Source organism: Tigriopus californicus, chromosome 5 (assembly GCF_007210705.1).
Source record: "Tigriopus californicus strain San Diego chromosome 5, Tcal_SD_v2.1, whole genome shotgun sequence".
Classification (NCBI taxonomy): Eukaryota; Metazoa; Arthropoda; class Copepoda; order Harpacticoida; family Harpacticidae; genus Tigriopus; species Tigriopus californicus.
Window position 1 is genome coordinate 15,609,172 of NC_081444.1, and position 68,520 is coordinate 15,677,691.

General features: G+C 43.3%; 9 protein-coding genes across 11 annotated transcripts in view; 3 read left to right on the plus strand and 6 right to left on the minus strand.

Annotated features, from left to right (window-relative positions):
• Nucleotides 1–1,403: 1,403 nt before the first annotated feature.
• Nucleotides 1,404–2,863, plus strand: LOC131880875 (peptidyl-prolyl cis-trans isomerase sig-7-like). The gene has a single exon (XM_059227594.1). The coding sequence runs from the start codon at nt 1,489–1,491 to the stop codon at nt 2,800–2,802; it is 1,314 nt and encodes a 437-aa protein (XP_059083577.1). The 5' UTR covers nt 1,404–1,488; the 3' UTR covers nt 2,803–2,863.
• Nucleotides 2,864–3,703: 840 nt separating this feature from the next.
• On the minus strand, nt 3,704–5,461 carry LOC131880882 (vesicle-trafficking protein SEC22b-like). The gene is made up of 5 exons (XM_059227601.1): nt 5,247–5,461; nt 5,025–5,134; nt 4,288–4,448; nt 4,073–4,219; nt 3,704–4,003 (listed from the first exon to the last, which is right to left on the minus strand). Exons 1-5 carry the CDS (start codon nt 5,319–5,321, stop codon nt 3,852–3,854), a joined length of 645 nt encoding a protein of 214 aa, XP_059083584.1. The 5' UTR covers nt 5,322–5,461; the 3' UTR covers nt 3,704–3,851.
• A 3,753-nt stretch (nt 5,462–9,214) lies between these two features.
• Nucleotides 9,215–11,968, minus strand: LOC131880876 (uncharacterized). The gene is made up of 7 exons (XM_059227595.1): nt 11,872–11,968; nt 11,602–11,801; nt 11,394–11,544; nt 11,127–11,319; nt 9,822–10,028; nt 9,594–9,750; nt 9,215–9,509 (listed from the first exon to the last, which is right to left on the minus strand). Exons 1-7 carry the CDS (start codon nt 11,921–11,923, stop codon nt 9,234–9,236), a joined length of 1,236 nt encoding a protein of 411 aa, XP_059083578.1. The 5' UTR covers nt 11,924–11,968; the 3' UTR covers nt 9,215–9,233.
• Nucleotides 11,969–13,978: 2,010 nt separating this feature from the next.
• LOC131880877 (uncharacterized) lies at nt 13,979–17,257 on the minus strand. Its single transcript, XM_059227596.1, has 7 exons — nt 17,099–17,257; nt 16,828–17,030; nt 16,612–16,762; nt 16,345–16,537; nt 15,924–16,130; nt 15,441–15,597; nt 13,979–14,339 (listed from the first exon to the last, which is right to left on the minus strand). The coding sequence occupies exons 1-7, from the start codon at nt 17,142–17,144 to the stop codon at nt 14,064–14,066; spliced, it is 1,233 nt and encodes a 410-aa protein (XP_059083579.1). The 5' UTR covers nt 17,145–17,257; the 3' UTR covers nt 13,979–14,063.
• Nucleotides 17,258–17,765: 508 nt separating this feature from the next.
• On the plus strand, nt 17,766–30,118 carry LOC131880873 (protein amalgam-like). 2 transcript variants are annotated; one of them, XM_059227590.1, is made up of 10 exons: nt 17,766–18,394; nt 19,171–20,080; nt 27,373–27,687; nt 28,031–28,225; nt 28,410–28,538; nt 28,622–28,760; nt 28,836–28,996; nt 29,188–29,262; nt 29,444–29,653; nt 29,719–30,118. In XM_059227590.1, the coding sequence occupies exons 2-10, from the start codon at nt 19,777–19,779 to the stop codon at nt 29,814–29,816; spliced, it is 1,626 nt and encodes a 541-aa protein (XP_059083573.1). In that variant the 5' UTR covers nt 17,766–18,394; nt 19,171–19,776; the 3' UTR covers nt 29,817–30,118. The 2 variants fall into 2 exon arrangements, with proteins under 2 accessions (XP_059083573.1, XP_059083574.1); XM_059227591.1 differs by lacking the exons at nt 17,766–18,394; nt 19,171–20,080 and adding an exon at nt 23,421–23,934.
• On the minus strand, nt 30,045–35,732 carry LOC131880870 (titin-like). Its single transcript, XM_059227587.1, has 2 exons — nt 31,418–35,732; nt 30,045–31,352 (listed from the first exon to the last, which is right to left on the minus strand). Exons 1-2 carry the CDS (start codon nt 35,699–35,701, stop codon nt 30,147–30,149), a joined length of 5,490 nt encoding a protein of 1,829 aa, XP_059083570.1. The 5' UTR covers nt 35,702–35,732; the 3' UTR covers nt 30,045–30,146.
• A 172-nt stretch (nt 35,733–35,904) lies between these two features.
• LOC131881319 (uncharacterized) lies at nt 35,905–37,555 on the minus strand. The gene is made up of 2 exons (XM_059228157.1): nt 36,509–37,555; nt 35,905–36,060 (listed from the first exon to the last, which is right to left on the minus strand). Exons 1-2 carry the CDS (start codon nt 37,553–37,555, stop codon nt 35,905–35,907), a joined length of 1,203 nt encoding a protein of 400 aa, XP_059084140.1.
• A 22,197-nt stretch (nt 37,556–59,752) lies between these two features.
• Nucleotides 59,753–60,919, plus strand: LOC131880880 (15-hydroxyprostaglandin dehydrogenase [NAD(+)]-like). The gene is made up of 2 exons (XM_059227598.1): nt 59,753–60,502; nt 60,568–60,919. Exons 1-2 carry the CDS (start codon nt 59,864–59,866, stop codon nt 60,874–60,876), a joined length of 948 nt encoding a protein of 315 aa, XP_059083581.1. The 5' UTR covers nt 59,753–59,863; the 3' UTR covers nt 60,877–60,919.
• A 4,548-nt stretch (nt 60,920–65,467) lies between these two features.
• Nucleotides 65,468–68,520, minus strand: part of LOC131880565 (inactive tyrosine-protein kinase transmembrane receptor ROR1-like) — a 34,050-nt gene continuing 30,997 nt past the window's right edge. For both annotated transcript variants that reach the window (XM_059227231.1, XM_059227232.1), the window contains one exon: nt 65,468–68,501. In XM_059227231.1, the coding sequence (XP_059083214.1) occupies nt 66,929–68,501 (1,573 nt within the window). In that variant the 3' untranslated portion in view covers nt 65,468–66,928. The remainder of the gene's footprint in view (nt 68,502–68,520) is intronic.

Genomic DNA, 68,520 nt, shown 5'->3' on the forward strand with positions numbered 1-68,520 from the left:
ACGGGATATTCTGAACTTCAAAATATTCAAAGGTGGCATCAAAGATTTTTGCGTAAGCAAAAGCATAGATGCAAGGTTTGATTGCATCAATTCAACAGATCAGGGTTTCAAAAATATGGAATGATGTCTCTAAGTTTATCAGGGAGACTCAAAAATATTTTCTCACCGAAAATCCCCAATCTCTTGCATCTGCCTAAGTAGTAGTGGTGTGCTCAAATTGACCTTGTTTGTTTGTTTGCTTAATAATGCCTCAATTTTAGGATATTTGCTTATTTGCAAATATTTGATCCATATTCAAATAACTTCAGTGTTGCTAAAGACCCGGAATTTCAAGAGTGAACTGCTTTTGCAAATTTTCTATTACTTTGTAGGTACGTACTAGGTCATAACTGAGTAATTACTTGCATTTGAAAGTTGAGTTTTGAGTCTCCATGAACTTATGAAAAGGCAAATTCTAACAAAGGAGTTGATTTCTTCAACCTTTGACTCATTTAAAAGAGCACTGGACATTACCTTTCGGCAAGCCTTATTTTTAGGGCAACCATAACTTAAAACAGTGACATTCTTTGCTCTGTGTTGCTCTAATGGATTGGTCAGTTTACTGAAATTATTCAGGGATATTTTGCACACTTTGCTTCAAAGAGCAAATGAACAGTGTCAGGAATCGAATATTGCTATGTAGTGAATTTGTTCATGACATGATTTGATCAAGTTAATTGTGGTTGACTTTGGTTCAACTTTGACCCCACATTTAGAAGAGGAAACGGGAAAGAAATCCCCATGAAATCAAGACCAATGCAATGTCAAAGAATTGAGCCAAACTAAGAGTGTTTGTGATGTTTTGGCATCCGGTTTTGATCTTATCCTGTGATTCTTTTATCTTGTGGCTTGGGTTGTGAGGAAACTTTTTTCTACCCTGTTCAATGATTTCAGACACCCTTGAATTACACTACGTTTTACAAAATGTTATTTGCAGTCGAGAGAACATATCACCCTTCGAAACTTAATCCTGTTGGAGTGCATAAGAAGATAAATTAAGAACCAAATTAATCTCAATCACCTTTTAGACCATGATTTAATGTAACAAACATGCCAATTTAGAAATGGTTAAACATTTTCACCTTTAAACCTTGGCAATTGATTGGTTTGTTTTTGTCAATGGCGACAAAGAAAAAAGGTTCTGTAACCTGAAATTAAACCAAAGACAACCTTCAAAAAGTCCACATCATAATTCATCGAGCCAAAACAAACAAGTCAATCGAGAAGTCCCGAAAAATCTTGATATTAGTATATTCCGTGGGGAAAAAGGTATTTTATCGGAACGGCCATACTTAAGGTTATTGGCCCCATTTTTTGTTTCCAACAATTCTGGCCACCCTGTCCGTAGGTAAGCACAATAACCCCAAACAATAATAATAAAAACAACACACCCACGTGGACACACCTTCTCACCCGTCTTAGCCGTCGGCCACCAAACCGATCTGGATCATGTCGGTGGTGTTGGAGACGACGTTGGGCGCCATTACCGTGGATCTGTACTTGGAGGCCCGCCCCAAGGTGTGTCTCAACTTCTTAAAGCTGTGTCGGAGTAAGTTTTACAACTATTGCCTCTTCCACAACATCCAAGCGGGTTTCCTGGCCCAAACGGGCGATCCGCAAGGCACGGGCCGAGGCGGACAATCCGTCTTCATGGACCTGTACGGACCGCAGGCCCGCTTCTTCCAGGGCGAGTTTCTGCCCAAGATCCGCCATGCCACCAAGGGCCTGCTGTCCATGGTGGGCGTGGGCGAGGGCATGCTCGGATCCCAGTTCTTCCTCACGCTCGACGACCAAGACGGCCTCCACGACAACCTGGACCCGGATCACTGCGTGTTCGGACAAGTGGTCGAGGGGTTTGAGGTGCTGGACCGACTCAACGCCGTCATCACTGACCCCGATCATCGGCCCTATCAAGACGTGCGACTCACGCACACCGTGGTCTTGGCCGACCCCTTCGAGGATCCACCCGGGTTGGTCGTCCCGGCCGTCAGCCCCGAACCCGGTCCCGAGGTGTGGGGTTCGGATCGCTTGGCGGCCGATGAGGATTTAAGCGACGAGGAGGAGTTGAGCCCACGGGCAAGGGCGGAAAAGACGGCCCAACGCGAGGCCCAGGCCCAGGCCACCATCTTGGAGATGATTGGCGATTTGCCCGAGGCCGACTGCGCTCCACCCGAGAATGTCCTATTTGTGTGCAAGCTCAATCCCGTGACCACGGATGAGGATTTAGAGACCTTGTTCTCGCGATTCGGACGCGTGGTCAGTTGTGAAGTGATTCGGGATCGCAAAACACAGGACTCACTCCAGTACGCCTTTGTCGAGTTTGAGAACCCGCAGGCGTGTGAGCAGGCCTATTTTAAGATGGACAATGTCTTGATTGACGATCGACGGATTCATGTGGACTTTTCCCAGAGTGTGTCCAAATATCAGTGGAAAGGCAAGGGGCGCCTCACCATTCGCGGCCAAGAGCGACCGCCCCCACCCGCTGCCCGGCGTGAACCCAGACCTCGCCGTTCCCCCTCGCCCCGATCTCGATCCCGGAAGTCATCGGCTCGGCCCCGATCCCGGTCCCGAGACCAACGGCGACCGCGATCGAGCTCCCGATCGCGTGACAAGAAGAAGCGATCGCGCTCACGATCGCGTGACAAGAAGAAACGAGCCCGTTCTAGATCGCGCGAACGCGAGCGCTCGAATCGTCACCGGCGACCCAAATCGCGATCACGATCCCGAGATCGCCGCCGATCCCAAGACAAGCGACGACGTTAAAGCCCAGCCCATTGGACCCTTATTTCTGCACAGCCAATACATTCATTACCCCCACCCGCCATTGGTTGTAGTGTCCTGTTACTGGCCCTTAGTATTGCTCGGACCGTCTCGACACCAAAGAAATAGGCATTGGATGATAAGAGTGAATCCTAATAGAACCTAACCCATCACTTCGATGAAGGGGAACGGGGCAGACCAAATATTTAAATACTAAACTAGGATCTTGACGGGTCATCACTTCCGTTTCCCAAATAACTGCTCATGTCCCCAATTGATCTGTGCTTGAACTTGTTCCTATTACACGTAAGGTAATCCCGATGAAGGGTGGAATCAGTTTTCAATTGAGTTTGAGGCGATTCAACAGCTCTTTGTAGACTAAACTTGGTAAGGGATCTCACGATGGATCAAACTGAGCTGGATCATATTTAGGAAGTCCGACGGGGCAAAGATTACCAAAACGAACTCAAAAATGTCTGAATTATGGCTTCAGTATTACGAAATAAACAAAGCGGTATGGCGCCCTGGCTTAATGTTTGAAGTAGTTTCCACGTTGAAGAAGGAAGATCTCCGGTTCGATTCTTCTCGTTAACCTATCTCAAGGAAACATTTAGAGGCTAAGCACCCCCAAAGGTGGAAAACCAATCTGATATCGAACATGACAATGCCTCTCGGAAATAATGGATCATGCGATGGCTTTCTTCGTTAACCAAATAATGCACAATCATCTGAACCCGAGCAAGCATCCCAAACCCAAACTTCTCGGTTAATTTTCGCTGGGCCATCAGTGTTGTTAGGAAGTTTGTTACTTTTCCGGATCCATCTTGCGGTTCTTAAACTGTCAAGGATCGATAAACCAACCCTTCACCTAAGGCTGAACCTTCCGAATCAAACTAGATGAAAATTATTTGAAATATCTAGATGTATGAATAACGGTATTAAAGAACAAGGTAATTTGATGAATTCAGCGGCCCAGTAAGAGCGCGTTCGGTGTTGGTTGTGGGATGGTTAAATGGTTGTAAAAGTTTCTCTTCACCAGGTCGGCCTTCATTTTAGAGCAGAAACTTGTACCAGATGAAAAACACAAAGAAGAGGACGGACACCCCCGCACCCACAGCAGCCCACGATACGGCGTTTAACGATGCCGCATCCTTCTTATACTTGGCTGACATCATGGACAGATTCTGGGCTCGGGAATCGAGCTCTGCAAATGGAGAAATTCAATGAGCGACATGACCAACCGTTACGGGGGCATGACTGGCGAAGTGCTTACCTGAAAGAATGGCTCCTCGTTGAAGAACGTCATCAATGTTTTGCACCATGATGCGCTGGACATCCTGGAGCTCCGTGTTCAAGGCATTCAGATGCCGCCCACCTCGACTATCCGAATAAGTCTTCTTGGCCTTTTGAATGTACGTATCTTCAAGGATAAAAAAGGGACATGAATCCTTTCCTAACTAAGACATACATCAGATTATATGCGGATACCGAATTCGATGAAGGAGTAGGGTCGTGTGGCGGTGTTGATCTTGTGTCCATACTGGCTGTAGAACTCTTGGGAGAGGTCCTCCAGGAACGAGTAGGCCATTTTCTTGTTAAATGCACGATCACAGAGGGTCAGGAAGCACACGTCCTGCTCGATAATGTAACTGCAAGTTCAAGGTCAAAGCGAGCTTCAATTGACAGGAATTCATAAGAGACCAATCCCTACATAGATGAATCAACGGCCATCAGGATCAGTCCCACATGTAGTAGTTCGTGAGGGTTCCTCCGAAAACGAGGCAATCCATTCAAGAGCCATTCATTGCTCGATCAAGCGAGAGTGTGGGCAACTAGGCCCACCCATGTCTTTGCTGACAGCTCGACACATCAGCCAAAAAGTCCAGAAAAGTAGAAAGAAACTATGCTATAAATGGCATCATTTTAATTACTGTCAAAGACGAATTATTCCAACCAAAAGCAAAGTACAAACTCACACATACAAATTTTGGGCATTAGACTATTCTATTGCCATTATAGTCACTGCCATATCTTTGTTATATTATCAATGTAGGGTTATCATTGTGCATAGTTGTATCCTATGGCCTGGTGTGTATTCAAGTAGGGTAGGGCTGCAAGTATTTCGATGGTCTCATCTCGAATGATTTAAAGTGTGCTAATGTCACTCTTACGATAAATAATACATGCATGCTGATGAATTCGTGGTCAAGGAAATGAAAGCTTACTGGAACAGATAAGGTCCGGATTCGATGGAACATTTGATGGGCGACGTGGCTGTGAGCGTCTTGAAGAGTCGCTTGGCCTGATTTTGATAGTCCACCACATTCTTGCCCAACTGAAGAACAAAGAGCGTCAGACAGGATCAGGAATCATCCATTCTCATGCTCGCTCGGCGCAAACATGGTCCTGAATCAGGATGGATCCTCCCTCGTCTATTGTATCCGTACCTGATCATCCTCTTGGATGGAGGCGGCCAAGGGCAGGCCATCCACCACCCTGGCCACCATGGTCATCAACACCATGGCGAAGTAGCAAAGGTCGGGCGGGTATGGGTAAGCCGAAGCGTCAAAGAGGCGGTTTTCAATGGACCGTTCCAATCTCGCAGAGGCACTTGACTGCCTGAATTACGCTCGAAACCTCTCGTTCTCTGTGCTTGTTGAGGAGAGCTCAAACGGCTCAAACCGATTGTCCGCGTCCGTTTTTGGTGCTTGGGTTTCGTGATTATGTAGATCAATGACCGCCTGAGCTAAGGTCTGTACGGTCTGTACGCACGCCGGTCAGTAAGACCCCGTTTAGGAGCTTCACAAGGACTGAAGCGACCAATCTGCCTGCCTGGCTACCGTCGGCTTTGAATGCGTTTTGAATTTTTGAGGTCACGCCTCGCCAGCTTATGAGCCAACCAGCTTAACAGGTTTGCAAAATGAATGAGAGAGCTCTCGTTTTGGGAGAGGCTAAAAAAGGTTGGGACTAAATATCATATAAAGATTGAAAGGTACTAAATAGACCGAATATAGCCTTTCACTTTAATAGTACTGAGGATTGCATTCCCTGCAGCGGTTAGAAAAGCCCGTGAAAAAGCAAACAATAATAATAATAATAAGAAGAATGATAAGAAGAATATGAATTGGAACCACTAAAGGAAGTTCAGTCAAAAACAAAAATTCAGAAGTGGGAGGAGGGTCAAGAACAAAGACGCTTTAATTGAAGTCAGTGTCTTATCCAAGCTACCTCTTGTTCCATTTGTTCCAAGGACAAACATTAAGGAGTGTGGGTGATTTGCCTTTTGCAAAAAATGCTGATAGATTCAACAGCTAAGACGAGATTTTTTGACGCCTTATTCTACCAGGTTGAGGTGCATCTGAATGTAGCAGATGTTGTAAGCTAATGCAATGACTGAAGATAAAAAGATAGTTGATGGTTTTCATGAAAATAAAATTGGTAATTGCACTTCGCATGAAACTTCATTTAACTTTTGTTATGTGAAACGAAACAATCAAAACGGACTCTGAAAGCCGGGAAGACTAGCCCTTGCTAGCATACGTGTACGATATGTGTATCTAGCTGATGTGATGTGTTCGAATTGGAGGCTGACGTCATAGCTGACGGGAAAGTGCGCCACTTTTGAATCAATAACACACCTCCATCTTGTCATGGTCTTGGTTATGCCATAGTCCTGGGTTATTCAAGGAGGTTTTTTTTTCTTTACTAAAAAAACTATTAAAAATTAGAATGCCTTTCCTGCAATACTTGCCATCGAGACAATTAATCAATTTTAGCCTGGCTGAGGTCCCATAGTGGTAGAGCATCCTGGTTTGATTCCAGGTTAGCCGAATGCGAGCCTCTTTGCAGTTAACGAACTACAGCATAAGTTGCTTCTTTAACACCTTAAATGGGCGACCCTGCAATCATTCCCGATGGTGAGATAACAATGAATATTAGCTGTGACGACGAAGCGGAAATATCCATCAACTGGGACTCCCGTCATCCCATGCAAGGCCGAACTAGAGAGCTGCCATCTGGCTTCGTAACAGACACAGGTTCTGGGGTCTAGTGTTACTGCTTTGGGCGTTTATGTTCACTAATTGACTTTGGTTTTTGGTTGGATCAAATCCATGATGGTAGGTCTGGTTAGCTCAACTGCTACTCCCTTTATTGCTGACTTTTCAAACAGTACAGAGAATCGAATCGAGGATTGAATAAATGCAGTGACAGAAGGTTGATAATGGCGTTATGCAGGTGGTTTTAAAACATCTTTGTAAAAAGGTATCTTTTGAGGCAGTTCTGATGTTAATGCTCTCCTGTTTGTAAGTTTTTGATGTAGGCTAGAATTCCATCAAGCAGTAAAACCAAAGTTGCTCCTCAAAATTTTGAGGGGTAGAAATATGCCAAGAGGTGTTTGGGTATTTCTGCCAAGGCTTTAAAAGACGATCTAACCACCAAATATAGTTATTATTTGAATTAATGCAATCTTTGCTCAAACCTCTATGTTGGCATGGTTAGTGAGGGGTACCTTCTCGGATCAAGATTTGCTGGGATGGCGTTCAGGCAAATGGGAAATATAAAGGGATTAAGACTACCATGCAAAGAAATTATTATTTCAAATTATCAGTTTCTTAGAGCAACCAGTATTTGGATAATAAGCCGTGATAGCAATACGGCGTCAAGGCTAGGAATCCTACCTGAAATTATCTCGTAAAGTGAGCAGAATGTTCGACAAGGGGTCTTTAAATTTTCGAGAAACGGACACAACAGACGTTCTTGGCCCGTTAGCAACCTAGTTGGCAAATCAATCACTTTTTCGGGACCTTTCATATCGGTTGCCCACAGTCCCATAGTCGTAATTTGAGTCAACAAATGCCTTTTTAATACGCCCTATTATCCTGGGGGCATATTTATTAGGTCAGAAATCTGGAAACTTTCCTTTGGTGAGAGTGGCTTCAAAAAGAGAAATCGGCATACAAAAAGTGTTACGTTGCGCACTAAACGTAAGAAGTGGCATGAATGAATAGCAAGACCACAATTTTTAGAAAGCAGTTACATTGCCAAGGCCTACTCTTGTATAATTCCGTCAGATTACATTTGTCTTGTTCCCTATTTTTGAGCCAGAATATTTCGTAAATGTGCTTGTAGGTATACTATCATTGAAATGTAAAAGGACATTTCAAACGACAACCCTTTAACTGAACAAGACTGATGAGCCGAAACCTTGGCTGGTCGATTTTCTGATTTTGCGTGCCACTTTAGGCTTTTGGTATTCCATAATATGTTTTTTCGTGCTATTGTTAGGCTTGTGTGTCACTCTCTTAATTGATGTCCCATTGCATGTTTGGGTATCCCAATTAATAGTTTGGCGGTTTACTTTTTTTTTGTGAGTTTCTTTGCTCCTCGGGAGAAAATATTCGTTATCAGATTTGTGTCCTGAATAAGCCTAGTTGCGTAAAAAATTTGTTTTTTTTTGCAAATCTTTAAGCAAATTTTGCCTTTGGGTTCCGGCAAAAAACTAGTTTTACATAATTTGGAAACGAGTGAAGAACGTTTATCTGAGAGATCTAAAAGACTGCGCAAAGACAAAGTTCTTGCTTATAAATCCTGCCGTCAAAAGTTAACATTTTACAGGAAGTGATGCTGTGTAGAGATTTTTTTTGTGGTCTGTCTTGGCGGTGGTTGGTGTTGTAATTTCTTAGTGAGCCACAAAATCCCAGTTTGATTGTACTCCCTGGGATTTCCCAATCAAACTCTTGGATGTTAACTCCACACACTAAAAAAAAATAATCTGATACCGGACGATTAGACAATCTGATGGCCGACTATGCTTGACAAATAGGATCATCCCTGCAAACGGCCGACCCTAACATCCACTAATGAAAAGATTTCAGGAAATGTCAGGAAAATCATTGGACCATGCTGGACCGTTGGGAATTTGCCATTTGAATTGTCGACGGAACTGTCCAATGATTATAACTGAGGAGAATGACCCAAGTGCAGCTCGCAAACGCAATCAAATAATAACGCCATGGAATTTGGCTTTGCTTGAGAGGATGAAATGTGAATTGTTCCATTCACCCCTTCTGCTGAATTTAAAAAAATCTTATCGTTCCTAGTCGGTACTTTGCACTTCTTTTCGACATTTAAAGCATTTTCATTGGTTTTAGAGCCTTGTTTGCGTTTTTGACCACCATTTCTGCATATTTGGTTGCATTTGTTACCTTGTGTCTCAAAAATTAAAACTGAGCTTTGGATATTAAAGAATATTTGCAATAGATGTCCAACCAAAATGAAGTTGAAAATGATGCTCTGAAGTTTTGAATTACATTTTCTTGATTTGTTTATTAATCCGTTCAGAATAACCTCTAAACAGGGACAATATTTTACATTTACTAGCTTATTTAAGCGGCTTGTTGCCAAGATTTACATTCCCCAGTAAAGTCTGCTCTTCAAGTGTATGCTTCAAAGATTTTGTACATTTCGTTGGCCATGACGGCGAAATCAGCCAAGGCGATCGAGGTCTCCAAATGCCATTTGGCGTGTGGGATGACGGGATTGCACCAAGTCTCTCCCGGATAGATGCCAATGCCATGCTGATGGTCTGGATTGAAGTAGGTCAGGTTATGAAGCGAGTTGGCCAGATCATTGAACGTGGGCAGGAAGGAAGCGCCCCATTCATTGAAATCCGGATCAAGGAAAGTGGGACCCGAGAAAAGGACTTGTTCCTAGAATCCATATCGAAAAATGGGTCAGTTGGTAGCGAAATTGTGCAAAAAAGCAACGTTTCTTGTGAGTTATCGGGGAATTACCTGCCACACAAACGAAAAGATGAGTTTCAAGGCGGTACCTTCAAAGAGACCCAAGAACTTTTGCTTCTCTTCTTCGGGTAGTTCAATGTGGCCAATAGTTTGACGCATCTCCGGGATAAAGGTATCCACGCAAAATTCTTTCATTTCCTCGTCAAATCTTAGATTAAGCATGCTCATTTGACACAGAAACTCTTTGGCACTGTTAGCACTGAATTTGAAGTTAATTACCCTGCGAAGGAGTTGACCAAGACCTCTACGATTTGATCCATTATGTCCTCTTCAAACGTAAGTTGAAGGGCAGTAGCGAAGAAACTACACATGCCCACACGAATCGGGGGAAAATCCAGATCGTAGAGACGATCCCCCCACGTGGCAACAGGTTCGTTCAAATACATCTCCATAATAATATCGGTAAGCTCCAAGGCGGTCAGGGGTCTGGTTAAGTTAGAAGCAATCAATAAGTATCTTTATACATGTATGTGTATGAAAAGAAATCATGTGACAGGAAATGAAAACAGAGTGTGTTCTATGTCAGCGCGTTTTTTGAAGAAGCACAAATCCAACAACGAATTTAGAATTCTTCTCACTGTTGCTCCGATTAAGAAGTTAATGCAAAAAAGGTGTGATTTTATATATGGGAAAACTTTCAAGAATCTTTACCTTCCGTGACATGTCTTGAAAAAACAGCAATTTTTGCTGTCCATACTTTTCCGTCATCTTTCTGCACATAATACGTATATTTTTGCTTTTTTTGCTCTGTCCTTTGGGCATATTGCTCTAAGACTTCATTATTTTCGGAAGATCCCCCGCCTTCAAATGTTGATCCAATGAGTCCTACCTTGGACCTGTGCAAAACTTTTCAGAAATATATGTGATCTCTCCTTTGAGATACCTGGGTACATTTGTCCTGCTATGACCGTTTGCCTAGGTGTTTTTTTTGGGTTAGTGGTCGGAAAATTTGATATTTGTCACGAAGGAATATACATAATACAATATATTTTTGCCCCTGACTTGGCCCTGTGATTGTGGGTAAATTCGCCTAAAATTTGAGAATCGCTTTTCGAGCGGATGTTACGTAAAATTGATCTGGCAGCCTTGAACCAAAAAACGTATGATTACTGAAAAATGCAATATTTTTCTTTTAGATTTTAGAGTAATGTGCGCGATAGTAAAAAGAAAAACATGTCAACAGAAAGCAACCAAAATGCATACTTCTTGTCCAAAACAACAAAATTAATAAGTCGGATGGCTCGGGTTTCGCGGGTTTAGTATTTGTGTCATTGGCCAAGGAAGGCACTAACACAAGTATATTATTCAAAATTATTCATGGACTTGTTAATTTTCCCTTGGAATATTTCAAAACACGCCCATATTTTCACGCAGCCCATTCTGAAACTTTCCAAATTTATTGAATACGCTCTGTTTATACTCGGTCAAAAGACTCAATCTCCAAAATGAGAAGGCGATTGAAACTCGCTCTAATATGAATGTTGCCAATATGACTTGGCGCTCCCATTCTAAAGCTACTCTTACCTGTCTTGGTAACCCAAGTGAAAAACCACGGATCTGTTAGCGGGTGAGAGGTTCTGAACGGCTGCCTGATAAGCGATATAAGTAAAAAGATCATTGAGCCGTACATCAGCGGCTCCACCCACACTCGTTTGGCTCCCGTGAAGGAACGCCGACCCTTGGGCCAAAATCCCAAAGTTTCGAACCATGCCTTGTACTATGACGACAACATACATTCCATTCACAAATGCCTTTTGGAATAAGTCTATCAAAAAAGTAGGATCATCCTACCGTCTGCGTCAGAAAATGCCCAATCGGATCGCTTGCAAATTTCAATGGCCGTATGGTAATAGGCCACATTTGAGGCATAATTGCAAGGTTCGTAGATGGGAATGCTTCCATATTCTTGTGTGGTACAATTGTTCTCAAACCATTTTCTGTCCTGTGGATACATTTCTTTCCACTTTTGTGAGATAAATCAAAATTGATTGGTTATTACATCACAGGCTGGCCAAGGATCTCCATCGGCTTCGTTTCCACCGGCTTGGGCGTATTCTAAAAATCCCGCCCATTGAGCATTGGTGGCATCCACAAGCTTGGGATCAAAGCAACCAACCATGGTGTCGTATGTGTGTTGATCGAAGAAGGGATCCCCCGTCATCAACTGTTGCATTCCGTCCAAGGAGTCCTTCATGGGACCTGCATAAAGAGTTCCGCCCGAGTTAGGCAATGCGTCTTATGTGGATTGTTGATTGATTGTGACAATTACCCGCCCATGCCCCAGGCCCTGTGAGGACCAAAATAAGGAAGAGCTCGATCATTTCACTTGACCTGCCAATTTGATGAGGTTTCAATAACAGACTGACCTCTGCAAGTTTCAAAAGAATCATAATTCGACACATCATTGAGATAGTACATTTTCAGTCGTCAACTCTAAATTATTGAGTGTTCTTGTGGTCAAAGTATAATCTAATCACCAGATGGCAGCACACGTAAATGAGGTGAAGTAAAGATATCAAATTATGGAGCCCTCTGCGGCAGGTACATCTTAGAATTATCAAAAGAGATTTGAGCTCTGGATGTTCAACTTTTTCACTTTTTCGTTTTACCTCAATCATAACTTGAATGAAAAATTAGACGATGAAACCCATAAAAATAATCGCGTTTCGCAAAATAATCAAAGTGCACTCTGTTGAACGAATGATCTTTTTTTCTACGATTGATAACTTTAGCCCATTGGTCTGAAGTCCTACCCAAAGTAATGTCAACAAACAAAGTGATATAAATATTTGCACCACTAACGCAGTTGATCAATATTTTGCGTCGAATAATCCAGTCTAAAACATCCTGTACATCAAAATACGAAACTGCAGGAAAGTCAAATCAATCTGTTGCCATGCACTCTAGCAAATACTAAGTTTTGATATCTGACGGGAATTATATAGTCACGGTCAGTGTTTATGTGGCTCATCAAAGGCACATTATCCTTTGATACACAACTAATATGTAGTCAAATGTTTTGAGTCAAGTACCATACATAAATTGAATTGCGTTGCAGTCCTTGTGTCAGATAAAAACTGAGATAAAACTGAACATGTTAAGTCAAGGAGTACCAGATCTTGGTCTAGCCTTGTTTTTTTCTATATATCTTGATCTAGCCAAATTAGTCTGCAAGACAGCTTTAAAATGCCAAAGATTCTTCTCCATAGTAAGGATCCTGATGGGGGATTTTAGCCTTTCAAAAGCTAGTGTAGCTTAGAAATCTCCTCTTCATTGCATTCAGGGTCCCTAGTGTAGCTGACCGATCTGAGAGACAGTCACTTCATATATCGATAGGACAAGATCGACCAATCCGATCCAAACTGAATTTTCGTAACCCAAATCCGAAATCGACCCAAAATAATTGTTGAATCATGTTTCTCTGTATATCTTGGCTCAATCCAACCCGAATCTGGAAACAGACCCGCAATCCGATCCGAATCCGAGAAATTTTCGCTTGAGTTTTTAAGTTCCTTTTTTTGGTAGCTAAGATTTTTACGGATTTTGACACCGATGCAAAGAATGTCATTCAATATAAAAATGTCACGTCTTAATTATTAAAAATTGACTATAACGAGAAATGGTCAGTTACAATAATAAAACACTTGGTGTCCCGAAGAATTAGTATTAGCCGATCTATGAAGCCCCTGAACATACGGTTGGTCAGGGATTTTGGACAAATACATATCTAAATGATTTTTAAATGATAAAGCAGGGTCAGATGTAACAAAAACTCGTCTTAAGTCCGAAGGCAAGAGGTTGTATACTCGCAGTTTCGGACCCCAGTTTACAACATAAGTATTTTTTTCATTTTCTTAATCAGTGTTGAATCCCGTGAATTTTTCTCATCTTTTACGCCACAAGATATTCCTCTCCTCTCTATTTACGTTGTTTGAATATCAAGATTTGGGCACAGACCATGAACACATTTGAGCACATATATTATAAGGTATCGTTTATACCTACGTTGAACACTGTAGATTCCAAGTGCCTTCAGTCTTTCCCAAAGCGAAAGATCAGCCATGCCAGATACACATCTAGTGACGGAGCACAACACCTTTTCTACCTTTTAAAGATGACCAGAGTTCATAGGCGCCCAAATTGGAGATGTATACTCAAGATGCTCTTGGGCACTTGACTAATAGAGGGTCATTATTGTAACCTAATCGCTAGAGTTAAAAGTAAGATAAATCCAGCCGCAAGTCTGAAATACTTTGATTACTTTGAGTTGTACGAGTATGGGTTCAGAAAAAGTTCCGTCGTCTTGTAGAACAACTCCCAAATCCTGAACGCTAAAGCTAACGCTAACGCTGAAGAGGTTAAACTTGTGGAAGAAATAATCTTGGGGCATCCATTGCTATATTTACTGCCTCAATTCATTCGTCTGTTGCGATGATTTTTTCCCCCAGTAAAGCCTTCTCTTCAGGCGTATGCTTCAAAGATTTTGTACATTTCGTTGGCCATGACGGCGAAATCAGCCAAGGCGATCGAGGTCTCCAAATGCCATTTGGCGTGTGGGATGACGGGATTGCACCAAGTCTCTCCCGGATAGATGCCAATGCCATGCTGATGGTCTGGATTGAAGTAGGTCAGGTTATGAAGCGAGTTGGCCAGATCATTGAAAGTGGGCAGGAAGGAAGCGCCCCATTCATTGAAATCCGGATCAAGGAACGTGGGACCCGAGAAAAGTTCTTGCTCCTGTAATGACGATCAAGCTTTGAACAGTAGACTCTTGTAAGCATTTGCAAGAAGAATGTCAAAGATCCGCTCAATCAACAGGGCTGTCCAAATGATGAAAATGCATTAAATTTCAGTTTTCTATTTTTTCAATTTTAGATTTTTTTTTTAATTTGCATCATTTTAGGTAGATTGTACTTTTTTCATTTCTTACCATTTTCTCTCAATAACACAAAATTACCAATATTTTTACTCCTCCTCCTAGAAAAAAAACTTCCTTGAAAATATGAAATTGTTGTAAAGATGCAAAACAAATTCTTTGACCAATTCATGACATTTACTTCTCTGTGCTCTAAATGGTTTTTTCCTACATGGCATGATTATCCTGCCTTTTGGACAGCACAGCCATTCAAGATTATGTCTCGTCAGTTTGCAAAAACAAACTACTTCAAATAGTTTTTTTTAGTACATGGCTAAAGTATCTGGTGAAAAAAAATCCTTTCCTCTGGCATGTTTATTTGTAAGCACAACACATTTGATGCATGACTTAAGTACAAATGTTTTGCCATCCCACAAACTGCTTTTGTTGAAAGTGCACACAGTATTGAGAGATTATTAGTTACCTAGCACACTTTAAACGTTTTGGCTTTGGCTGCGTGGCGTATTTTGAAAAAAGGCTTGCTATAATCATTCAGTAGAGCAGAGTGTTTTATAGAGTAAATTTGTGCACCCTTTTTGACTTGCTCTTGAATTTTTTTTATTATTATGTCCTTTTGTCGTTTCATCTTTTTGCTACGGGCTCTTTTAAAAAGAGTGAAACGATCTAGAAATAATTGCAGGTTTTGCATACTTCATGGCCTTTTTTGCCAATTTTATTTTCATTCTTTAGACAGCCCTGTTAATCAAGAACCGGTGCCAAAGATAGGCATTAGATTCAACAAAGATATGAACGTTTGATTAAAGAGGCTTGATTGCATTGAATTCCTCAAATTTCCTGTTTCGGCTAAGTTCAAAGTAAAAAAGAATAAATCCAGAAGAAAAAGTCGAAAGTTTCATTCGCTATAGCTTGTCGGTGATGTAAATTATTTTTATCTTTGACTGAAACAATATCCCAAGGTTTACCTGCCACACAAACGAAAAGATGAGCTTCATGATGGTCCCCTCAAACAAACCCATGAACTTTTGCTTCTCTCCTTCGGGTAATTCAATGTGGCCAATAGTTTGACGCATCTCTGGGATAAATGTCTTCAAACAGAATTCCTTCATTTCCTCGTCAAACCTACAAAATTTTGATTAAAAGCCAGTCAAAACAAAACCAGGTAATATGTTGCTATTTTTAGAGTCGTGAATTGTCAAAAAGGTTGAAGATGTGACTTCTGGCAATGCGCAGACTTATGAAGGTCTATTTTAGTAAACACGCATTACTTTGTAGAGACGGACTAAATTGAGTCAAACAAAGGTGCACGTCACTGAAATTTAGTGTTCCTTGAGGAAATGTTCTCATTCATTGCAACTTGCTTACTTTGATCCCTCAAATTTCTGTACGCACTGCATACTGGCCAACCATGCACAGGATAATTGTACAAGTACTATGTGTATTATTACCCATTAAAGGAATTGACCAAGAACTCCACGATTTGGTCCATGACTTCGTCTTCAATGGTGAGTTGAAGGGCAGTGGCAAAGAAACCACACATACCCACTCGAATGGGCGGAAAATCCAAATCATTGAGGTGATGACCCCACGAGGCCACTGGATCATTCAGGTACATGTCCATGATGTTTTCGGTGAGCTCAAGGGCAGTCAGTGGCCTGTAAAGTGGAATATTTGAAACACCCTGCGATCCATCCTGTTTGGGTCACACTGGCTTGGTGGTGATAATGAATTGCCTTTGATTCGAATCCAGACTTATTTGGAGTGCTTCATCGGGATCAATGCCCCAGCTTCCAGTAATTTTCAAGAATTTTAAATGCATAAACTTATTGGCTCTTTCCCTTCCTAGAATTTGAGGAGCATCAACTTTACCTGTCTTGGTAACCCAAGTGAAAAACCACGGATCTGTTGGCGGGTGAGAGGTTCTGAACGGCTGCCTGATAAGCGATATAAGTGAAAAGATCATTGAGCCGTACATCAGCGGCTCCACCCACACTCGTTTGGCTCCCGTGAAGGAACGCCGACCCTTGGGCCAAAATCCCAAAGTTTCGAACCATGCCTTGTACTATGACGACAACATACATTCCATTCACAAATGCCTTTTGGAATAAGTCTATCAAAAAAGTAGGATCATCCTACCGTCTGCGTCAGAAAATGCCCAATCGGATCGCTTGCAAATTTCGATGGCCGTATGGTAATAGGCCACATTTGAAGCATAATTGCAAGGTTCGTAGATGGGAATGCTTCCATATTCTTGTGTGGTACAATTGTTCTCAAACCATTTCCCTTGCTGGGCAAAAACAATCGAGCGTTAACTTCTAGAGACCATTGACACAGAAAGATCGAAAAACTTACTGCATCACACGGTGGCCAAGGATCTCCATCGGCTTCGTTTCCACCAGCTTGGGCGTATTCTAAAAATCCCGCCCATTGAGCATTGGTGGCATCCACAAGCTTAGGATCAAAGCAACCAACCATGGTGTCGTATGTGTGTTGATCGAAGAAGGGATCCCCCGTCATCAACTGTTGCATCCCGTCCAAGGAGTCCTTCATGGGACCTACAAAAAACTTAGAATTTGTGGTTTTGAAGACATATATATATACATATTGAGGATTGAAAAATTACCCGCCCAAGCTCCATTGAAGCCTAAAATAAATAAGATGAAAACCATTACGTCACTGACTCCTCACTTGTCGCTCCTTGTCTGATGAAGAAGAAAAATCAGACTGAGCGATTTCAAAATGAGAGGATTCTATCGTTGTCAGCCACACCTGTCTAAAAGACAGGTAAATCAAAGTTTAATTGCGCTGTATAATTGCAATGAACCCAGAATAATGACAGTTAGGCTAGTGTATTTAATGTCAATAAACATGTAGAGATATCGGGTACCTCTATCCAGGCTATGAGGATGCAAGTTGTATGCGTTTACCAAGGCGTTTTATTTTTTGGGCAGTTTGATTTCTATCATACTGCTATGAAAATTACCTAATTCAGATCAATAATTCGTTGTCAATGTTTTATTGGAATAAACATTTATGACGTGATTTTTTTTCATTTAATTGAATATAAGCGGGTATAAACTACAATTACCTTTCCAGATTTTCAAAAACTCACCATTGTAAACAGTTGCAAACTTCGAAACAATATTTTGACCTCTTTAGTATATTGATCACATTTGAGATGCAATTTGGATTGAATTCAATAGCTCTTCACTCAACATAAATCACTGGGATATGAATTTGATGTTACTAGACAGCATATTTTAGCACGACTGAAAAGCAATGCAATGGCTTTTTAATCTTTTAATCTGATTAATAATTTGTCTGCTCGAAAAGTTACAATTGGAAAGAGAAAAGTGTGTCAGGCTCCCAAAGAAGCTACAGGAAGTCAGATTAAAGGGATTAAAACTGACAAAAAGCCGATTTTCGTTTGATCCTTGCGTGCGAGTTCAAGTGTCAAATATCTTCAAGTTTTTTTGCCGTCTTGACCGCAAAAACGCCGTCGAAAAAGACTTACCATTTCCTTGTCTCTTCATGTCATTGTCAAAACAAAAGCTCAAGCCCATCAAACATCAATTAAAGCCGCTACCCAAGAAGTCCAAGGTTTGGTGTCAGTGTGTACAAAATATCCACTATCAAACACAAGACATCTTCGTCATCGATGAGTCCTTCCCTTGACTCGAGCTTCGCCTCTCGTCACTTCGGAGTGGTTGACTCGATGGGTGAATGCCTCGCCAACGACCGGTTGGCCATGCACTTCCGCAAATAAATGGTCCCTTCCCAATTGGGACGGGAAAGTTGCGAGGCCAGTTTCGTTCAATCGTTCCATGTTCCTCGTCCGAGGAAAAAGCCAAGAAAGTGAGCTCGACGACGAGAAGAACAATCAAGGCTTTTGGTGTTGGCCCTTTCCACTATCTCCAGGGTAAGTTGGTACTCCTTGACAATTTGAAATACTTTTTCAAAACGCTGGGACAATTCTGAAGATCGCCAAGTAAGCTCTGGATCGTTCTGGACCTGGCCAGTCATTGACAACAAAAGCGAGCCCCTATCCATCTTTAATGGAAGGGCCGATTGGGCTGTCCCTTTTCAAAGAAGGGATTCAGAGTGCGTGTGGGGATATAAAGTATACCATGATGGAAGCTTCTCGCTTTCACTTTGGCCCTTTATTAATTTTCAATGAAAATTTGCTTGCCGCGACCCAAAGAATGCTTCTCTTTCGAGCGGATTATTGAAAAAGCAATACATCATGATTGTATTATAACGGTGGAAAGTGTCAACATCCCCCTCAATGATGACAAGCCAATAATCAGGAATAATGATACCCCCCTCTCCCCTTGAGAAGCATTTTTTTATGTTTCGAAGGATTAGCCAATTTTTTGCCAGATAGTACGAGACAAATTTCATTTCTGGAGCAAATCAAATCAAGATTAATCTGTCTGCTTTTGAAGCCAACCTTTCAACAATTCCATAGCAAAGGAATTGTGACGAAACATATCATTCTGTATTATCAAAGCCGACAAAAAGGCTCTTAGTTTTTTAAATCCGGGCCTTGATAATGCCTACAAAAATTTTCAATAACTCAAAAAATTGGTATTTCAAATTTTGCACTCCTCACTCGAATTCTTCAACAGAAAATGAATAACCTTTTAAAAGTCCAGCCATTTTAGCTATTGACATGACATGAATGCCCTCTTTTAGTCTTCAGTGATCCATTCGAGGTGGAACAGAACGTGGAAGTGAAACAGAACAGCGAACCGACTCACATTGCCAATCAAGTGGAAGCTTGATTGACCAGCTCTTCTTGATCTGATCTCCCTCATCTTTCTTCGTCTGTTCGGTTCCCATGAAGATACACGAGGGACGAACCACCCAGATTGTGTGTACTTCTGTGTGTGTTCCCAATTAGAGATCCATTGGAAATAGAGAGTTTGAAAAAAGTTTTGGTTTCCCCTCCAACTCCAACTCCTACGTCCATCGATGGGCCAATTCACCCACAAGTGAGTGGACCAACAGTGAAAACGGAACCGTACACGTGGTTCTGCCTAGTAGCCTCACTTCAGTGCTGAGCCACTTTGCCCAGACAAAAAGAGGTCATAGTAGGAATGATGCCAGAAATTTGACTTGTTAAAAAGTTCGGCGCATATTAATACGCTGCATCAGAACCAGAACCAAATCGTGATCTACAGTAGACTGCTGTGTGACAAGCAGCAATTATTTGGGTCCTCCTCATTGTGTCTTTTCCATTGCTTCCTTTCTCTTCCTCCCTCTTGGTTCTCATCCCTACTCCCACTACTTTGAGCAAATATGAGGACAAGAAAATCCAGTGAACTGCTCCCCCTGACGACAATTGCAACCCTTAGAAAATCAAGCACCCATTCCAGTCGTTCTGCAAACAAAAAGAGCTCCGAAAGATCATCCAAGAATCATCTCATTCTCCAGCGTCAACACCTACAGTCTAATCGGTTCCCGCAGCATTTTGGGACGGACAAGATGGAGATCCGACCGAGAATTCAAATATCCACGGCCCATATGGCCACCGTGCTCATGGTTTTCATGATCCTCCTCCATGATGTGGCCGAGGCTGGAAGGCAATCAAAAAACATGAAAGGTAAGTGAAAAGCAGAACCGCTCATCAACACCATATAGTATACGTTTCAAAAGTCATGACAGATCGGAGCCAAAGTTCTTCGTTCCACCATCAAAAACTTCTTTGGTAGACGGGTGCATGTTCATACGGACAAGTGCGAAGGAAAGAGCGCCGTTTCAAAAAAGTCTTTTCCGTCCCTTGAAAATCGTTCGTGGCGTTCAACTTCAGATATTATCCTTGACGCAAGTGGTCGATTCCAGTACTTGAGTAAACCAAATTCCGCCGGCCCAACCACATCTTTACAGTCGGTATTCACCGTTTAAGATCTTTTTATGACAACTTGACGAGAGGGATGAGAGTCTGAGTTAATAACTAGCTTGTCAGAGAGTACCATTCCAACAATGAATGAACCAGTCAGTCAGTCAGTCAGTCAGTCAAGTCGGTTCATTGCACTGGCTAGTCAAAGTTCTGCGTAACGACTATCGAGGGAATCAGCCATCATGCAAAAGTTATGCAGCCGTTCAATGACTGGACAAAATCCCTGAACCGCCAGAATTCCCTGCCGCCATTTTCGCGTTTTCACGGCCGAGCGTCTCCCCGAGTCAGTTCCACCTGCCTATCTCTTGGCCAAGATCTCATGAGGCCAATCGGTTGCCAACTTGAAGCGTTTTAGCCGAAAGTGGTCACGCTTGAAAACAACGCGCCCGCATTTCCTTTTCCTCACATTTGGTTACTCACTCGTTGAAAAGCCAACTCCTTTTTCCTCCTCCTTTTTCAATCCAATTTGATTTCATCAAGTCAAACCAATTCAATCAATACTCATCCAGAAGAGGCAACTTCAAGGGGACGAAATCCAATGATCTCAATATTTCATCTCCGTTTGAAGCGACCCTAACCCCAGTTGAGGACCTTTTTTTCGAGTATTGAAGACGGACAAAATCTGTTCCATGAGAAGGGGGAGATCAAGAGGAGTGAGAGAAGTCATGGGACACTGGTTCCACTTGAAATGGCCTCGAGGCCAGTCAAATACTACTCAACGATAGTGCTCCCATGAATCCACTCGGAAGGGAGAGGACCTTGCATGACTTCATTTGGAATAGATGGAGGCGGTGAACTTTAATTTTTAAAACTTTCTCCCCTTCTTTCTTTCTCTCTTTTTCCTTTGCTCCCAGCGCCACGGCCACGGCCTCGCAATCTTTATTTTTCAAAACATGGTGTTTATGTCTTTGGCGTGAATTACAAAGATAGATCAGGCGTTGGCGGTCCAAATTGGCCAAAGTGAACCAAACGAATGTGGAGCGTTGCATTCAAACGGGCTCTAGAAAAGGCTGCATCTCATGATCTGGGCCTTGTGTATGTGTGGGGTGTGGTGAGGGGGTGGGTGGGGCGTAATTTCTGATTGCCACCTCCACCAATGCTAGTGTCTCTTAAACCGGTGGGTCACTTCCCAAATGAAGTGGAGCCTATCTGGGATCAGATCTAATGGTCCTTGAAGACTTGATGAGTGATGGTGACCAGAATAATGGCCTTTGCCAGTGGGACAAAATGTCGGTCCTTTACGCTCTTTTGAACCCGTATCGTCAAGAATTTTGACGAATGGGACGTTCCGTGAATTCAGGATGAGCTGCACCCCTTTCTATTGTTCTCTCTCTCTCCCTCTTTCCTCTTTCCTCTCTGTTCTCTTTTCCAAGGGTACAATGAGAAAATACGGTAGATTTTGTAAGTAAATGCCGGACCAAGTCTGGCTGGGTCCCTCTTTAATTGGTTCTCATATGGCTTCTCAAGAACCCCTTTTCACAATTGAGTTGTACTAGAGATGTATTTCACACTTTCCGACTTTTTTTTCATGCTACACGCACTGAAATCTGAGAAAACATCTCAAGACCCCGCCACAACAGAGACAAAAGGGGCTTTATAGTCTGACAAGCAAGAAGTCACATTCTGCCGTATACCCCAGGCTCCTAGTACATGGTATACATGGTGTATGGGTAGTCTGTTGCTCCCCCGGCCTTGCTTGTAAAAGTATTAGGATCCCCATCTTCATCCTGGTCGTGGTCGTGGTAAGAAAACCAGGGATGGATACCGCCGGCGGTTGCCCACTTTCCAACCACAACAATAGCAGCATATCTAGTTGCTCTAGTCGTCAGGCTTTTATGGGTGTGAAGGAAACTTTGTCATGGGATTTATTTTTCTTGAATTTTAAACATGGCGTGTCTGTGCATGCCGAGTAGGCTAACCACCACTATAAATCTTCTGTTTCCTTTCAACATTCCTCGTACAGTCCGAACATAGAAATTGAGGTCTGACAACCATTTTGAAATGATGAACAAGTGACCAATGAGTGAGTGTAGCTGTTGTATGAGAACCCTTTCAACATTGCTATTCCACGATTGGGCAACTTGATAGTCGTCGCATGAGATGTCATCCGATCAGATGTTCCTAAAATAGCCAACAACCAGCCATGTAGGGGAACAATCCACGATCTGACTCGCACTTCGTTCACCCAAGTTCCAATGGTCATGGAAATTATGGATATTATTAATAACACTCGGTATGCCAAGCAAGTCCCGCATCTCATTACGCAGAAGAAGCTCTCATTGCTACTGCTAAGCTCATTGGCTATTCGCAGTGGACCACGCTGATGAAATGCCGTTCCATCTGTCTTCTTCACGGCTCATCCAAAAGTCTCAATTATGGATATGATCTTCATCATCTAACCCTCTCATTCCGTTCATGTTTCAATCATTAGGTGATCCTCTAATTTGTCACGTTAGGACATAATGATGCCAAGAATGGACGCAACGCCGGTTCATATCCGGTCAGGCTTCCCTTTGAAAGACGGGCACCACGTGTTCCCAATCCTTGTTGGTTGCAGTTTCACTCCTACTCTTCGTAATCCTTCGTTCCAATTGATTTCAATTGGAACATGAATGTCGCCCTGCCAACATAACAACCATGATGTGTGAACATTTTTTACGATGCTCTCAGGATCAACAGACGGGGGACAAGGAAGGTAAACGGGAATGCACAAGGCACACACGACGTATACGTACAGAACTTGTAGTGCCTTCAATCGACTCTACACTTAGAGTTCTGAACTTGAGAAGAAACAGTTTGTCCGATCGATTTGGAGGTGGCCGGGTTGGTTGTTGTTTGACAGTGTGAAGGCCTCTCTCATCTCCAATAACAATGGCTTGTTGACTAAACTCGCTTGGATGCTTCAGCTTCTCGTTCACGCCAAAGAAACTGAGGACCGTCTTCACTCAAAGGGTATTCTCACTGAGTGAAATCTCTGGGTTCCACTTCCGGCACCTCGATCCCCAGACTCAACATTAATCAACATTACTGACGAAATAACGGGGCACCTTGGCATGTTAACAATGATGATAGTGATGATAATAATAATAATGATTTTAGCAAATATTTTTGAATTTCGTGTTTTTCCCCAGTGCCGAGTTGAGTTGAAGAGCAATGATCCAAGGTGTTTATGACAGACGGGATTTATTTGAGTAGCAGGCACAAGAGGAGCACCGAACTCTATCCAGCGACTCCGTGTATAGTGAGTAGTTACTGTATGTCGTTATACAGCTCGAGCAGGATGACCATAGTGATAATATGTTGATCCTTCCATGGAACCTCGTCCAAAGAACCGAGTATCATCTGACCAGGGTCGTAATGAAAAATCGGAAGTGATAAAAGGGAATTTTGATGTGCAAAATCTCTATTCAGGACATCGTACGCAACAAAGAGGGGGCCGTGGATAGATGGATGGATGGATGGATGGATAGTTGATGCTTTGCTTGAGTTGGCTCTGATTTGGCCCACCCAGACGACCATCTTGGGTCGGGAGGCCGCTAAGCCCCGGGGATTTAGACGTAAGCCATTTTCTGATACAAAGTCATTCCTCATTTCGCCAGAGAAGACCGTTCGAGCCACGACCCAAATACTACAAGAATCTTTGGCCAGCATGACCAACAGCCATCACTCTTAAGCGAGTGTCTATCTTTCTGGCTGGAACTGTTTGGTCTATCCAATAATTATGATCGCTGTTTAAGCCAACACAAAAAAAGTTCATAACGGGAAATTTGTCCAAGAATTCTAATCGAACGTCACGTTCCAAAAGGCACCTGAGGAGAGTCGAGGTGTTCCCTTTGCTAGCTAACACTAACATTAGCCAAGCGCATAGCATTCGAGACCCTTATCTGCAATGAAAGATTTCGCATTAAACTTTCCCCTCCAACCGAACCAGCGCCACTGCTTTAAATAGGCATGATAATGAGGCAAAATGTCAAACCGATGAATGAATATCAAATATTGTCATGATTGGATTGAAAGTTGAAAATTCAAAATTGGTTGCATTCGAGCGATTGACTTTGCATTATTGAGGACAAGACTCAAGTAAATCACGATTTTTTTTCTTCACCTCAGTGAATAATAGAGCGCCAAAGGTAAGACTCTCTCTCTCTCTCGCTTTCTCTTATTCTGTCGCCTTTGGTTGGGGACACAATTCGAAGATTGGCTCCCGAGGCCGCAGTTTCAGTGAGAGGCCTGGGCTAAATTCCTTTGCGCTTGACTGACATCTCATGTTGAGCTACTTTCCTTCAAATATCCCGCTCCAGGTTTAATCGGAATGTTCCTTTTTTTCGCTTGACATTTTCCCCCTCTTCTCCTTTTCCCGGTCCTTCTCCTTCCTTGTTCCCACCACTTCCCTCTTCTCCTGTTTTCATATGGAAGTGAAATCTATCTTTAAAGTCAAGTACAACTCAATCTAGGGACTGTAGCGAGTGCTTGCTTAGCTATTGTTGCCGCCCGGTTAAGCTCGTTTCTCTCATTCCACATGGTGCTCATGTCGACGACAAGCAAATTGCGCCACAAAACAATTAGCCCCGTGATAAATTGGCCCACTAATCTGAAGCTACGAGGTCTTAAGAGGTCTCCTAACTTGCGCCCCTCCCAAGCATGCATGGTTTGAGTTAGCTTTGGGACTCATCCTTTAGTGTTGTTCCATGGTGAAACAACCCAACCCTCATGAATACAATCCTGTCAACGACTGAACAGATATGAGCACAACTAGGGAAACGTTAGAAAGAGCTCAGCACCTGGATGGGTCTTTTGAAGCATGCAATAAACGCCACGCCATGGTACCTCCTCGTTGGCTGTGACTAATCAAGGTTCAATCCTGGAGGGCGAGTTTTTCGATTTGTTCCACGACTTGCGCACCTGATTATATCCTGAAGTATGGTTATTCCAACAGCAGAGGACGGAACGGAAAAGCCTGAGCCGGGGAAATGAAAAGGTTGCTGAAAAATGCAAAAATTCTCTTTGAATTGGGTGCGAGTGAAGTGGGAGAACGAGGAATTGGGGCTGGAGGCAACCAACGGAGGACCTCCAAGTTGGACTGGGGAAATGTAGAGTAGCACAAAGACAGAGTAGGTGGATCCTTGGTTTCTATGGCACGTAGCTCTCTTTTCCGCCTGCATAACGTAGTACAGGGTGGTACTTGGAATACCCACGTGTTTTCTTTTTCTTGTGTCCTGTTTGGGGAAGCTGTCATTCTCACATGTTGATTGGCTCAATGAGACGTTTGAATTGTGAGCAGGATTCTCAATTTCTAAATACTAGGACTTGTACCACTTTGATATAAATTTCAATGCCCTCATAAGCCTGGTTTCGTTCCAATTTGAAGAGACTTGTTCATTTGGAAAGATTAGCTGGAATGATAAAGGCGTAACATTGTAATTGAACTTTCAGACTGTTTTAACTTTCAACCGTGCGCTAGTTATGGCACTGTTGAGATCTTCTAGGACACCCTGTGAATACATGTGGCAACGAGTGAGTGAGTGAGCGGACCCTGTGCATCTTAAATTTCAGTTAAAATGCTAGGCAGGAATTTAAATCTCCAACTGTTTCCCCTCCCTTGTCCGCAGCTTGACCTGATTTCGTTCCACTTCATGTTGCTTTTCCAAAAGATAATGCCAAGAGATGTCTTTGGATGCATTGGTGATCCAATGGAGGTATATCTCAAGTGGGACCAGGTTTTGGACAATCAAGGATTCTGATGGGGACAAGAAGCTGGAAGTCCAGAAGGAGGACAACCAGATAGTGGAGGAGCTCATTAAGTTGTTTTCAAAGATCTCAGGATTCTTCTCTCCTTCCTTCTCATTCCTCGGTGCATCCATGCTCGGATGGGAACACTGGCAAAAATCTGATCCTTGCCCTCCGAGGAACTCAATCGGGTCCTCAAAATGTTTGATAAGAGCCACAGAGAAAAAAGCTTGCACTGGCTAGCTTGAAGCCCAATTCAAAACAATATCAAGAAGCCATGATTCACATCTGCGTCCAACGTGGTTCCAACTCAAGCTCGAAGAAGGTGGATCATATATTTTTAGTGCTCCGTTGTTGGATCATGGAATCAGGTCTTGAAACAACCTGGAAGAGTGGATTACAAACAAATGATGTAACTTTTCCCTTTTTCCACCGTCCAACTTTTGATTGTTTGGAACATGATAAGACAACGTGGCGTGGTCGTTCCACCAGGTTGATCCATCTCCTTTGAAGAGGGTGGAAATCTCTTTTCTAACGTTTCAACTGGGAGACCCGTTTTCTTCCCTTGTCAAGTGCATTTTCATGGCTGTTTCATGTCTCATTTGGTTCTCCACTGTTCCACATGGTTCCAAGCACTGCCACTTGCACTTGACTTTCAGAAATATGTTTGCTTCAACTTCGGGGTACTCTGGTCGTTCATTTGAACTCGGTATTAGTATTGCCATGAACAAGTTCAAGTAAACATCATCCATATTTGATTCGGCTCTCAAAATCAAAGAGGTGAGATGGAGCCTCTCGAGAGAGCCAGGAAAGGGATCTGCATCCACGCTTTTAGCCAAAGTGGCCACCATACCAGATGATCCGATTGAGACGACTCATATCTAGTTAGCTCCGTCCGCTCGCTCTGATATTTGTTGGTCTGTCTGATGGCCTCTACCAAAAAGGGAGCATGATTGAAGGCCATTTTGGGCTGCTTCGACAAGGAGGAGCCACAATAAAAGCAACATTTTACAAGGGTCTCCTTACCACTTGACAAAGAGGTGGAAGGAGCTGGTTAATTTCCGTACTCCCTATCAAAGAAGACATAAAAAATTCGCCCTTCTCTTAGTTTGGTCTGACAAATGGGAAATTTGCGTGATGGAAGGGAGTGGGTAGTGAGAATCGGTGCTTTTTTTAGCAATTGTGATTTCAATTAGGCTTAGATAAAAGGAGAAGCCAAAACCGTGAAAATGAAGACACCTTTGAAATGATTCTGTCGCCTTTTTCAGGACCTCCGCTCTCGCCCAAATTTGGCCAGGATAACCTCGATAATCATACCGTCAGGGTGGGCCATGAAGTTCAGTTCTCGTGCACAGTCGAGAATCTGGGCAATTACAAAGTGGCCTGGCTCCACTCGGAGAAGGGTACCTTTGCCGTGTATCCAATAGTGGTGACACAAAACGATCGGATGAGTGTGTCCTTCGACAACCGCGCTACCTACAATCTCAAGTTGCAAAACATTCAGGAGTCGGATGCTGGGAAATACATCTGTCAGATCAATACCGGTCCCGTCATCTCAATCAGTGGCACTTTAAGTGTCGTGGGTGAGTGTCGCCGAGCCAGTGTGGCCATTTTTTTTTACTTCAGACATTGACCAGCGTGTCTGGGAAGTGGTTATAAACGTAGCTTTGGTATGAAGCTCCCATCCGAATTTTGATGGATGGCAGGTCTCCATTCAGTGACAGGCTGAGCCGAAACACCAGTCAAAACTCGGGTTCCCCAGATCTTGGGAAGTCGTGGCGAGGAACTTTTAGTTTCTTTCCGAACTTCTCGCAGCATTTCAAACTAGTCGTTCCAAGCTTAAAGCATACTCCTATTACCAACCGTTCATGAACCCACTCTCTCAGTGTTTTCAAAGTGATGACGAGTTTCCTTTTGGGCTTCCAGTTCCCCCGGATATAATCGATGAGGACAGTAGTTCCGACACTTTGGCCACCGAAGGGATGAGAGTCCTACTAAACTGTCGCGCCACAGGTAATCCCATCCCGACCATTTCCTGGGTCCGCGAGGATGGCTCCAAAATCCGTGTCTGCAAGTCTGACAAGAGCGTTTCTGAGGGAAGGTCCTCCGAATGCGAAGAGGGTGAGTAACAATGTAAGAGGGGTGGAAATCGTGGACATAGGCTTTGTGGACCTCGTGGAGACACGAACCTGTCAATCTTGATTAGGGGAACCTATCCACGACCTGAATCTTAAAAACCATCATCCGTGTTAGAGAGCTAGTTCGATCATTAAATGTGACTTTGTTCCCCCAATACTATATTTAGTTGCCGTTCATCATGGAAGCGACCTTGAATTAAGACAAGTGAGCAGATTCGACTCTGGGGAGTATCAATGTCTGGCCAATAACGGTATTCCTCCGACGGTGAGCAAACGAGTTCGACTTTACGTGGATTGTAAGTGTACTCCAAATTACTTCTCGTAGGAGAACTTTTTTATGCACCACCTATTGAGTTACTATTTCATTTTTTTTTTCAAGTCTCTCCTACTCTATGGATTAGTCATCAAAGGGTTGGTGCCCAGGTTGGATCGACAGCTGTCTTGGAATGTCTCACTGCGGCCTATCCTCCCTCATTAAACTTTTGGAGCAAAGATGGCAGTGACGTCATAACAGAGAAGTCAGTCTTGACAGTCTAGCGCTTACTACCGTCAAGCATTTTTTTTTCACATCACTTTTTACGTTCCAATTTCAGACCTGGCAAATACGGGCTTATTCAAAGCTCGGGAAAGCCCCGACTCTACAATATTCAAATGAAAATTCGGATTCAGAACATCACCGCCGAAGATTTTGGTACTTACAGTTGCTCGGCACGGAATCCTCAAGGAGTTACAGATGGAGAAATTAAACTCTACGGTAAACTAAAAAAAAGACGAACTTAAAAGACATACCACGACCCTTTTCGTCTTAAACAATTTGCCAAAAAGTTGTCGTAAGTTGCAAGGAAAGAAAAACCTCCAAAACTATAGCACTTGAAATTCGTAACTGCACTCGTATTTTGAATGCCAACATCAACTAAATGATTAGCACTTGTCTCCCCCCACTAGAAATCCCTAGGCCCGACACAACCACACAAAGCACAACCACTTTCGACTACAGGAACAATTGGCAAATCGCACCAGGTAAAATGTCACTGTCTATTTGCGCACATTTGTAATCACTAATCACTAATCAGTAAAATCTAATCACACGTTCCCTACACAAGGGTTGTCTCTTCAAAAGCGGTACATTGAGTTAGCGAGGTTGAGTGATTAAAAAGCCATGTAACATCCGTGAATTAAATGCGGGTCTTGAATGTTCCAGAAATTCTAGAGGACATGGAGCAAGATACCACAGCCGTAATTCTGTTGGAGGAGTTTGATGATAGTCCATTTGAAAAGAATCGTCACAAGAAGCACCGGAAAACTCGCAAGCGTCATCGCAATAAACAGGAGTTTATGGAGGAGTATGACGGGAACCACGAAAATGGGATCCAACGGAAATATGAGGCTGATCAGGGCTTCCACCATAGTGGTAATAAATGGGCCCATTGTGTCAACCAACGTTTTTGAAGAGTCCTGATACCGATTTCATTTCAGTAATGAACGCTGCCAACCAAATCATGCATCAACTGGGGGTGATGACCACGGGACTGACCATTTTGCGACATATCTGTCACCTCAGGGCTCAAGTTTAGACAAACAATAAAGTACTTTTTCTTAGTATGGAAGCTCAGACGAATACCGCTTCTAGCAGCAATGTCAGACTGTCTGTTTATAGCTCAACACAAGCACCAGCACATCATTGTACCATGTACTTGTGTCCTCAATATTATGATGAAGCTTGTGCTCTTTTTCTGATTTGTACTTCCCAGGGTCCTTCCATTCTGGTTTACACAAGGCCGATTGTTAAGTTATTACGAAACGATCCGACTAAATTTATTGTTACGGTATTCAATACATGAATTCATAGAAATACATCCACACTTTGATGATGAACATATAATATTGGTTCGATTTAAAGTCGCCTAATTTAGGCTACGAATGGGTGTCCAATCAGAGGACGACGATACGTCTGTTTGGCTTTCAGTGAAAGCATGGCTAGTTGTTGGATTCCACGTGGTTACATCAAGATCCATGTTGTCATCACTCAACCGAAATTCATTGTCTGTCTCTAATTTGGGGGTTCTTATGACTGAGTGTTCCCGAATTTCAGACCCAGCTACGTCCAGGTCAAAAGGTTTCTCTTTTAGATAAGCCTTTGTTTTGGCTACCAAAGCGGCAATCTCGGAGGCCGTTTTCTCACCTGTTCGGAGAAAAGGGTTGGCGGTAGTTTCAACCGAAACAGGGAGAGGATTCACAATTTTCGAGTCTATGCTTGTCTCAGAGAGTTCTTTTGCAGGATAATTCCGGTGGGTCTCCGGAGAACTCTCGAGATTGTCACAAATGTTCATAAATTCACAAAGGCTTGACGCCACACTTGCCTTTCGAGATTCCGAAAGAGCTGATTCTTCTTCAGCTTCATTGGATCTACGGGAAGCGACTATGGGTTGGCCAATGCGGCCGCTGCGTGGAAGAAATTTATTATTTGGCAGTCTTGATGGAGGATTTGCTTTTCTAGAAAGTAACTCTTTCATTTCGTTATCGTCAAAGTGCTCCAAATCTTTGGACAATTGCTCAAGAGTTGCCAGACTGTTGGCAAGCTTTGAGAGTTCGTCTGAAGTCATGTCATCAATGTCGTTTTGGTTCAGGTCAGAAAGCTTATTTACAAAAGAACCTTGTTTCCCCTTGAAGAGATCATCAGAAGGGGCCTTGAGTGAGTTGATGAGAGGAGTTTTTGTTGGTCTGTTTCGTATCCGGAGTTTGGAGGTGTCCAAGGATTGCCCGTTGTCACTCCTGTCGATTCCATTCATAACATTCATCATTCCAATGCTATTGAGGAGTTGAGCTCCAAATCCTCCAAGAAGACTGCTATCACTTTCCAATCCGGAGAGAAGGTTACTATCCACACCAGCCACAGAGAACGGGTCTATTGGCGGAGGGACGCTCAACGTGGCTCTGTTTTTCTTATTCTCTAGCAATATTAGATCCAAATTGAGGTCATAGAACTCGGCGGAGTCCTCGCACTTGACATTGTACCACCAATCACAGACGCGGTGCTTTTGATTGAAAATGGTTCCCCTTGGACACAGGAAACTGGATTGCCGCTTTCCGGATTCGCACACATGGAAAGCCTGGAATGAAACATGTCAGGGATTAAGGCGTGTTCTTCTTAGATGTTTTTTATCGTAATTCTTACCTGACAGGAAGTAAAGGTATCGGCATAGAATCCTTCTAAAATGAAATTCTCACATGAGAAGGCAGTTGGGGGAATGGATTTGAAATCAGGATAGTCCTTCCCGGGGACTCCAGGGATAAAATTGGCTTGAGCTGCATTGGGATTAGGCCGATTAACGCTAATTCCCAATTTTTTGAGCAGATCAGGGCTCAGCTCTCTTAAAAGGGGCAAGAACTTGTCAGGCTGGGGCGGAGCCAATGTGGGCATTGGGGGCAGTTTTGGTTCGTTTGACTCTTCAAGACCACTTCCATTTGTGAGCTTTGCGAGTCCAAGGAACGGTTCTGGAGGTTCTGATGGCTCTGATATGGTCTCTGCGTCAATTTCAGTGGGCGCAGGAGGCTCCAAAATCTCCTCTGGAATCTCCTCTGGAACATCCTCTGGCCTTAAAAAGTTTTTTGGGATGTCGTGCATGGTTTTGGGTGGAATGTAGTGATCACTTGATGAGCTTGGGGGAAGAGTTTGGCTGTTAAGAACTTGTTGAGCGGATATTTCATCTGGAGATGGAGGCTCAGGAATATTATCAGCGTCCACATCATCCACTTCCGGTAATACATCTCTTGGTGGCGGTGGAATGTAATCAGGCTTGGCACCCTCAACACGTGGAGGTAGATAGTCATCAGATGCTGATGGTGGTTTAGGAGGTGGAGGGATATACCCATTACTTTCACTTGGAACTTCACTGGGTGGGGGAATGTAATTGTCCGGGGTCGGTGGCGGAACGTAATCGTCCGGTGGCAGGTACGATCCCTTCGGCGGAGAAAGCGTTTCATCAGGAGAGTTTTCTACGTGATGCGAGTGATAGTTAGGTAATTTGGGAGGCCCATCATTCGGGCGCCCATTTCCGGTATGTGGCAAGAGGCGTGGATGGACAATACTGCTATCAATTGGTGGCAAGTATTGCGACCCAGGTGGATGATAAAGGTTATCTTTGTTTTCATAACCGAAGAGATATGACCCATCTTCAGGTCCTGATGGGAAAGGTGAAGGTGGGAGATATGGAGGATATGGGAGATTCTTAGGAACGGTAGGCAAATATTGTGGGTTATAATTCCTCAAATGATCTTTGGTGGATATATACTTTCTTGGGGGATGGTCCTTGGTGTTATGATACTGAGGCTTGGGTAAATTAAATCCATAGCCATAGCCGTCGTCGTAAGTCTCATGATCTGGGTAGTAAGACGGCTTAGACTCATGATGATTGAATTCTTCTCCAGGGCCTGAGTATTCAACTGCTGGCGAACCTGGTCTATATTCCGGTACCTTAGGGGCGTAATTTTTATCCTCCATTTCTGGAGAGTGGAAATGGCTTCCACCCAGCCCTTGAATTCCTTTTCCAATTGTAAATTCATCCTTGTTGGGTATGTTGATTTGAATATTGATTGAATGTGGTGGAAGTGCATTTTGGTGGTGATTGTTTGGACCCACAGTAACTGCCGTACTGCCAGGAACATCCAATTTGTAAGATTTGCCGTTGATCAATATATTTGGCTCAATTGAAATCGATTGGGCTTCGGGAGCACCTGTTGGATATGAAGGGGGGACGTGATAGGGTGTTGTTCCAGGAGAAGATGGTTGATATTGCTCTGAGACTGATATGCTATGCGGAGTCACTGTGACATGGTTCACCTCTTTAGGAGGCAAATAATCATGAGAAGGTGGCTTCAAATCAGAGTAGTTAGCTTGTGCTTTTCCAACGTGTTCTACTTCTTTTGGTGGTAGGTAATCGCTTGATGGCGGCTTCAAATGAGCATTGTTTGATGCATGATCATCATGATGATCAGGTTCATAGTTATTGGGTGGTAGGTAACCATGAGATGGAGGAGACAAGAGCGCATCAAGTTTGGAGCCTTCCTTTCTAGGAGGAAGATAACCACTGGATGGAGGCTTCAGATGCTGGTCATACTTTGGAGGTGTGTCTGTATCTGGTGACGAGTAATCCTTGCCTTGCGGTGGGAGATACTTATGAGATGTGGGTTTATAGTGCGTACCTATCTCTGGATCTGCTCCTTTTGGAGGGAGGTATTCGCCAGAGGGTGGTTTCAAATGCTGATGTTCTGACTTTTCCTTCTTTGGTGGCAAATAATCATGGGTGGGGGTCTCATAATGATCATTGATTTGATGGTTTTGAGCTTCAGATTTAGGTGGCAGATGATCTTGGGAGGGAGGTTGGTAGTGATTTCCGATTTCTGGTCCGTTTATTTTAGGAGGAAGATACTCTCCAGAGGGTGGTTTGAAATGTTGATGGCTTTCATCTTGTGCACTTGACTTCGGTGGAAGATAACCATGTGAGGGCACCTGATAGTGGGTTCCAATATCTGGCACCTTTCCCTTGGGCGGTAGATATTCGCCGGAGGGCGGTTCCAAATGCTGACGTGCATCATCTTTCTCTTTGTTGCCGGGAGGAAGATAACCTTGGGAGGGTGGTTGATAATGAGTATCTATTTCGTAATTGTTCCCTTTTGGAGGAAGGTACTCCCCTGAAGGAGGTTCTAGATGCTGATGGCTGTCATCTTCCAGATTTTTCTGTGGTGGAAGGTAGCCATGAGAGGGTGGCTGATAGTGAGTGCCAATATCCGGCACCTTTCCTTTAGGTGGAAGATATTCTCCTGACGGCGGTCTTAGATGCTGATGGGTATCATCTTTTCTGCCACTGTCCGGGGGAAGATAACCATGAGAAGGGGGTTCATAATGGATTCCAACATTTGGAACATTTCCTTTTGGCGGAAGATACTCTCCAGAGGGTGGCTTTAAATGTAGGTGATCATTATTTTCTTTGCTGTCTTGTGGGGGAAGATAATCGTGACTGGGCACTGCATAGTGGTCGTTAATTTGCTTTGTCTCCTTGACTGTGGGTGGCAGGTAATCAACAGATAGAGGCTGGTAATCAGTTTCACTGCCTTTGTATTCACCCTTGGGTGGAAGATACTCCACTGAGGGTGGTTTCAGATGTTGGCCAGTATCATCCAATTTATTGTTGTCTGGAGGGAGATATTCATGATTGGGCATCTCATAATGGTTGTTTACGTTAATGCCATCTTGAGCTTTGGGAGGAAGGTATCCATGAGATGGAGGTTCGTAGTGAGATCCTAGGACCTTTTTTTCTTTCTTGGGGGGAAGGTACTTCTTGTTAGGGGGTTTCAGGTTTTCATGGGATTCTTCTGGCTGTGATTCCGCTTTGGGAGGCAGATAGTCTTTACTTGGAGCTTCAAAATGGCTTTGAAGGTGATGCTCTTCTTCAGTTTTCTCTGGTGGAAGGTAGCCATGAGAGGGTGGTTTGTAGTGAGTACCAAGTTTGGAGTCCTTTGCTTTAGGAGGTAAATAATCGTTTGATGGCGGTTTTAGATGCTCATGTTTGCCCGCAGCCTTGTCAGCCTGAGGGGGAATGTAACCGTGAGTTGGTGGCTTCAAATGATTACCAGGATTATCAAACTCCTTGGGATCTTCAGTTGATATTGATTTGACCTCATAGGGATGAGCAGGTTTTCCAGGGGGCAAATAATCACTCTTAGGTGGCGAGTAACGATTTGGCAAGTCATCCTCGTTCTCAAGGTCTTCCTCTGTGGGTGGCAAATAGTCTTTGGAAGGAGGCTTGTAATGTTCCATGGAGCTTTCCTCTTGCTCGGCCATTTTAGGGGGCAAATATGATTGCGAAGGCTTCAGTTTTGGATCCTCACTTTTGCTGATATGGTTTGCCCCTTGTCGTTTGATATCATGTGTGGGTTCTTTGACCTCCAATTTGCTGGAATAACGACCTGCTGCTGGCGGCAAGTATTCTTTAGAGGGTGGCTGAAAATCTTGAAATTCGACTCTTGTAGAGTACTCTTTGGAAGGATATGTCGGTCCTGGCCTGGGTTTTTTGTAATCATGGCTTGGTGGAAGATAGTGAAGAGATGCATGTAGAGCCTTTGGAGTCTTACCATGAGTTGGGGGAAGATACCCATGAATTGGTGGCGAAAAATACATCATGTGATTTTCTTCTCCTAAATCAGGGTGAACCTTAGGTGGCAAATAAGACTTGGATGGCAATTCATAGCTTTGACCAAGATTCATATGGTCTTTGGATAGGTGAGTGTGACCACGGGGATCTGGCGGCAAGTATCCCAAAGCTGGAGGCCTATAATGATTTGGGGGGGACAGGATCACAGATTTATCGCCATCATGGTGTTGCAATTGCGTTAAATGATGGGGATGGTAGTCTTCCAGTTCCATATTTTCAAGCTCTTTTAATGAATAGATTTCCTCCATTCCATGAGTCGGAGGAATAGAGGGATGTTCTGGTTTTGATCCGTGATGAGACTTTTTGTCGAAATTAGGTTGGTGCCCTGGTACCTTTTGGTGCTTAGGGTTGGCCTTGTGATTCAGATATTGGTCTAAAAGTTCGCTTACACCCAATTCCCTTGGGTTTGATCCATGCAATACCTCGTACGGAATGTACTGTGACCCAGGGACTAAGTACTTTGAGTTGGGTGGCACATGATAGCTGACATGGTGATGGTGGTGAACATGGAATGAGCTCTCAATTTGATGGTACCCATTGATACAAACATTTGTACAGCCATCATGACAACAAAGCCCACTACCGGGACAATCCACATCTGGGACGCCTGGGCTCCAACATTGATTAACGGCATGTTCACAAGAATCTCTCTTTTTCACTTGAGGACAGAAATTCCTAAGGGAGCTCTTGTTGTGATGTGGGGCGAGGGTTGATGGAATGGCGGCCTTTGTTGTTGTATTTGCAAACGTGGATCCATAGTCTGGTGGAAGGCAAACATGAGCACAGCCATCAAAGCAGCACAAACCTTCATAAGGACAATGTTTGTCTCTTGTTCCATTTTCAGAGCACGTATCCTTTTGATGGCCTTTGCACATCTCCCCCGACTTAGGAGGTACTTTTGGACACGACTCATAGTGAGCAGGTGACAGGAGAGGCCTTTTCTTTGGTGATAAATAACCATGACTAGGAGGCTGCATATGTTCCATGTCATGGCCAACATTTTTATCAGAATAGGATGGTGTTTGCGCATGGATCATATCTGGATGGGGTGTTACATAGCTAGTTGTAGATTTAGGAGGCAAATAAGCTTTTGATGGAGTTTGAAGATGCTTCATTCCATCCTCAGGAGGAAGATATCCCTTGGACGGGGGCTTGTAGTGAGACATGTGATCCTTATCAACCTGGTAATGTTCCCTTGGAGGCTTCATATGTTGCATGTCTTTATGAGGGGGTAAATAGCCTTTGGATGGGGGTTGCATCTGGGCCACATGGTCATGCTGGTCATTGTTCTTATAAGGGGGAAGATATCCCTTGTTTGGAGGTTCATAATGTTCCATATCTTTGTGTGGAGGAAGATATCCTTTGTGTGGGGGTTCATAATGTTCCATATCCTTATGCGGAGGAAGATATCCTTTGTTTGGAGGCTGGTAATGCTCCATATCCTTCTGTGGTGGAAGATATCCTTTGTTTGGAGGCTCGTAATGTTCCATATCCTCATGTGGGGGAAGATATCCTTTGTTTGGAGGTTCATAATGTTCCATATCTTTGTGTGAAGGAAGATATCCTTTGTTTGGAGGCTCGTAATGTTCCATATCCTCATGTGGGGGAAGATATCCTTTGCTCGGGGGTTTGTAATGTTCCATATCCTCATGAGGTGGAAGATATCCTTTGCTCGGGGGTTTGTAATGTTCCATATCCTCATGAGGAGGACGGTAACTCTTGTTTGGAGGCTCGTAATGTTCCATATCCTCATGTGGTGGAAGATATCCTTTGTTTGGAGGTTCATAATGTTCCATGTCCTTGTGTGGAGGAAGATATCCTTTGTTTGGGGGTTTGTAGCGTTCCATATCCTCATGAGGAGGAGGGTAACTCTTGTTTGGGGGCTTGTAATGTTCCATCTCCTCATGTGGAGGAAGATATCCTTTGTTTGGAGGCTTATAATGCTCCATGTCCTTGTGTGGAGGTAGATATCCTTTGTTTGGAGGCTTGTAATGTTCCATGTCCTTGTGTGGAGGTAGATATCCTTTGTTTGGGGGTTTGTAATGTTCCATCTCCTCATGTGGAGGAAGATATCCTTTGTTTGGAGGCTTGTAATGTTCCATGGTCGCTTGTCGTGGAGGAAAGATATTTTGTTGGCGGGCTGGTTATGTTCCAATCTCCTCATTTGGAGGAAGATATCCTTTGTTTGGAGGCTTATAATGTTCCATGTCCTTGTGTGGAGGAAGATATCCTTTGTTTGGGGGTTTGTAGTGTTCCATATCCTCATGAGGAGGAAGGTAACTCTTGTTTGGGGGCTTGTAATGTTCCATCTCCTCATGTGGAGGAAGATATCCTTTGTTTGGGGGCTTGTAATGTTCCATCTCCTCATGTGGAGGAAGATATCCTTTGTTTGGAGGCTTATAATGTTCCATGTCCTTGTGTGGAGGTAGATATCCTTTGCTTGGGGGTTTGTAATGTTCCATATCCTCATGAGGAGGAAGATAACTCTTGCTTGGGGGCTTGTAATGTTCCATCTGTTGGTGTGGAGGAAGATATCCTTTGTTTGGAGGCTCATAATGTTCCATATTCTCATGTAGAGGAAGATGTTCTTTGTTTGGAGGCTTGTAATGTTCCATGTCCTTGTGTGGAGGTAGATATCCTTTGTTTGGGGGCTTGTAATGCTCCATGTCTTTGTGTGGAGGAAGATATCCTTTGTTTGGAGGCTTGTAATGTTTCATATCCTCATGTGGAGGAAGATATCCTTTGTTTGGGGGTTTGTAATGTTCCATCTCCTCATGTGGAGGAAGATATCCTTTGTTTGGAGGCTTGTAGTGTTCCATGTCCTCATGTGGAGGAAGATATCCTTTATTTGGAGGCTCATAATGCTCCATATCTTTGTGTGGAGGAAGATATGCTTTATTTGGTGGCTGGTACTGTTCCATATGTTCTGAAGGGACATCATATTTTCCGGTTGGAGGCCTCATGTGTCGCATATCGTTGTGGGGTGGGATATAGCTCTTGTTTGGTGGATTAAGTTGCTTCATACCAGTGTGGAAATGTGAGGGGCCGATTTCTTTGGATGAGTGAGTGTCCAACTCTATCGCTACTCCAAGTTCTGGTTCAAGATAATCACTTCTAGGGGGTTTCATGTGAGCCATTTCATCAAAGGGCGGCAAATAGTCTTTTTGCGGGACTGAATACTTCGTCATATAGTCTTTTGGTCGAATATGCTCCCGTGACGAGACATGTTTTGGAGGAAGATACTCATTTGAAGGGGTACCATATTTGATCATATCTGCATGATGGTTGGGAGGGAGATATTCCCTCCCGGGAACCCGGTAATGTTTCATGTGCTCCTTTTGATCACGCGGTGGAAGGTAATCTTGATTAGGTGTTTGATATTGTCTCACGTTTTTGTGACCATGCTCATCATGATCACTTTTTGGTGGTAGATATTCTTTGGAAGGTGGAAGGTAACTCTTCACTGTTTCTGGAAACTCATTTGGAGACAGAGTAGTGGAATACTCCAGTGCGTGAGGTGTAGGAGTTGAGTGGGACTTCTCCTCATAAGAGGGCGTTGAGTAGCTTGGAGTATTCTTAGGCGTCACACTGATTTCGTCGCTTTGGGCTTTCTTTCCGTGAAATTGAAGGCTGGGTTGTTTGTATTGAGACGAGGGCGGAGGAAAGTGTGTCGGTGACTGATTGTAGACCCCATGATGCTTGCCCTCTCTAATGGAGCTACTCATTACATATTTTGGAGTTGTGGCTTGCTCTGATGACTCTTGGTACTCCAATGGATAAGTTGTAGAGGCAAAATAATATGGGCTCCCAGTCGTACTTGGACTTGCATTGGGTGATGATGTTGGCCTTGATACTGGACGCAGAGTCGTGGAATGGTAGCGGCTCCTTGGTGAGACTGTTGCAGGTATCAAGTGACCCGATGTAGGGTAATGATACGGGGGAAGCTCCTTGGTCTCGGGGTAGGGATCAATGGTGCTCCCAGTGGCTTGCAAGGACATGTAAGAGCCCTTCCGGTAATTGCCACTTGGCTTCCTTGGTGTATAGGAATAAGCGTCCGTATATCGAGCAATCATGGGTCTATGGTTCAATTTGATGCTCTCAGCAGTGGCAATGTCAGGGGATGGCGTGATCACGCTCTTCAAGTTGATTGAAGGTCTGTGGATTATGTCTGGATTGGCCCTTTGGTACATGAGCTTTGGGTGAACAATTTGACGTTTTGGCAAATGTTTGGAATGCGGTGGGCCTTGAGGTTCCAGTGGTCCCGGTACTGAGGTCATCTCTTGTTGAGAATTGGCAGAGTCCGAATCAGAGTCTTTAGACTTGGCCGTCTGAATGTTGACAACGTCCAAGTCGATCACATCGTCCAGCTCAAGCCTGTGGATGCCTCCGCCCAGAGATTTGATTTTGTCACCAATCATACTCTTCACCGATTTCAATGGCACTGGTTTGGACGTGGTGGTTCTTTGATAGCTGGGGGTGGTGAAAGTGTGGGGCTGGACCTCATACACATCATCCAAAGTCAAGCGATTAACGCCAGGTCTGGTATTTTCAAGACTTTTCTTCAAGTTCTCAATCATGTCCTTCATCTTATCCGCCATCATGTCTTCTTTGTCCTCATTCTTTTCTTTGGTGGGTTCCTTGGGCTTCTTCAGTCGGTGGCTGTATTTTGAAGATAACTTGTCCAAAAGGTTCTTGAATTTTTCCTTTCTCTCCTTTACCTTCTGATTTGGAGGCTTGGTTACCAAGGGGCGTTGCTGTTGGGGTGATGGTGTTGTTGGGGTGGCTGTAGATGTTCCAATTTGATGTCGATCCAAGGAGTCGATGGTATAGGAATATGACATTTCTGGCTTCCGAGTGACAAGTTGCAACCCTTCCTCCGCAAGACCTTGATATTTCGTGGTAGTTGAGAACCTAGGTTCGACTGAACTTGAACCCTGGAGGTCTACTACGTTGTCTTGGGAGGAAGGTCTGGCGTTTTTTGGAACCGACGGGTTAGGGAGAAAAGGACGTCGGGAAGAGGTTGCGTGAGGGTGGTTGTATTTTTGCAAGGATTCCCGCATTTCTAGTGTCTCGGTACTCTCGTGATCGGACACTTCTTTCGGAAGATGGTCTTTGCCATCTAAGTCACTCTCCACCTCATCCTTAAGTTCGTTCACTACGTCCTCACCCACAAGCTCGGACAAGAAATCCACTTCGTCCGGCGTGAAGATATTAAATAACATTAACGTCGTTGTACCACCCGTCTCACTCAGAGCAGACAAGAGCTGCTCATGACTGGATTGCTGATCCTTTTCGCCACTGTCCATCCTATCCTGACCCTGAGAGAGTTCATCAAAAACCTGTTCAAGATCGTCAATCGATCCGTATTTCTCCACCTCTCCCCTCTCGCCCATTAGGGTAAAATCCGAGTGGTTCACAAAAGAAAAGGCCTCCATCCCTCGGGCCTCATCGTCCATGTCAGCTTTGTATTCGGCAGCAAATTGAGGGAACACCTCATGAAGAACAGGATCATCTGGATCCACAGGCTCCGAAAGGATTTTCTCAAGTTCTTCAGTTGCCTTCTGATTGCGCAATTCCATGTCAAAAGGTGCCTCCGTTGCCAAAGTGGTGCTGTGTGCAGACGTGGTGTACTGAGCGGGTTCGCTTTGCAAATGCTCTTGAGATTCAATTGGGAGTGGGCTTTCCTGATTTTTGGATGCCGCAAGGGCTCCCTCCTCTGGCATCTGACTTTGAATGGATCCCATGTTCATGTTTGGAACGTCATGACTCATCTTTGGCCCCTTAGTCTGCTTATCCTGACTTGACACTTGTTCAATTTCTCCGTCTTGGTAATACTGATACGACACTCCTTCGTGGTATTCATAATACGCTGGAAATCCAGATCCAAGCTCCGAATAATCATAAGCGTAAGCGTCCTCCGGCTTGAGTTCATCATCAACAGAAGCAGAGGGGAAGGCTTGTACTGGGGCTTGGCTTAAATCGGTTGGAACCTCCTTGAGGAGTGATTCCACATCCGAGGCGGGGGTGCTGGCCAAGGAAATGGTACTATTTGACGTTGGGACAATATCCAATGCTTGAGTCCAATCACTCAAACAGGTCAAAGCGACGATCAATGCCATGCCTGAAATGAGTAGGAAATGAAAGTTTCTTCAGGCTTCTACGTAGACGCGGAAAGTGAAAGAAAGAACTATCCAACTGACTGGCATCATCACTATCATCATCGTTTCTCAAATCTAAGATTCTGGTGAGTAGATGAACCAACAACTGACACGACTCTGAACGAATTAAGTGGCATTGTCGGCGAGTGGCATTCTTCCAGACTCTGTAGTTCTTCGTCTCGTGCATGCAATGAAGGTTCCTTGACCTGATTGAGCCCCTACCTGAAGTGAATCTGTACAGTTGTTGAAATGGGCTGCTCGCACCGCCCACTAATCGACGTTTCCTCTTCCATTTCCTTTGTCGCCAATGAGAGCTGATTGCCATGGGCATGGCCTTTGGCTGAGGCACGTCTGGATGATGATGAAGATTTTGATTGGACATGATGGAGTTAGGGGTGTTCAGGTCAGCCTTTCACTCGACAACGATCCATTCTCCAGCCTGGAATTAAACAGATCCAGATATGAAACTGTCCCTAGGTGTGTCAATAGATATATGTACGTATGGATTGGTCCGGCCACCAAACACCGAGTTGAAAGTTGGAAGGTTCGTCCGTGGTAAAATTTGATCTGGCATCATTAGTGCTAGTGGTAGGAGGAGTGAGTAGTGAGTAGTGCTTGGGGACGTCAGGTGGCCAGATGATACCACTCGCTCTTCGAAACATTCCTCGAGAGAATGAGAGAATATCTACATAATCTCTCTCTTTCCTTCGAACACACACTACATACTCGTACTAACTAACTAACTAACTAACTGTCATGCCTCTTCGTCCTTAGCCCAGATGGCGTTTCTATTTGGATGTACAAGTACACACCACTAATATATACTAGCCCTAGTAGGGACGTGAAATGTCACAAAAGAAATAATCGGCCATTTCAATGGACAAGATCGAAATCCAATCGTCTTCGAGGATATCCAGCCCACTAACATCGTTTCCAAGCGGATGAATGATAGGCCAATCAGGTGGAGGGGTGGATATAATTGGTATTCAAATATGGATTCAATCACATCGGGTCAATCCTTGGAAAGGTATATATTCTGAAACCTGGTCATCGGGATTTTATCGTGGTCTTTCAATCCACGGTTTCCGTTCAACACCCCCAAAAGCTCAAAATAGGTCTATTGAAAAAAATATTCTGTTCAAATGTTCATTGGCCACTAAATTCGAGCCGTACAGTTATCTAGTATCGTGTCTGTCGAAATTGTTCATGAAATTGCTCTTCGCCAATGTTGGGTAAGGTGTCTTTTAATGCTGGGTTATCAAGGTATTTAAGTGCTGGTCTTCCACATAGAATGTACTCTACTTGGATGAGACATGTACCCGCCCATTCCTGACAGAATTGGGTTGCTGGTAGATCTTGAAAGCAAATATCCGATTTTTCCGGGTTGGGAAATGAGCTTTGATACGAAAATTGGAATGTCCTCTTCAATGTTAAGTAATCAAGCACGGCCTAGAATGAGTCTTTTGCAAGAGGATCGTCTATGCATGTATGTAGGGAATGTATGGATTGGAACGACCAATGCGAATTGGGAACGATTGCCTCAGTTGGTGTTTAGGATGAACGTGGGAACATGAAAGTCGGGATCTGGATTGCCTTGGATCCTCCGTGATTGTGCAGATTTGTATGTCTCTGTCTTGAAAAAGGATTGACTAGTCACCATTAACATCTTTGTTTCACTGTCTTAAAACACATGGAGATGTCGGCCTTCCAATGTTCGTGTGGTTGTCGATCTTTGGTGGACAAACTTTCGTCACCTCTTTTCTTTCTTCGTTGATATTGTGACATCCTTGTCAAATTCCTGTGCTTCCATTGCATCCATCTTATTTGTAATCATTTGACTCCTGCATTAACACCAATTGTGGTGAGTCCGGGTGTCATCTGGAGCCCCCAAAATCTTACTTCACTCAAATCAAAATAAGTGGTAAACTCGTCGCCATCCAGCATTGTTTCGGTTGGACCAGAACCAAAGGTTTGAGGAGGCATCATTCCTGAGAATGCAAAGCGTGCAAGACAAGCATCATTTCTCTTCTCTCTCTCTTCGTTCATGCGGTGTAAAGAAAAACGACGATTGTCATTATTGGACGTAAAGTTCAAGGTGGGAGAAATGCAATAAAGCTGAAGGGCTCGTTGGATTCATGACTTCATTGGCTGGCCACATGTTGACCAAACACGCCAAGGATTTGATTTGTTTGCCGTTCCATTGACGATGTCAGCTTATCAATCATTAGTGACGAAATTAAGAAATAAAGCTAATTCTCCAAGCCAATTCCCCCTCACACCCAATGAGCGAACGAGAGACACTCCTGCCGTTGAAATGATAGAGGTCAGAAATCGATCGTCTTGCGGCGATCTTGTCGTATCTATTTTTAAACGGGTCAGAGAGAGAGAGGCCTTCTTCTTCTTCTTCTTCTTCTTCTTTGGCAATGGATGAATAGCGGTTGATGGATCTCTCTTTCTGTAGTAATGCTAGGAGGTAAGTTCTGGAAGTTCATTCGTGTTTGACCGAACCCACGGCATTGAACATTGGTCAATTTCCTAGCCACGGGTCTTTAAAACACCGCTAGTCCATCTTTTAAATGACTCACGGAGGTCTTTGGATCTGGACCTCAACCATTCTGGAGCGGGACACTATCACGCCATTATCGTCCAGTTCGGTGGCGTTGAATCCTCATAATTAGTGGCCAATTGCAATTTAACTATCAATAAAACACGACAGACCAAGAGTAGTACTGCAGTCGACTCTGGAAGAAAGTTGGCCTAGAGGTCTTTAGCCTATGTAGAGCGAGTGTCACGTCATAAGTGCTCTTCAAGTCAAAACCATTGTCTCGTGGTCTCTTCCCTGCCCCTTCTTTTCCGTCTTTCCTCATTGTACTGTATGTAGCATGAAGTGCGTATGTAGTGCTCATTTGAGCGCGTCTTTTGACAACTGTGGTTCGTTCGTTCGTTCGAGAATGGCGGTCCCGTTGCTCGGTAGATTTCACTTTCTTCCCACCACCATTCTCGACGATCTGTTGTCTGCTGACTTTGATCGTGTCAGGTCCATTCAAATCCAATTGTTCACCCCTCTTCCGCGACTAATTCGGGATTCGCAGATACTTCAAATAACCCTGCACCACCTTGTGACTGAGTGATTGGATTCAATCGGTTTCCTTGAAGGGCAAGAAGTTACTCTCATTGGTTCAACTTCTGGAGATAGGGCATCATTTGTTTTCAAGCTCACTCAAGTATAAGGACCTTGGGTGGCAAGCAATGCTTGTCTCACCCAATTGCACGACATGCGATAGACAAGTGAGCCGCTTAGCCACACCTCAAATCTCCAGTCCTCAACCAGTTGTTGGTTTCAGGGTCTCCGGGGTAGTTAAAAAAAGGTCTAAATCAACGAACCAGAGGAGAGTCAGCTGTTGTCAAGATCGCGAGGTGGTTCCTTTTTCGTGTATTTATTCGCTCAGAGACAACGGGTCTCTCTTTAGTTGTGGGCCGATCTGTAAATTATGGGTTGTTGGGGCGGGAAAAAATGTCCCGAGATTCCCATCTGTTCTTAGGAGTGATTTCAATGTCGCGATCTCGATTATCCCTCACCTTAACTGTACTGTACTTGAATTAGTCATGGTCAAAATGGCGCGTGTTCTCTTCACATGATCCAAGTTTGGTTGGAGATTGTCTTCATTGGCGATGGCTTCAAGATCAATTGGGCCATGTGTAACAAGGCAATTTACAAGAGGAGATTGACCATGATTGGTTTGGCGAGGGTGCCGTCTTGCACATTTTCCCAAAAACCGAATCATCTTGCGGTAGGGAAAGTACAGTAGACAGGGAAGTATATTTTCACACCTTAGGGCCTGCTTATCAATATCAAACATGAGCTGGACTTTGCTCGGATGTTATTTGCATTGGTCATGATTTAATGACTGTGTGTATGTACAGAGTGCTTGTAAAGTCAAAGTGGAGGAAAATCTGGGGAAACTCGCGTGCGAAATTTGAAAATCGAGAAAACACTCAAATGAAATTGATGAGCGCAGATTTAGTTTAATTGTATCGATTTCGGCACGCATGTTGACTAACAGACCCTACCAGAAAAGATCCCATACGTGAGTATGTCTGGTATGTTGTGGGAGAGAAACTTTTCGCATTGAAAGCGGCATATTCATCATCACCATCACAATAACACTATTCGTATTCATTCACTCACTCATTGGTTGTCAAGAGCGTCTACTCAAAAGGGTGGTAGAAAGTTGTTACCTTACACACAAGTAGGAAACGTCAATCCACCACAAGTTGGCGACGAGATGTCTAAATGCCTATTTAACCAGGTTGATGGATTCATATCGTTCATATCAGATCAGTCAGGTACCCAAGATCAACGGTGAAACGCTTTCCCAGGGCCAAGAAAAGTGTTTGAAAGTGAGACCATGCTCCGGGTTCCGGATTGGCTAAGTCAAAGTAAGTAGGACACACCAGGGGAGGAACATGTTTGGTTTTAGTCAACATTTGTTTGGTTCACTTCCGTGTTTGGTAATGGATTAAGAAAGTTGCTCGTATTGTTATGAATTATCCATGGTCAATTGGCATGACTTCGTTCAGGCCTGAGAAAATGCAAAACAAAAACGACGGCGACGATTGCTACAACAACAACAACAACAGCAACAAGTCATTGCCCATATGGTGTCAGTTGCCACGCTCGGAAAAAGAAATCCCTTTTTACCATCCGCCGATGACTACTACCTTCATATCACGGGTTCAAAAACGACCATTTTTCAGGGACTCGGGGAAGGAAACCTGGGATGTAACTTTCTGGACATGTGACACACACCCTAGGTCTATGCTGGCTTTAGCAAGACAGAGAGAATGATCAGAATTGTTATACGAGCTCCAATAAGCCTGAATGAAAGCAAATCAGGAGGTGTAATAAAATCACCTATTACTCTGCAACCCGTATCTTCAATCCTCGATCATTTATTTTTCAAGTTGAATAAACAAGAGGTATTTGGGGGATCAAGATTCAGCTGCATGAAGCATGGAGTATGAGAAAGAAGAGGCAGTAGGCCGTCTGCATCTCTTACCGGCAGTTTCAGCCCTTTTCAAAACTGTTCGTTATCCCCCCCCCCCACTTCCATGTTCTGATTCTGTGCGATCCAATTGTTCAAGGCATCAAGTCCAAGTGTCTCTTCAACCACTGATCAAATGCAATTTCAAATATACAACACGGTTAGTTACAAATGTGAAATACCATTGGAAGAGTCATTCGTTCTAATATATTTGTTCCCTAAGCGATCCAGATAGTCTATTTCACAGTACTATTCTCTCCTTTTTGATGACGAAATTCGAAACCTTGGGACACGCTCCTGTGCCTGTACACCTTGAGGCTGCTTGATTTTTATTACTTCTTTGGGCATGCGGGGTTCGAACCCATTCTCAACGGGCAATACAATAGGCACTATTAACCGCTTAACTATCATGGATGAGTCTCTAAATGCCTTCATTTACTCATAATGAGAGAGCCTCTTATGACCAAAAATTGACAATCATTGACCAGGTCTATTGTTATTGTTTATGTTTTATTTGATTTTTTTCCTGAAAGCCTTTATCTTTATATCCTATTTTTGGGTCTTCCACGCCTCATCATTTCCCATTTTTCAAATTGAAAATTCCCTCACGTGCTGTCGTGTTTAATTAAAGCTTATCAAGTCACAACGCTTTCAATTTCATATCTTGATGTGGAAATAATTAAGCAATTTGTTCATTCCCGCTTGTAAAAAAAGGTCCAAGACCGTAGGAGATCACTACAAAGAACACCATTCATTGCTCCTTGCCAGTTTTTTGTTCTTGGAATTGAAACTGGTCATCCCAGAAGCCTCTACCACACATGATGTCGAAGGTAAAGTGAAATTCCCAAAGCAGGGCCATCGGGGAATCGGTTTGATCATCCCACTTGATGCTCTTTACCATGAAATAATGCATCCGAGGCGGATTGCATCAAGAAAGAACAAAACCTCCAATTGCGGGATAATAAACCACAAGATTTGATCCTCGACATTCTGTAGTGTTATCATTATGATGAAGACCTCGACGCTTTTTCCCCCTGGTCTCAGCGATTAATTGCAAGAAAACGAAAAAATCCTTCACAAGGTCTAGTCTGATTTATGATGGGATCGAGATTCCGGGTCTGGTCCACCAAAAAGTCTTGGACCCTAATAACTCCCCGTAATTTTGCCATGAAGCAAGCATGGCTAAATACTACCAGGAGGATTGATTGTCCACCAGCTGACCCCTTCTTGGGATTGGTTTCATCACCAATCAATTTTGGGACGCTGCTACGAACAAGTCAGACCAAATCCGACATCTGGACGATGATTTGGCAATGAGACCACCATTTTTCCCTCCTCCACCTTCTCCTCCTCCTCTAATACATGAACTAGAGCCCGGGAAAAACGAATCAAGCATCCTTTTACGTGCTAATAGCCTAGAGAACTCTCTCACACTTGAATTTCTGCCAGGTGGTCATCAGTATAATTGATTGCGAAAAACAAATCGTCTTACCAATTGTTGGCACCACTTCACCCCCAAAGGAAGACACTCACACAAGAGATCCGAATAAGTCACCATTCACACTCGAATCTCAATTTGTCGTTGTGGGATTCTATAAAGTAATGACACTCTTTTCGTCTTTCCGGGGAGCACTTTCTCGTTGGACTGTTGGGAGGGAAGTTGCTAATGCAAAATGACGATGACCATTGATAGCATGTGTCGTTGCTGCTGAGTATCCCACTATGTACTCGAGTGAAGGTAGATATTATTAATGTTAAATGTGCTCTAGAAGACTTGTGAGTGGAATCGGGGTTGCCTCTCGCACCGTCTTCCCAGGAACAACTGTGAGATCAGTGGTCTGGTTTCCTTCTGACTGTGGTCGTAATCAAGGGGGAATTATTGCCCGCATAATACGAGTAACATGCCTTTCCCACCAACTTGGCTTCTGACGGGGGATTCGCCTTCTTCGCCTTCGACACAGAGAAAGAAAGAGAGAGAGAGGGGAAGAGAGAGAAATGAATTCTCAAGATATCCTCTCTGATACACACACGTGCAACTCCCTTATCAGTCGTATGCGTGCGTTCGAAGTGAACGGAAAAGCGTTGAGGACTCTTGAGGCAGGACTCGAACCAACCGGGCATTGGCAGTCTGAAGATCCTCTGATCCGCCCCTCCTCTTCGAGAGATTTGGGGCGACGACGAGGAGCGAAACCTGGGGAATCTGTTACGGCATTTACCGACCAAAACATGAACCTTCTCGCGTACGGACAAGAAAGACATCCGTGGACAAAAATGAACCAGTCATTCTCGTCCTTTTTCGACTGGCATCTGTGGCGTGAAATGAAACGAACGAACGGATAGAACGGCTCATGCCCACTTGGATTTGCATGAATTGATTAATAGAGGCTTAATGATCGGAAAAGTTGATTTGAAGCGTACAGTAATTGTATGTGGATGTGGATGTATTTCGGGCTGTTGTGATAGGAATAAAAAAAACTTAAGGTTAACAATATTAGGAGTTTTGCTCTGGATCTTCCCAGAAAAAGAAAATTAAGAACGTGGAAGGCTCATCGATCCGAACCAGATTTTAGCACGATGATATTTGAAGTAATGGAAAAATTGCCGACTTCAAAAGACTTTTTTGGTTAACAGAAATGGACTACGATGTCGTAGAGTTTAATTCCTGCGTCATATTGATTTCAATCGATTATCACAAGAACTCCCTCCTTGGGAGCGGTTTTTATCAAAAGAATATGACATTGCAGAAGCCACTTGGAGTTTTAACGTATTGCCTAACTTTGGAGCCAACCCTGGTCTCATGAGAGCAAGCAAATAAGATGCCAAAGAACTACATGCTAACTGACAACAAACTAACATCAAAAGAACCTGGCCATACAATTGTAAACGAACCCCATTGATATGCGGATTTCCTCAGAAAGTCAGTCAACCATCGACCCTCGGTCTCAACTGAACAATATGCAAAACCAAGAAGGCCTGGGATAAGCTAATAAGAAAGTAATCGTCCTAACGATTATCTCTCACCACTAATATTTATTGGTGAGGATCAACCGGTTGTGACCCCCTTACACTGTGCTCTGTACCAAGTAGGCCCTATGCTGAAATTTCTCTTTGATGCAAAATTTCTTACCCCGCCCAGCAAAAGTAACCTCATAGAAACTGAGATTTGCGTCCACGGAGGACAGTGTACGTACCGTATGTACTTTTACCATTCTCCAATTGATCACCGAACGCACCACTGAGATAGAATGTAAAATGCATTCCACTTGGCAAGTGCTTCTCCGACTTCAACTCGACATCTGGGAGTAATGCAATTGAATTAAAGTAAAAGATGACCCACTATTGTTAGCTCCGCGTTTTATTCAACCTCCAACTGTCGTTCGTCAGGTCATTCGTCAAAGGAGGAAAACATGAAACATGTCAAGACAATGACGTCTGTCATCTGCTCTCAATCTCTTTGCCTCCCTGACCTCTGAGATATCATTCATCCCAAAATACCATATGCTGACCCATTAAAATTCAATTAAGACCAAGGAAAGATTTGTCTCAAGGTGTTGGGCAATAATGAGTTATGACTGCGGGTGCAGGGATTTGCAGTGGATTGCAGTGGAAACGGATGAAATTAATTGGTTCAAAACCCAAAAAAGTGCAAGATTATTCGAATAATTGTCAAGAATAAGAAAGTTTCATCTACGTGCACGGCATCAGACCAACGTTTCAATACTTTGATGGCCATCATCTTTAATGTTATCACAATAACACAACATATAACACAAATATAACACAATTTATTATTATCACAATAAAGTGCGAACAAGATGTAAGTTTTAAAAGAAGTGAAAATTGTGCCTTTCTTGAACGGTAATTGGCAGTTTTTGATCAAACCAAATCCGTTTCCTGAGTGTCTTCCCGACATTGCCAAGGATTATCAAAATCTTTTCACAGTAACTTAAGTACCTAAGCGTATTTAGAAAAAGAATGAGCCCCAAAACACTTCGACATTTCTGCTGAAGCTCGAACTAGGAGAGCATGACACCGCCTCAACTCTGAGAGCTGTAGTCTTATTCAATTGAACACATGGATTTTAAAAAAATGGCTAGACTGATGACTTAACAAGAGCGCTAGCATCAAGCGAGTTCATTACTTCCACCTAAAGATTCTGAAATGAAAGATCAGAGTCGAGTTTTTAAACGCTCGTACCTCTGAGTTAAGGCTTGGAGGTTACCCAGAATGAACATTCGCTCATCACTTAGGGGAGTGTATTTTCATACCGGTTAAAGTCCAAGCCCCTAACTCCGAGGTACGCGCTTTTTTTTAAAAAACAGGCCTCGGCACAACACAGGTCTTCTCAGGGGACCCATTCTTCTCTTTCATTGTTTAATTTTTGAGTGCATATTAAGTAAATCATTCTTGAACGTGTAAAACCAACCTTACTTCATACGACTCAGGTTCAAAAATGGACTCAGAATTACCAAAAAATGAGACTTGCTTGGAAAGCAAAGTTTTGTCAATAACAATTTAGTTTGTGCAACATGAATCTCCTTTTTGGCCAACCATGTTATTCCTAACCAATAGGGCATGTCAAGTGAAGGAAATTCAAGAAAAAATGTGATCCGGCACCCTGATTTTGGGCATTTTGGGAAGGGAGAACTAAGACATGCATCACAATCAACTCGCACTCTCCCCTCATTGAACTTTCAATAATCGGGTGATTTTGAGTGAGCTGTGTTAGACAACTCAATAAAATGAACATTTTTAGGTATAGTTCGATGAAGGTGGTATCAAATTGGTTAAATACCACAATACTATTTGCTTAGACAAGCCGGCAAAATGAAATGAATGTCAAAATTCAATGCATGCACAGTGCGGTTTGGCTGGGCATGATGTCTTTGATTTTAGCCATGGAATAACGTCAGTTGTTCATGAACGCGTTCACTTGACAAGCCCTATAAGAGGAAGGGACCCGAGAAGAACTGTCCACTCAGAGCCCAGTCATCCTGGGGACCTTTCCGAAACTTTCGTTACAATTCTAAGTCTTTACTCCCAACAACTTCAAACATCATTTCAACAATATTGGAGGCCATTGTCAGAACAATAGGTGGGCATGAGAAAAACATTGCTACTAACTTCTTCAAAGCTCATCTTTAATTCACCATCACCAATTTTCTACGTCAAGTCAAGAAAACAGATGTGTATGATTTGTACAGACCAAAGGCAATTGTAACATAAAATCAACAAGTAAAGAGAAGAAGAACTTCATGATTCAAATTCGTATTTTTAACATTTCACGTTCACAACTGCAAACAAAGGCAAAAAAGAGCATAATTTATTATCTTGCTTCCACATAGACATTTTGATCGATCTTGTTCATCTCTTGATTTTGAGTCGACTTTTCATTTAATCAAATGATGGAGTCTCATTGGTGGGTAATCCATCCGCACTCCGGTGGGTCATCCTCGCCCTTGCTATGGGCACCAGGTATGTGGCCTCCATAAGGGGCAACTGGCCTCCACACGGGGTTTACGGGGTGGACAGAGGGCACCATAACTCATTAGGGACATGTAAAGAGGAAAAAAGTGGGAGTGACTAGAAAAGATGGGACTGAACAATATCCAAAGAAGGTACGAAATGTACTTGATACTGTACGTTTTCAAGAGCATTCGTGATTTTGTCGAATTATGGAATCAGCATAATGTCATGTCATAAGGGACATTTAAAGTACCGTCTCGGATTTTCGACTCCACAGGATAGCCAATGCGAGGTGATCCTTCAGCAAATCCATGTAGAGGTATAAAGCGCGTAGAGCGTGTAGTGTTCTTTAGCTGTTTTTTCATTAGAATTGAGAAATATTTTATTCATGAACACACGTGATAAGAATACTAACAACCAACCATCCACCCACCTGTGAGTCAAAGCAAAACCACCTACAAGTTTAACACAACCTCGATGACACTTGAAGGAGATTGCGGTCAATATGACTCCGGGCTAACATGAGGGATGGCTGATCTGATGTTCCCAAATTATGTGGAAGCCCATAAATGTCAAGTCTATAGCCACGTTCATGCGTTTCATGTACTTTCATATGTTCCCCGCCGGCTCATTTGGCAAAGTTTCTTCCCAAGGCCTACTTCATATGAACTGTATCATGGACAAGGTGTTTGAGTCCCGTTACTTTATGCCGTTCTTTGGTAGCATGTTGCGTTTCGATATCAGCTTAAACAGTTGATCTGGCAATAAAAAGAAAACATTTCGGATCTCAAGACTTGAATCAATTGGTCACAGCGGCTTTTTGTGTGATTACGGTCAATCTAAAAATATATACAAAACATTTTCTAACTTTCCTTCTAATTTTTTGAGTTATGTCTGCAGCAAAAGAGCATGTGAATGGAATTTGAAAAGCCTTGACGAACAAAACTTGGACAAACATGCTTAAGTGCAGTTCAAGATTGATTTATTAAACGTGGGTTAGTCTGTATCAATTCTAAAACTCCCACACGGCCCAAAGCAACTTAAACTAGGTAAGCTGAAAGATGCTTAATAAAAAGGATGGCATCTTTAGCTCTGCTAAGTTCCGTTTTGACCAATGCCATTGGCTGCAGATTAACACAAGGATAGATGGTTTTGAACATGGCTTCCAAACGATTGACGGCTCAATTCATTTGCTTTAATTAATGATACAGGGGGGGAGGCGTGTCCCGCTTTAGAAGTACCGCTTTTGTCATCCAAGGACTCGTCGCACCAAAGACCAAACTTTAAGAAGAGAGGGGTTTTGATCAAAAACTAAGCTCCTCATCCAATCCATAGTTAGAATGAGAACAAAATGAGTAGACACATGAGTAGAAACGGAATCCAAAAGATTTTTACATATATGCGAATCCTATACGCAAGTCTGAACCCCCTTTGTTGGACCATTTCCAGTAAATGATGAAGTGGTAACTCGTCCAGGCGAATTGACCAACTTACTTGGGAAGCAACTTGGGTCGGTGTTTTTGTCCCCATCACAGTCTACTATCCCTACTAACAAGCCCCAATGCTTTCGATAGCTGTCATTCAACACGATGCTACCAAAGTAAACGAGTCCCTCAAACTAAGTAGCTCTCCAGGCCCGGATGGTGTGACAGTACAACTCTTGAAGCGTATTTCTACATAAATCAGTGGCCCCGCTTCTATTCTACCTTATGAATGAATCATTAGCAGAGGGAAAGCTTCCTGTGCAATTTATGTAGGACAGCCCAGATTATCCCTATTTGTAAAGGAGGGCACCAAAGTCTAACAGCAAATTACCATACTACATAACTGACGTCAAACGTTGCGAAAAATGGAAAAGTTTAAAAATGTAAAGCTTGAAAATTATGTTGAAGACAAGGACAGCATTTATGACAAACGCCATGGGTTCCGAACTCTTTTTAACTCCTTGACACACTTACAACATCATTTTGACGACATAATTGAAAGTTTTCGGTACTACCACTGTGTAGACGCTATACATATATCTGGATTTGACTGAAGCGTTTGACAAATATGACCGCGTTCCATTGGCCATTTGTTTAAGTGACATGGGAATTAGGGAGAATATTCGTGTGTGGCTCAAAGAATTTCTTACGGGTCCACCCAAAAAGTCAATGTTGACGGGAGTAGTGGGACACAATCACAACGTTGGTTCTGGTGTGGTTCTGGTGTTGTAAAGCTTGAAAATTATGTTGAGGACAAGGACAGCATTTATGACAAACGCCATGGGTTCCGAACTCATTTTAACTCCTTGACACACTTACAACATCATTTTGACGATATCAATTTGACAAAAAAACAGAATTTTTTAAAATTAGATGGCGTAGTCAAAGATCTGATAGCACTAGTCCATCGAAGGACAATGAGCCCGTAAAAGAGCTTGATCTGAATGTACATTGTCTTATTTCCAAAAAGGGATAGCACAAAGACCTAGTTCTTGAGGAACTACGTAGCTTTAGATAAGCAGGTCTCGTTCATTTCTATGACAGAAACTTGGCTTCGACCAGGGGTCGTAGATGAAGAGCTGGCCATGGTTGTTTTCAATTTAGTTCGATGTGATGGAGTACGCCCTAACAATCCCATTTTTCCGCATGGGGGCATATGTCTATATGTTAAAAATGACCTGCATATTAGTCATGTAAAAATGTCGAATGAAGAAGTAGAGATCTAAGTTTGTCATATCCGAAGGCTTGACCTGTCTATTGTACCAATGTACAGGCCCCCCTTCTTGTTCAGTAAGCTCTTTTATGTCAGCTCTCCAATTCACTAGAAAAGAGTTGGAGAGGGCAGTTTGCACGAAGGTTTTCTTGGTAGGGGAGTTTAATGTTCCGGCTAGCCTTGTACAGTCGGAGGCTAGTCCGGATGGGTACATTCCCATTTCGAAATCGACATCTTAGTTGTTTGAAAAGTTTGGGAGGAATATCCCACTGCTCAAATGATGAGTTTGTTGAGATTGGCGAGGCTGGCCAAGCTGTGCACTTTGATGATTTTGTAGTCATAGAACAAGATGCTTTATTGGCCATCAGATATGTTATCGAGCTCTGCTGGGCCTGATTGTGTGACATCTCAGTTTCTGATGAGATGCTCAAAGGTTTTTGCTCCTGTTTTCTCGTACTTGATGCGTTGCATCCTAGATCAGGGCAAGTTCCTCTCTTCTCTGAAGCAAGCTCACGTTGTTCCAATCTTTTAAGAGGGAGATAAATCGCTTCACAGTCATTAGGATTTCTCCAAAGGAGGGATTCGAACCCACGCTCTCTGGGGAACCGTGTCGTGCCTCTATCGGGTACATTAGACCACTCAGCTACCATGGTTCCTTAAAATAATAAGCCAATTGATCTCAGTTTGGCTATTGCAAAGATCTTTGAAAAGACTCGAATCCAGCCAATTTCTCCAAAATCGAGTAAAAGACTCGAGTGCACTAATACTCGAGCCCGGACTCATCCCAGCACTAGATCATACAAAACTGATTTGTGTTAGTAGGTATGGCCAATATCTCGATGGTCTGGTAGAGTTCATAGATCGAATCTACTCTTGTGTTGCTAAGAGCAAAGAGGTCTTGATTGGAATGAAATTCCTCTCAATGACATTTGTAACGACGCTATTAAACACTGTGCTCGTAGTTATTCGAGGTAAAGGGAATTGAGCAGGTCTCGTCCATTAAAGATTTAAGAGTATTCCTCCAATATAATAGAGAGTTCAATGAGAATATCCAGTTGAAAGTTGGCAAAGCTTTTCAACCATGTTGATGCATGTATCGCACCTTTAAGACCAGAGATACATTAATATCATGATGTCAACTCTGTACAAGTCGATTGTCCAACCTCATTTTGAATACGCCTCGCCCATTTGGGCTCCAATTAGTTCAGAAGGTTTGCAAAAGCTCGAACAAGTCCAAAGATGTTTTACTAGGAACATTGAAGATATGAGAGAGCTCTCGTATTGGGAGAGGTTAGAAAGGTTGGGATTGTACAGTATTCAGAGAAGATACGAAAGGTATCTGATACTGTACGTTTTCAAAAGCATTCATGAGCTTTGTGTCCCAACCCAGGATTTAGGGTCAATTTTAGTGATCGTCGAGGCTTAATGTGCATTTTGAGAGCACTTTCAAGCCTTCGAGAATCCAGGCTAGTTCGAACAATGAAGTCCAATTCTCTTGTTTCTCGGGCTCCTTCATTGTTTAATTTGCTGCCCTCAAATATTCGTAGGGCTTATGTATGCGTTGATCCAAAAGCAGGATTTAAGTCAGACTTGGACAAATTTTCAGATAGCATTCCAGATCAACCCTACATTCAAGGGCTAGCCAGATCTATCAACTCTAATTCGTTGGTCGATCAAATATTATATCAACATAAAATGAAATAAAATATATATTTTTTTCTCTCTTGAATTGCTGGGGATCTCATTCCCAGTAGCAGCAAGGAAGTGCGCAAAAAAAGATTTTTAAGTGTATAGCCTTTTCAAATAATCACCAAATTTAATCAATTTATTTCGTCTTACGCTGATGACACCCAGTTATTTTTTTAGTAGAAATTCAAATTACATTTAGGACCTGCAAAATGATTTAGATCGGGTTTATGAATGGGCACACCGACAAAATATGCAACTGAATGGTTTGATATTTTTCACCATTTTATTTAGATGATTGTCAAAACCCGATAAAGGTAGTCGACTTTGAAAGGGATCTGGGGATTATTTTCGAGAACAATGGAAACGTTCAGAGTATCATTGTTCAAATGACAGGTCATCAAAGGTCACTTGACTCCCCAGAAGATCAGAGCCGAAAATTGCAATCTTTAAGCCAAGCGTTAGTCTCATTTTCTCACATTACATTTCTATGATATAAATATATTTACATTGGACTAAGATAAATCATGACGTCCGAGGAGAAACGGGAATGATTTCATTGTGGCTGACTAGCTGCTTTTTGATTGAGCAAGTGAAAATATGTTATCAAATCATTCATTCTGCATTCCACAATTAAGTAAATATATGTTATCATTTCCAGTGTTAATTTATTGTGTGAAAGTTTAATACACGGAAAACACATTTCTTGCTAAAGGCCGAACAGTAAAACTATTTTTAATTTCGCGAGGATTTTTTTTAAAGAAAACCCATTTCTCAACAAGAGCAAGTGGGGAAAAGTTCTATAAATCTTACCAATTTTACTCATTGTCCTGATTTTCATTTTTGTTTTGTCATGTTAAAACCCATTAGCTCAAAATGGTGACACACTATCGCCCGTTATAAGACATGTGTACTGTATGCCCATTGAAATTCGTAGGTAGACCAAATAACATAAAAGGATTGACATTTATAAATAGACGAATTGTAACCTTTCAATAGTGCTGAAGAGTAGATTCTTTGTAGAAAAGCCCCAGAAAAAAAAAAAAAAAAAAAAATAGAGAGAGGCAATTGGTTTCCCATGATCAAGATGGCCCGTCTCGATTCTTCGAATTTAGATTGTGCCCCTAAGTGTTCCTAAATTTGTTATAAACCGAAAATCAAACTTATGTGCCTTTTAGCCTCTAAACTCTAAACTCTTAACCTCGAATGTATTTGACCATCCACATAGTTCTCAGCTATATGTTATTTAATCGGAAAGGATTAGTGTAAAACTACCCGAGATTGAGGAATGATGTCAGATGTTTCAAATAGATTATGACGATCTTTTGATAAATATTTCTCCTACCCTTAAACGTTCACGACGAAGCGATTGAACTGAACTAGCAAATTAGTGCCGTTTTCCGGATCTATTGAAATTGTAAATGACATCTTCTGGTTTTCTTTATGTTGCTTCTATGAGGGGGGATTAAAGCAATTGTCATCACAGTCCAGTTTTAGGTTTAAGTAAATAATGTCTAATATAAATAGCCGTCCCAAGTTTTCACTAGAAGTCAAGTTTAGCATGTTTACCGTACTGATAGAAGGATTGTACGTAGTTTGTACACAGCATACAAAACCATGCTGACAAGATGCTTAATGTTATCGGCTCACATAAGTTGTTGCACTTTGGTACACTTCTTTTGCAGTTTCGAAGAAAATGTGGCCATTCTGATTGTAGCAGGTGCTAACCAGCCGTCCAATTTGAATGAAATTTGATTTCAAAGTTTGACAAAGGTTGATAAAGGTTAGAGATTATACTGTTTTGATCCCTTCTTTTCCAATTGATTTTCTTATAGCTTCTTAACTGGCAATGGTGCTATTAATGCAATAGAAGTTGGCCATTAATTCTTCCTGACATCAAAAACAACCATCTAGTTATTGAGAGCGATAAAGAACCTGAATAGCTTATAAACGCAACACATCGTTGAAACATCTCAAAACCTAGAATTCCATGGAAATTGTACCATCTTCAACTAAGAAATGACACTTTCAGAGGAACTGATTGAATGTATGACAATAAGTGAGGGAGGGAATCTCTTGGTACGTATTATTCAGACGTAAAAAGAGTAATAGCAGAAAAAAGGATACATCAATTTTTGTTTGCATTAGAGTAGAATAGGTCAACATAAAATGCAGCATGGAATGCACATCAAGAGTTTGGTCTTGCTCCATTGTCCATTGCTCCATCTCTTCGCAGAAATATTAACACTATTCCACCATTGTTGGCCATTCACTGGTAGATAGATACCGTGGAATGTATTTATTGACTTGTTCTTTTAGCTTTCATAGTCACAAATGCAAAATGCAGATTGGGAACATGTGATGCTAATTTGGGACTTTCCGGAAATGGAATGCACATCAAAAGTTCGGTCTAAAATTTGGCTCCAACCGGCTTTAATTACAGTTCATAAACTATAAAAGCCATTGATTAATATTCAGTGCCACATTTGTGCCATCTGGATGTGAAGGGACTGCCTGAAACGAAGTGTCCGAACAGTCGGGTCTCTGGGGGAGAACTAGGTCATAAATTAATTACCCTGATTACTGTGGAGCCACTTGCTCCTAATACCTTGTCGTCCCAGCCCCCCCCCCCTCCGCCCCATCTCTTCCTCCCTAAAAAGTAATGCCTTTGGGGTTAATAGGCTGAAATATGGCCTACCAGAAAAGACACGCTATCCAATTTTCGATGAGAGTGGTAGTACTTCAACTTCCTGGAAAAACATCGTCGGATCATTGATATTTACACAATTCATTTGTACGTTATGGCGGATTAAAATAGCTACTGCTTGTCTCAAAATGGCAATTTTATGACATAGCAACTTTCCTAGTGTCATAAATAGGCCTCAGATAAAAACGGGATGAAAATCTCCTTTTTTGTTTTTTGGGGAGCCAAATATTGCATATCTAATTTACAAACCATATATAAATACTTTCTTTATATGAATCATATTTTCAAACCTGATATCATATATTACCTTTTTTTGCTTTTTTGATGTGTTTTTTAAGGCTCTGTACTTTGCTCAATAAAAAAGCTGAATTGGCTTTCTCATTTTCATCAGGAAAGACTAAACCCAAGTTTTGTTGGCGGAAAAAAGACGAGACCAAATTCAAAAATGAACAACTACTTTTTTCTCATCAAAACGCAAATATGATCTGAATTGGCCGCATGTGCCATTTTTCATTATTTTCCCCCAAACCCGGAAAAAGGCGAAGAAAAAGGTGAATCACACATCAATCTGAGGCTTAGTTATGAGTCAGCCAAGCAATAAAACGATAAAAACGAATTCCCGTATTTGAGATTAAAAAGCTCTCGCAGCACATGTTGTCAGCGTCAATCTTCAGAACAATGTCGTTCAGCAACAAGGTCTTCATTGTGACGGGATCTGCTCGCGGAGTTGGCGCCGGCATCGCCGAAAACATCCTCCAAAATGGAGGCAGGGTTACCATAAGTGATGTGTTGAACGAAGTTGGTTTAGCCACAACTGACCGATTGGCGAAACTTTACGGCACGGAAAAGGTGACGTTCATCCATTGCGATGTCACCAACCAGCAATCCTTTGAGAGTCTCTGGTCTGAGACTGAGAAGATCTTCGGATCGCCGGTCCAGGTATTGGTCAACAACGCTGGAGTCTTCCACAACGCTGGCTGGGAGAAATGCATCGACATCAATCTCAAGGGTCTGATGATTGGCAACTACTTGGCCCTGGATCGCATGGGCAAGACCAAAGGCCACGGACTGGGTGGCCAAGTCATCAACGTAGCCTCATTGGCCGGATTTGTGGCAGGCTCGGACGCTATCTCGTCGCCCTACTTTGCTTCCAAAGCGGGCGTGATCTCCTTAACCAAAAGTATTGGCAATGACCTCACCCTGAGAACCGAAGGAGTTCGGGTCAATGCCATTTGCATGGGGTACACTGATACGGGATTGTTCAATAAAAACAAGCAACTCAATGACCAGGTCAGTTTCCGCAAAATCCCATCGAACACTACGATTAGATTTACAATATTTAACTCCATTTTCAGATTCTGGAAGAAGTCGGCGGCACTAAGAACCTGCTGCCCGTATCCAGGATCGTAGATGCCTTTCAGGTTTTGATGAGCAATGGCAAAGTCAATGGCCGATCTCTATGTGTTATGGCCAATATCCCCATGTGGTACTATCCTCGCCATGATAGACAAGAGATTATCTTCTGGGCCTGTGGTGCCAAATTGTTCAAGCGACTAAGGCCCAATGCTATGGTGATGGAACCTTGGCACCAAGCAGTGTTTTTCATCGGCTTTCAGTTATTCCTGTTCATCGCTCTACAAACCCTGTGGAGGATCTTCTTTTGAGTCTTTCAAAGAGTACATACAGACAAAACATTTAAAATCATTATTGGATGGGTGTAGGCACATCATTTGCCTTTCATTTAAGATTCAATTTTAGATCCCTTGCCCTTCTTGCCTTCTTGAGGGTATTTGAGTGGGTTTGACATTTTAAATTGACAAGCATGAGGTGAATTAAACGGGTAGCTTTTGTCCAGGGTGGCTATCCCTACGCTCGAGCCAAGTGTAAAATAAGTAAATGGACTAAGACTGGGGTGTTTTCTTGACGCCCATTGCGCCCTTGGTAGACTGGATATACGATGGGGGGTTGATGGTCCCTCCATGAATTTCCATTTCAGGCCAGAGACCTCCAGCGTCTTCGAATGACAGAGATGAATCCCCTCCCAAGTCCCCCTTCATCAGTTTAATGGAAAAGGTTGCAAGCGGTTCCAGTGTTGCTTCTGAGATCAGGGTTTCGTGGACGTCCGAACCTTTGGTTGGATGAACTAAAGAAGTTTTCTATTGAGTGAAACACCTTGATTCAAGTGAACAAAAGAATATATTCTCAGCAAATTAAACACGCATCTGGTTCATATATCATGGCTGAATGTGGGCAGCCCGCTCTTTTCCAATTCAACCCTGAACTAGAGGCTCTTTAAATGAACCACCTGATCCCGGGAAGTAGAGCGTGCCAGAGAAGCGACCTAGACGTATTGGGTTCCGATCTCCAAATCCAAGTGGGACAATTCCTCAAGTTAAAAGAACTTGATGGGAGACTTTCACTCTACCGCCTCCCTCATTCATCGACCTTTCGATCCCCCGAAGAAGCCTTTGTTGCTTTGCAATGGGTGGGAGGCATATTGGTAAGTGCATGTCGTTCCCAAGATGAGACCATACATAGCTTTCCTTGCCATAGGAACCCTTCAAGTAGAATAAAAAAGGGTGCTAAAGGAGCTCCGAAATGGTCTGGACTATCTCTTCTGGACACATAAAGCACCCTAGAAATGGACTTGGGAACAAGGAGGGCATCAGCCTCACCATCTCAGACTATTACTCTGAATGAAAGACAAAGAAGGAGTGGGTGGACCAACACACCCAGAACAACACAACACAACCGACCCATCGCTTCATATTCATATTGGGAACCAACCTGGTGATCCCAGCTACATCTCTCTTGAGCTCTCTCGGGGGCCTTTCAAGACCTCTTTTCTCGGTTTATTGGGCTCGTGTGAGACCCCCAGGATGAAGCCATTGACCCGAGAACACTTGCGAAACAGCCTTTCCTTTAGTTTTTTTACCCTCTCGAGATCCTTGGGTTGATTTCCTAAAGTGCTATTTTGACTTCCTCTTTCCTTGACTACAAGTTCAGAACGAACGTGGAGAGACTATTTTTCATGCACTTGGATCCCACTCTGTCTAACTCAGATGCCTCAGCCAAGTAGTCGGTTGGACACTTCCAGTTTGAGTTCTAGTACGTACGCTATTCGGGGATTACATTGATATACGACCTTCCTTAAAAAGCACGTCATGTAAACCAACCAAGAGAGGTGCCATTGAGGTCACAAAACATGGAGGGACAACCAGGCCATCAAGTGTTTCATTAATTCCTCTCAGTCAACCCAACACAAGGCCGAAGAATGAACTGATGGTTGGCTAGCTAAACATATCGAGCTATCGATACCCATGACTAAACACCAGAGTCTTTCTACATTATGACAAGACGCGTCAGAGTTTTAACGAGAGTCCATTTCCGAATATGGACCTCTCTCAGAACAATGACAAATCATGCCAATTAAAATGCTCTGCTTGGTATTTAATGAGCTAGCCGCAAATGAAAGAGTGCTCATCAGCGTTTCGTAAGCCCTGACAGAGGAGCGGATCCTCATTTCCACGTTGATTGAAATTTCGTTCTCGGTGGTGCGAGAAATATGAATTCCGTCGGTTTGGGGCTGAGTGGTTTTAAGTTTGGATTCGAAATTTTCGAAGAACCCCACTTTGATTTGATGGTATTTCATCGCATGAGATTCCAAGCCAAAGCCTTTTGGCTTTACGCAAAGAGGAACGAGCGAAGGAGGCTCATTTGAATATTCCAGAGATAAGTGAAGTCGATAGAAACATCCAGTCGCTCATCGCTCAAGCGATATCGGCACACTCTTGAACCAAAACCAGGGATTCCAATGCTCCCAAGTTAAAAAAAAACTACGGCCTATTTCTTATCAAATCTACATTATATCCTATTACCAAGGCTTGAAATAAGCTCGAAATTCAATGATGGCAGCTCTGAAGGAGGGATGAGACATTTCCAAAATTCTCCTCCAGCATGTTATCCGGTACAAAAAGGGTGAATAGTGTGAGTGACAGGCTGATTTGAATATTCCAAGCTAAGTATACTAAGGCAATGGCTGTAACAGCCTCTTGAGCCAGTTAGACGAACTGAAAAGAGGCTCAACCAGAGGACGGGAATATGACTTGACTGGATGTGTAGTACAGCGCAGTCGTCGAGCATCTTGCCGTCAAGTGACGAATGAAGAATAGACATTGGAACACTTTTGCCGACGCAGATGGGCGTGGACATGGCTATGATGTCTGGTCGGCCAAAATATGAGTGGGAGGCAGGGATGAAGATTGTCCTTGTCAGGCTAGACTTGGGAACAGGATAAATATTCGTCGGAAAGATGAGAATAACTGTAATTAACCGCTGGGTCTTTCAAGAAGCCCTCTCTGAGCGAAGGGTAGCAAGACAATTCGTTTTGAACATGCAAAGATCTCTTTAAATCGATTTCTAAGCGAGCTACACCAAAGGGAAAACCAAGATAGGATCTCGAGTCTGACTGGATCTGATTTCGCAGCCAACCAGCCCATCATGTGTGGCTGACGGACCCGGAGAAATCCTAACAGAGTGCGAAAATAAGAGTGTGGATCAGCGTTTGTTAGTGAGTTCGATAGTTGTTAGGGTGGCCGTGGGTTGTACTACATAGTAGTAGGAGAACCCTTGATTGCAGTTGGGAATGCAAACTAACACGACCACTCAATCATAATCTACTTGGAGAACTTTGGACGTATTTTCTTGTCCCCTTGGACTCCTTAAGTGCTCGCTCGGGTTGACTGGCATTGTTTGGAAGCTCGAAATATGTCTCAATTTGTTTTGAAATGGCTATGGCTATGAGTTCCAAGCCATTGTTCAGAAGTCGGGAAACTACAACTTCCCGTCAATAATATATTCTACGGCCTACCGAACAACAACACGGAACTCATTCCTGGCTTCTTGGTTCACTTGAAACTCAATGTACACTAGTATGTTGGTGAATAATGTATATTGTCGTCGTCGTAGTAGTCCATTTGGGTCGTCGTCGTCGTTGTTGTCGTTGTTGTTGTTGTTGTTGTTTTCGAAGCGACCAAGCCCGTGGCAAGTTCACCCTCGTTTCCCTGTTGTGCGTCGAGTTGGCTTGAAATTGTTGTGATTATGCAAAAGTTTATGCGTTATGCCTTCTCATGCACATCTCATGCTGATAGAGAGAGAACGAGCGGGTGAGTGAGTGAGTGAGTGAGTGAGTGAGTGAGTGAGGAGGAATAAGAGAAGAAGCCAATGGCCCCAACAACATGCAAAGGGAACTACCACCAATACCGCATGAACCGGAATAAACATGACATTCTCCACACTCGAAATTGGGACAGCTAATCCATCCCGAAACTGTGGAACTAGCAATACGTAGTAGTCGTGGTAGATAGCTAGCATTATGCAAGCGTTACAGGTCGAACAACGACTTCATTTCAGGTTGAAGGGAGGAAAAAGTGTCAACCGAGGGTGATCGGACCATCCGTCAAATGGAGATCTCCAACTCTTCAGCTTGGTTTCCACCCCAGTTGGCATTGCTTGAAACCCTCAATACTTTCTTGGTGAGCGATTTAGAAATTGGGGTGCTCCACCGGGGAGGATTGGTCATCCTGGTACTCTCCACCAAATGTTCCCACATCCATCAATCGATTTCTGATGCTCGCAACTCCCTAAGCTGTCATTCATGTGGCATGCTCACGTTACATCATTATCAGTCGAATGTGCAAATCTCGGATGAGCGGTGTGGGCACTGTTCCACTTTTTTGGAACAAAATATTCGACAATCGGGATTGAATTAGTTCGGCAGCTTAACAACAAAACAAAAAAAAGAAATCAAGGCAAAAGGGGCTCTTTTTCCTTTGAGCCTTTGCCAACAAGCCCGGACGAACACAAAAGCCAACTTTCGGTCCAAAAGAATCTTTTTGGCAATATTGACTTGTCTTCATTACACCCAACTGGTTCCAGATCAAAAGACCTTGTGACATTTTGGCACGCACTTTCGCAAAGCCACCTCCACCTTCTCAACGTGGTGGGAATCCGTCCTGATGGCGGTAACATCTTGAACGTTGGAACAATCCTCCACCAACAGAGACCCAGATGTAACGGGGAGCTCACTTCTGTTTTCTTGTTCCACTTTGAGTCTTTGTTCCGTCATCCAGAAAACCTGATAACAAAGTACCTCTTTTCGACGTGGATCTCGGAGTCTTTGTGCTCGAGATTGGGAAGGAATCAATCTGAATAGATGGGATCCTCGATTTGTTGGAGGCAAAAGCTAAAAAACGAGTGTGATGACGCCAGCGTGTATGCAATTCTGCGGGTGGTAATTTATTGTTGAGTAAAGACAAACAGGGAAATATGGTTACGATTTGATATAGTCAATATGTTCCCTTCATATTCTTCTTCTTTCATCTTCTCTTGATTATCAATATTATTCTTATTATTGGTGTTGCAGTTGTACTGGTTGAGAGTCTTGGCAGAGAAACAATTTTTCCTACGACGATAAAGGCTCTTCTGACATTTGATAGATCTGAATTCTAGGACAATCGTACACACTTACGCACACACTTATGCACATATTGATAACATATTCTGGGGGCATTTCCTCCACATTATGTTCATCCATACACATATATAGAGATGATTCAAGAAAAACGTAAGAAAACTCGTTACTACGTAAATAGACCGAGGCGAAGAAGAGTCCATGACAGATGCGAATGAGCGTAGAGAGATCATCGGCAAGCGAAACAACAATAAAAAAGTCTAATCGTTCACGACTCTCTTCATATCCATTCGCCAGTCTCGATTTTCTCTTTTGATGCTCCGATTTGGCAGTGGTGGGAAGTCGAGTTTGGTTCGTGATCACCCGCGTTCTGAATTTATATATTCAACACTTTGGTGGAGAAATCTCCAAAAAGGGACTGCTTCGTCGTCCACTTTGGGAAAGAGCAGCAAGCAGATCCAAAAACGACAAGGATGATATTTCTTCGTGGAAATGGAACCCATTCAAAACTATTTGTTACGGAGCTTACTTGCTCGTACACCCCTCAGCCCCCATTTGGTTGGTTGGTCCCGAAGCTCCCAAGGAGTGGGTGAGTGTGTGAGTCCTAGTGCGGAAATGCTTTTGGGTGAGGGGGATTTCACTTCAAAGGTGCTGAATTGTTCCACCACTCACTCATATCTGTATTCACTACCATCCCCTTGGAACAGAAAAGATAGAATGGGCGACAGACAGAAGAAGTCCTGAAAGCATCTGGGAATCTGATTTGAGTCTCTGACTTTGTTGCAGTGTATGTACGCATGTATGTACACTACGGTACATGGAGTGCTATGTCTGGAGTTGTAGAGTGGAGAGGAGAGAAGTGTTTCCCCGAGTTTTTCCAGCTCATTTTTGGTAACATTTTTCTCGTTCTTTCAGCCTCATTTAGCGTCTTCCTCTCCCCCTCCCTCTTCCGTTGTGTTCATTTCTTGGCTTGCCTTGGTTCAAGCTGTAGTTGAGGCTGTCGACGTTGGCGTCATCATCATCATCACCATCATTGCCAGCAACATCTCAAATAGCTACCACTAGTAGTAGCCACTACCACGGGCAATTCTAGAGAAGACGACGAGAAGAAGTACAAGCACAACTACTCCTACTACTACTGCTGCCGGGTTCCTCACTTGACACCAGAATTAATCATCCCATCGTTCGTTGTGTTCGTCGTCAATCGTTTTGTCTGCTTTGGTCTCCTCCTTCGTTCGTGGGTTTTACACCATCTGAAGGGAAGCCACGCTCGAGCCGGCTGCTCCGTTATTGGAATGCCCGCCGCCGTTGGGCATGAATAGCGTATGCTGAGGTGGGCCCCCATTGTGGCCCATTTGAACCATGCCCACGGCCCCCGAGGTTGGGTTGCCATGGGTGTGCTGAGGTGGATTGGACATGATGAACGGGTTGATGAGATGACTGAAAGGCTGCGAATAACCCCCATTGCTACTGGTGAGAGTCCCTGTACCCGCATTATTGGCTTGTTGTTGTTGCTGTTGTTGCATTAGAAGGTGCTGTTGACTGACGTTGGTCGAGCCGGTGTTGTTACTTGGTCCAGTACTGGAATGTTGGGAGCCGCTGTGTTGGGATGTGTTGGCCATGCTATGACTAGTGCTTTGATATCCGTTGGACATGCCTTCCCAATGGCGCAATCTTGCATTGATCTCGGCAAAAGGAGGTCGCCGATTGGGCACCTCATGCCAACACTCCACCATAAAAGCGTACATTCGAGAGGGACAATCCTCCGGGCAAGGCAGCAATTGGCGTGATCGAATCATTTCAATCACTTCTTGATTACTGTAACCGTAATAGGGCTGGAGTCCGAAAGAGTAGATCTCCCACAGAACCACCCCATACGACCACACATCCGACTCGGAATTGAAGGTCCCATAGAGGATGCTCTCCGGGGGCATCCACCGAACCGGTAACATGGACTTGGCTTGAACCCGATAGTAGTCCGAGGCATACATTTCTCGGGCCAATCCAAAGTCGGAGATTTTCACAGTCAAGTTCTCGCCCACTAGGCAATTGCGGGCCGCCAAGTCCCGATGGACGTAGTTACGTGAGGCCAGGTACTCCATACCGGCAGATATCTGAATGGCAATGAAAGACATATCGGCCGGATCCAGGACCCGGTCCATGCCATCGTCTGAACTGATGGACATGTCTGACTTGGGACTGTGGTGGACCAGAAACTCGTGCAGGTCCCCATGACTCAGGTACTCAAAGATCAAACACTGGGGGTCCTCATTCAAGACCACCCCAATCAACATGACCACATTGGCACTCTTGATGTCACTCCAGGAGTCAATCTCCTTTTGAAAGTCTTGCTTGATCTGCGAATTTGCACCGGGTCGAAGCGTCTTGATGGCCACCTGGGTGGAGCCGCCACCAATGATCCCGCCCAAGTCGCCTCGGTAGATCTTTCCGTAGGTTCCTTCACCCAGTTCCTGGTTGAACCTGACACTGGTGATGGGGAACTCTCGAGCCCGGGGCTTGGGTGGGTGATAGGGTTGCATGCTCGGTGGGATTGGCAGGGAATGTGGAGGGATCAAAGAGTTCATTTCCATTTCTGAGTAGTTGTGGTGGGACGAGGCTTGAGTGGTTGTCACCATGCTCCTGGGGGAGGCACTTCCATGCAAGCTTGCCAGAGGTTTCTTCTGCTTACGACGAAGACAACAAAGGACCAGGATAACCAATGCCAGCAAGCAGAGGGCTCCCAAGGCGGGTAGAACGATGTAGAGCCAGAGGTTCTCGTCCGAGCATTGAGGGATACCGCAAACCTCCTTGGGGCGTCTGAAAAGCAAAAGGCATC

What these genes read in the sequence shown, in the direction of transcription:
- LOC131880875 (XM_059227594.1), top strand. Translation starts at nt 1,489, where the DNA reads ATGTCGGTGGTGTTGGAGACGACGTTGGGCGCCATTACCGTGGATCTG.
- LOC131880882 (XM_059227601.1), bottom strand. Translation starts at nt 5,321, where the DNA reads ATGGTGTTGATGACCATGGTGGCCAGGGTGGTGGATGGCCTGCCCTTG. An exon ending in CCATCCAAGAGGATGATCAG is followed by an intron (nt 5,135 to 5,246) that starts GTACGGATACAA and finishes TTTGTTCTTCAG; the next exon opens with TTGGGCAAGAATGTGGTGGA. An exon ending in TCCGGACCTTATCTGTTCCA is followed by an intron (nt 4,449 to 5,024) that starts GTAAGCTTTCAT and finishes TTGAACTTGCAG; the next exon opens with TTACATTATCGAGCAGGACG.
- LOC131880876 (XM_059227595.1), bottom strand. Translation starts at nt 11,923, where the DNA reads ATGATCGAGCTCTTCCTTATTTTGGTCCTCACAGGGCCTGGGGCATGG. An exon ending in GGCATTTTCTGACGCAGACG is followed by an intron (nt 11,320 to 11,393) that starts GTAGGATGATCC and finishes TTGTCGTCATAG; the next exon opens with TACAAGGCATGGTTCGAAAC. An exon ending in TCTTTTCGTTTGTGTGGCAG is followed by an intron (nt 9,510 to 9,593) that starts GTAATTCCCCGA and finishes TATGGATTCTAG; the next exon opens with GAACAAGTCCTTTTCTCGGG.
- LOC131880877 (XM_059227596.1), bottom strand. Translation starts at nt 17,144, where the DNA reads ATGGTTTTCATCTTATTTATTTTAGGCTTCAATGGAGCTTGGGCGG. An exon ending in CTTCAATGGAGCTTGGGCGG is followed by an intron (nt 17,031 to 17,098) that starts GTAATTTTTCAA and finishes AGTTTTTTGTAG; the next exon opens with GTCCCATGAAGGACTCCTTG. An exon ending in GGCATTTTCTGACGCAGACG is followed by an intron (nt 16,538 to 16,611) that starts GTAGGATGATCC and finishes TTGTCGTCATAG; the next exon opens with TACAAGGCATGGTTCGAAAC.
- LOC131880873 (XM_059227590.1), top strand. Translation starts at nt 19,777, where the DNA reads ATGAGGACAAGAAAATCCAGTGAACTGCTCCCCCTGACGACAATTGCA. An exon ending in TGGCACTTTAAGTGTCGTGG is followed by an intron (nt 27,688 to 28,030) that starts GTGAGTGTCGCC and finishes TTGGGCTTCCAG; the next exon opens with TTCCCCCGGATATAATCGAT. An exon ending in AGTTCGACTTTACGTGGATT is followed by an intron (nt 28,539 to 28,621) that starts GTAAGTGTACTC and finishes TTTTTTTTCAAG; the next exon opens with TCTCTCCTACTCTATGGATT.
- LOC131880870 (XM_059227587.1), bottom strand. Translation starts at nt 35,701, where the DNA reads ATGGAGGAAATCTATTCATTAAAAGAGCTTGAAAATATGGAACTGGAA. An exon ending in ATACCTTTACTTCCTGTCAG is followed by an intron (nt 31,353 to 31,417) that starts GTAAGAATTACG and finishes GTTTCATTCCAG; the next exon opens with GCTTTCCATGTGTGCGAATC.
- LOC131881319 (XM_059228157.1), bottom strand. Translation starts at nt 37,555, where the DNA reads ATGGAACATTACAAGCCTCCAAACAAAGGATATCTTCCTCCACATGAG. An exon ending in CTAAATCTACAACTAGCTAT is followed by an intron (nt 36,061 to 36,508) that starts GTAACACCCCAT and finishes GTTGGAGCCCAG; the next exon opens with GCGTCCCAGATGTGGATTGT.
- LOC131880880 (XM_059227598.1), top strand. Translation starts at nt 59,864, where the DNA reads ATGTTGTCAGCGTCAATCTTCAGAACAATGTCGTTCAGCAACAAGGTC. An exon ending in ACAAGCAACTCAATGACCAG is followed by an intron (nt 60,503 to 60,567) that starts GTCAGTTTCCGC and finishes CTCCATTTTCAG; the next exon opens with ATTCTGGAAGAAGTCGGCGG.